Raw genomic sequence first — 71002 nt, 5'->3', positions numbered from 1 at the left:
ATGGACATGAGTTTGAGCAAACTCTTGGAGACAGCGAAGGACAGGGAAGCTTGGGCCATTGGGTCGCAAAGAGATGGACACTGCTTAGCGACTAAACTACAGCAAAGTCAAGTCTACCTTCATGAAAAAGAATAAAACAATCTTTTCAAAAAGAAAGAATGGCAAATCTTACCCCACTTATTGCAGACAATACTAGATCTATAACTTATGATGAGTTAAAAATGAAGTTATTATAAAGATGGCTGTGTTGCTGCCGTTACTGCTGAGAGCTAAGGAAAGTTCTCCCTTTCGTGTTTAGAGTTACATGCCTCCCTTTCATCTGTGGTGTCAGCATGTGTCCAGAAGCAGTTCTGTTTTCCAGAGAGGATGGTCCAGGCGAGGCAAAAGGAAAACAGAAATTTCTACTAAAGAAACACAAATATGCGCTTAAAACAGAGAAACCAGCACTTTCCAAGATAGATGGAAGAGCTTACCCTATTTTTCTCAGAAAGGGAGATTTGAAACGAATCCATATATAATTTCAAAGTCATAAATGGATTGACAAAACAGTGACACATTCGGTGTGTATCCTTTAGTAACACGGAATTTAAAAAGCAGAAACTGCTATGATATTATTTCACCCAAAGCATAATAAATACAGAGAGGAAGGTCACTGGAGTTGATGCCTTAAACAAATACTGTGGCTCAAGACCCTCTAACATGGTGAGGAAAAGGTTGAAAAAGGCCTTATTCTGGGTGGTATTTGAAACACACCCTCCACCATGATTAACCCAAAGACAAACTGAGGGAGGCCAGCTATGCATTCTTCTTTTGGGTCAAGGAAGTCACTGAGATACAATTTCATGTCCTACTTTGAAAATCCAGGATCAGTGTTATCCGGACTTAGGCCGTGTTTTGACAAATTATCCTGGGAAGAAGAGTTGCCACAGAGCACGGCCTGTTTCATTCCGTGGGAAAGCAACGCCCTGGTTCTCAGGCTCCCGTGAAGGCCACGCTGAAGAAGGGGCCCATCTTCAGACTGAGCATGAGGCTAGGCCCAGGGCCCACCCGACAGGTAGACATGGAGTCAGAGCGTCCGCCTGACAGATTCTGCGTGCACTTCTCTGGGCGGGGACTAAGAGGCATCGCAAGGAAGGTGTGGTTCTAGGCAGAATCAAAGCTCGCATTTTTCAACCATGTCCCAAAGTCCTACATGTTCCCTTCAGTCCCCTGTTCTGAGGACCAGCCTCCCTCGAGGAATAGAGTCCAGGCGTAGAACCTTCTAAAGGGTCCCCTGACGTCGCCCTGGGAGACCCGGCCAAGACCAGTTGTCGTGGCAGCCTCCTACTGCAGGGAGCTCAAGTGAGCTTACTTTGACTTAACAGTGACTAGATGGGTGATGACCTCCCAGGGGACGCTACTGGTTAAAAACTCCACTTGCCAATGCAGGAGACGCAAGAGACCCAGGTTCAGTCCCCGGGTCGAGGTGATCCCCTGGAGTATGCAATGGCAACCCACTCCAGTACTCTTGTCTGGAGAATCCCATGGACAGAGGAGCCTTGTGGGCTACAGTCCATGGGGTCGTAAAGAGTCGGACACGACTGAGCGACTAAACAGCAGCACCAGACGGGTGGTACTTCAGGGGACTCAGCAGTCATCGTTACGAGGTGGCTCTGGTCTCCACAGTTCACGCCCCCCTTGACTGCTGACCGCCGTGCCTGCAGGAGCTTCTCGTGGCTCCCTGGGTGAAGCTGCGCGAGGATTTAGCTTCTGAGCCAGGGCGACACCGGCAGCTCGGGAGTGCGGAGCCCCTCAGGGGTCGTCTGCTCCGTGTCTCCAGGCCTTGCCCCTGTGGCCACCGTGCCAGCGGGCTCTGTCCCTTTCCAGGGCAGGGACCCGTATTTTCTGAGTGTCCCGCATCACCTGCTCAGCTTTGATCCTGGGAAAAACCAGGAAGCAGCTAGAGCTGGGTTTCTGCTCAGATGATCAGGGCTAGGGAGCAGAGTTAACAAGTAACAGATGCACAGTCAGAGGACTCACCGGGCGGCCAGCCGTGAGGACCCCAGGTGTACACCTGGCTTCGGCAGAAGAGGCTCGTTCCGTGCGTCCTGAGCTAAATTCTGTGGTCAGCTGTCAGCCTGGCTTCACAAAACATTACTCCTTAAGCTGAGCTTTCCTTAAACAGAGCTTTGAATTACCCGAGTTCTTAATATTCCATCTGGCTCCTGGCAGGAGAAGAAGTCGGGAGAGGAAGGAAAGCCCACCTTCTGTCTTCTCCAGAAGCTGAGGGGCTGACAAGTTTGTCAGTGTTTGTAAATCCGCAGGCTTCTCGTTATACTTTCATGCAACGTAGACAAGTGGAATTTAAGGTCTCAAGTTTGATAAAGAGAGCCCAGCCCTCTCATTCTCAGGGTAGGTTCCCCTGCGTCTAGGGAGAAGGGCTGTCAGGGTTAGCAAACAGAATCACAGTAAGTACAGTTAAATTTGAATTTCAGATAAACAACAAATGATTCTTTATAAGTATATCACAGGCTTCCCACGTGGCTTAGCAGTAAAGAATCTGCCTGCCAATGCAAGATATAGGTTCGATCCCTGGGTCAGGAAAACTCCCTGGAGAAGGGAATGGCAGCACCCTGCAGTATTCTTGCCTGGAGAAGCCCCAGAACAGCCCTGGCGGGCTCTAGTCTGTACGGTTGCAAAGAGTCGGACATGACTGAAGCGACTGAGCAGGCATGCAGCCATAAGTATATCCTCAATAGTGCCTGGGACATACACTGAAACGTGAGTTGTTGTTTATCTGAAATCCAGGTTTAGATGTGTGTCCTGTGTTGCATCGGGCAACCCTCCGTGGGGCTTATGAAACGGGCCTGAGTTACTGCTACACCTGCATGCAGCTCTGGAGGCCCCTGGGCATGCTGCGGCGGGCCTGTGCTTCCCACGCTGACTTACTGGTTATGTCTGTGACACACGGAGGCCTGGCAGCGAGGAGCCACACAAAAGGCATTGCCACGCAGACGAAGAAATCTGCTGTGGGAAAGACAAGGGCAAGTTTAGAGCCAGGTCCTTGGAGTTCAGGCTTCAGGGAGGGGAAGTTCCTCAGGAGATCTGACGGGCAGTGGTGGAAAACAGCATTCAGTTGTCACCCCTGGGTTTGAAACTGTGGCTTTCTATCATTCTCGCCAGGCTCACGCCCTGTGACACTCGGGCGCGGAGGGTGTTCTATGGCCCAGGGCTGATTGCGGCCAGATGTTAATCTTGCTGTCTCTTCTGTTGCTGCTGTGTTGTCTCCATATCACAGAACGATGGCCCGGAACTAGGGCCGTAATACTCGGTAGTCCACGTCAAGTTGCAAGGTCTGGGAAGCCTATACTCATCTCAAAAATTGTTTTCAGTACCTTCCTCCCTTTTCTAAAATCCACTCACTTGTAACTAAGAGCCCTGCATTCGCACTCTGAAAAAAAATCCCCGACTTCTGGGGAAAGGATGTTGATGCAGTTACTGTTCTCATTACTGGACATCATGTTCATATTACCATGGGAAAGAGCCCTTTCCCTTCAAGAGGAAGGCGTCCCTGAGCTGCCTGGAGAAGCACATCAAGTCCCACAGCGCCCCCCGCTGTCCTTTAGAGGGAGTGCACGCCTCCTGGGTTGGGCGGTTACGAGAGGTCGGTCCGACCCTTGGTACAGTTCTGTGCATGCTTGCCACCTCTTCTTAATCTCTTCTGCTTCTGTTAGGTCCCTGCCGTTTCTGCCCTTTATTGTGCCCATCCTTGCATGAAATGTTCCCTTGGTATTTCTAATTTTCTTGAAGAGCTGTGGGAAGAGTCTTTCCTACGCTGTTGTTTTCCTCTATCTCTTTGTGTACTCACTTTAAGAAGGCTTCCTTCCTTCTCCTTGTTACTCTCTGGAACTCTGCATTCAGTTGGGTATGTTTTTCTGTTTCTTCTTTGCCTTTCGCTTCTCTTCTTTTCTCAGCTATTTGTAAAACCTCATAAAACCACTTTGGCTTCTTGCATTTCTTTTCCTTTGAGATGGTTTTGGTCACCACATCCCGGACAATATTACTAACCTCCATCCATAGTTCTTCAGGCACTCTGTATACCAGATCTAATCTCTTGAATCTATCTGTCACCTCCAGTATATAATCATAAGGGATTTTACTTAGGTCATACCTAAATGGTCTAGCTGATTTCCCTACTTCAATTTTAGGCCTGAATTTTGCCGTAAGGCGCCAATGATCTGAGCCACAGTCAGCTCCAGGTCTTGTTTCTGCTGACCATACAGAGCTTCGGATGCCTTTGCTGTTTGAGTCCAAGGTGCTAGGGCACCGAACGTAAAGCCAGGGAGGATGACCTAGAAAATCGCCCACTGACTCCAGACGGGGAACAGGAGCAAAGCGCCAAATCGTCCAAGGGAATATCTGCACGACACCCTGGCAGAGCAGGTGGGGCTCCGGATTCCCTTCTACGCAGACAAAAAAACTAAAATCAGGCACAGTTGTCAAAGAGTGAAAGGAGCTGGACCCAGCTGGACCCTGCAACCCCAGGCGGGTCTCAGCTTGCTCGGGAGCTGTGGGCTCCTTGGGGTCAGATCTGAGGCTGCAGCCCCCGAGTGGTAGGAGCATCCCTTTCTCCCTGCTGGGAGCACCGTGAACTCGGCAGGCTTCCCACCCACCCGACGGCACTGTGGCCAGTCCCTCCTCTCCCTGTGGACATCCGGTTTCAGAGGCGTGCGGCCAGTCAGGACTACCTGGTCCAGGCCCTTCTCTCACTCTATAAGCCTTGGGTGACTGGGCTAAAGTCCCAGTGACATCTCTGTACAGATACTTTATTTCCACCAGCTGCAGCGTGGCTCATGACCCAGTAGCGTATTCTGTTTACAAACTTCTCATTTTGGTGGCAAAATGAAATTTCAAAGAGATGACAGATGGTCACAGAGGGACTTGGGAGGTGGGTGCCCAGGTACCTGGCCAAGCCTCCTCAGACACTTGGTTTTATTGCTTTTAGAGTCTGTTTGGTTCATAGAAATGTATGAAGTCACACCCCAAACAGATGAAGGGTTAGTCTTGGTCTGCTGGCGAGCTATTCTTCCATGACCCTGGTATGCAGAGCCGAGGGTAAACCATTACACTCAAGGTGGTTCTGGAGCCAGATTGGAGTCCTTTCCGAGCTCAGGTAGATCAGCTTAAGTTCACAACTGAATTTTAATGCTTTTAAAAATGGAGCAATATTTTAGTAAAATTAAACAAAACAAAACAGATCAACTCGCAGCATCTCAGATATTTCAATTTTCTTTCATAGATCAAAGAACTCTGCGTATGTTTAACTCTTCTGAGTCTTAGGTTTATAACAATGAAGAACCTGAAAACAGGACCCCAAAAGACAAAACACTCAAACTTGACCTGACTGTCCTAAAAGGGAAAGTCCTTAAAACATCCTCATGTTTGGGTCAGGCTGCCAGACTTTTAAAATAAATTACGGTAAATAGAGCCAGAGAAGAGAATCACGTGCGGAGGGCGTTCTCTCGGAAATCTTGTCTGGAAACCTCGTCAGGAACTGGTTGCAGATCATCCTCCTTCGCCCCGGCTTTTGGGTTTATTTGGTCACTACTGTTCCTGTGAAAGGCAGCTGCGGGCCTCTTGTTTTCTGTGACCAATTTCCATAAAGTTCGTTTAGCAGTTCAAACTTTATTAAGACTCTTGACAAAAACAGCTGCTAGAATTGCAAAGGAATGTAATAAAAACACACGGCCAGAAACAACCAGAGTCTATAAAAGCAGCACCCACTGTGCACAGAGCCCCGGGCGCGCAGGCTGGTCACAGCCTCGCCTGGACCGGGGGCCCGCGTGGCCGATGGCACAGCCTCGCCCGGACCAGGGCCCTCGCGGGCAGGCTGGTCACAGCCTCGCCCGGACCGGGGCCCACGCGGCAGATGGCAGGGCCCTTGGGCTCGGCCAGCACTCTGAGGCTGGGGCTGCCTGCCGTCACCCGGCCGACAGCCCAGTTATGGTCCAGGCAGGACGCCAGCGAGCGCGGCACTGGAGAGGCCTCGAAGTCTTAATGCCTGAAGAAGCACCAGCACAAATGCATTTTACATTGTTTTTTTTTTTTTTTTTAAGCAGTAAAAAATCTCCAACACGCACTCATTTACAGAAAAGAGAACAATACACATTCAGTGGATTGCAGTCTCCATATTCTCACCAAGGGGCACAAATTGGAATCAGCCAAAGACTCTGAGGTGCCCTTGAAAACTGTGGGGGAAGTGGGGGTTTGAATGGAAATATGCAGTAGGAACCCATGCGACAACCCACGGTGGTCACGTGTCTTTGGTTTGGGGGATCCTGGATGTTCATCCCGTGTGCTGGTAAAACGACATCCAGATATTTCAGGGGCAATGGGAACACGACAGTGGAAGTTGTTTCCACAGAAAAATGTAGGACTCAGAAAATTAGAAAATGCAGTTTATTTTTGTGGGTTTTGACTGAAATCACAGAAGAGTTGATCTGAAGAGGCTGGTATGATAAAGGAGGAGAGAGAAGCTGAAACCGCCCTCCCAGGCTCCTTCCCCGACCCAGGCCCCCGACACACACCCAGGAGGAGGGATCCTCAGCATTCCAGTGAGGGCTTGCCCGAGCCGGGGGCCGCTCATTCATTCGCTCTCATTCATTCACTTGCCCCTTCAACAACCCCGGGGGAGCTTGTGTGCACAGCCAGGGCCCCCGCGTGGGGACGTGGAGTGGAGCGGCTGCCTGTCCTCCGCTGCGGGTCCTTCAACGGGAGGCTGAGGACAATGGGGTCCTCGCACAGGTGTGAGCAGGGGAAGGCTGACTGCCCGGGGGCTTGGAGGTCAGAGATGAGACAGCAGTGGAGTGAGACCCGACGGGAGCCGGAGCTGGAGGACGTCCCGGGGCGTCCTGAGAGCCGGTGCGGCGGGAGGCTGCTCTGGAGGGCTGGGCGCGGCCCCGCCCGGCCCAGGAAGCTGGCTGGGGGCTTCTAGCTCATCCCCCCTCAGCCCGGCCATCTGAGGAGGAGGGGGCCTCACCCTTCTCCAGAGCCTCTGTTTCCTGGAAGTGTCGGCCACCTGCCCCGCCAACACCGCCCCCCCGCCCGTCGCTGAGTCCTGTTCAAGGACTAGGTGTTCCGGTCCTCCAGGGGGCCGCAAGCCGAGCTCGTGCTGGCCCGCGTCCTCACAGCGGCCGCGTGCACGCTCCTGAGCCTGTCCCCTCACGCCCTGGGTGCTGGGAAGGCGCTGGGCGCACGGCCCTCAGCTCCAGTGGGAGGCCCAGGCCGGCCAGGCCGCGCAGTCAGTGGGCAGCTGTCCTGGGGCGCAGACCACCGCACAGGGCGAGGGCGCTTTGTCCCCGCCGTGGCCACACCTTAGGTGGACATCAGCCTGGCTGGAGAGTCATGAATCTTCTGAGGGGCGTGTGTGTGTGTGTGTTTGCATGTCTGTGTCTGTCTGGGGTGTCTGTGTGTTTGTGTGCGTGTGGGTCTCTGTGTGTCCATGTGTGTGTTTGTGTCTGGGGGGTCCTGTGTGCCTGTGTTTGTATATGTGTGTCTGTCTGGGGGGGTTCTGTGTATCTGTGTGTGTGTGGGTCTGTGTTTGTGTGTGTGTGTGTTTGTATGTGTGTGTCTGTGTGTCTGTGTTTGTATGTGTGTTTGTGTGTGTGTGTCTCTGTGTATGTGTGTTTGTGTGTGTGTGTCTGTGTTTGTATGTGTGTGTCTGTGTGTTTGTGTGTGTGTTTGTGTGTGTGTCTGTGTGTCTGTGTGTGTGTGTCTGTGTTTGTATGTGTGTTTGTGAGTGTGCGTGTGTCTGTGTCTGTGTTTGTATGTGTGTGTCTGTCTGGGTGGGGTTCCGTGTGCCTTTATGTCTGTGTGTGTCTGTGTGTGTGTCTGTGTGTGTGTGTCTGTGTGTGTGTCTGTGTGTGTCTGTGTGTGTGTGTCTCTGTGTATGTGTGTTTGTGTGTGTGTGTCTGTGTTTGTGAGTGTGTGTGTGTTTGTATGTGTGTTTGTGTGTGTGTTTGTGTGTGTGTGTCTGTGTTTGTGAGTGTGTGTGTGTTTGTGTGTGTGTCTGTGTGTGTGTGTGTCTGTGTGTGTGTCTGTGTGTGTGTCTGTGTGTGTGTCTGTGTGTCTGTGTTTGTGTGTGTCTGTCTGTCTGGGTGGGGTTCTGTGTGCCTTTATGTCTGTGTGTGTGTGTCTGTGTCTGTGTGTCTGTGTGTCTGTGTCTGTGTGTGTGTCTGCGTGTGTCTGTGTGTGTGTCTCTGTGTATGTGTGTTTGTGTGTGTGTGTCTGTGTTTGTGAGTGTGTGTGTGTTTGTATGTGTGTTTGTGTGTGTGTGTCTGTGTTTGTGAGTGTGTGTTTGTGTGTGTGTCTGTGTTTGTATGTGTGTTTGTGTGTGTGTGTCTGTGTTTGTGTGTGTCTGTCTGGGTGGGGTTCTGTGTGCCTTTATGTCTGTGTGTGTGTGTGTCTGTGTGTGTGTGTCTGTGTCTGTATGTGTGTGATCTCTATCCAGGCAGATTGTGTTTCACTGTGCTATGGGGACTTCGCAGACACTGAGTTTTTTGCCAGTTGAAGGCCTGTGGCCACCACGAGTGGGTTGACACCGTTTTCCCAGCAGCCTTGGCTCACTGCGTGTCTCTGTCAGTTTGGCGATTTTTGCGCTATTCCAGCCTTTTTCTGTATTGCTCTGTTTGTGATGGTATCTGTGATCAGTGATCACTGATGCGACTACTGCCCCTTGCTGAAGGTGCAGATGACGGTTAGCATTTTTTAACAATTAAGTATTTCTTAGCTAAGGTAAGTACACTGCGTTTAGACACAATAATCTGTGGTGTAAACATAACTAATATGAACCCAAACCAAAACTTTTGTGTGACTTATTCACTGCGGTTGTCTGGAACCAAACCCACAGTATTTCTGAGGTGTGCCTATATTTTTTGTGGTTTCATTGAGATAGAATTCACATACCAAACGATTCACCCATTCACAGTGTGCAATGGCTTTTGGTATCAGATCAGATCAGATCAGATCAGTCACTCAGTCGTATCCAACTCTCTGCAACCCCACGAATCGCAGCACACCAGGCATCCCTGTCCATCACCAACTCCCAGAGTTCACTCAGACTCAGGTCCATCGAGTCAGTGATGCCATCCAGCCATCTCATCCTCTGTCGTCCCCTTCTCCTCCTGCCCCCAATCCCTCCCAGCATCAGAGTCTTTTCCAATGAGTCAACTCTTCGCATGAGGTGGCCAAAGGACTGGAGTTTCAGCTTCAGCATCAGTCCTTCCAATGAACACCCAGGACTGATCTCCTTTAGAATGGACTGGTTGCATCTCCTTGCAGTCCAAGGGACTCTCAAGAGTCTTCTCCAACACCACAGTTCAAAAGCATCAATTCTTCGGCGCTCAGCCTTCTTCACAGTTCAACTCTCACATCCATACATGACCACAGGAAAAACCATAGCCTTGACTAGACGAACCTTTGTTGGCAAAGTAATGTCTCTGCTTTTGAATATGCTATGTAGGTTGGTCATAACTTTCCTTCCAAGGAGTAAGCGTCTTTTAATTTCATGGCTGCAGTCACCATCTGTAGTGATTTTGGAGCCCAGAAAAATAAAGTCTGACACTGTTTCCACTGTTTCCCCATCTATTTCCCATGAAGTGATGGGACCGGATGCCATGATCTTCATTTTCTGAATGTTGAGCTTTAAGCCAACTTTTTCACTCTCCACTTTCACTTACTTTTTGGTATATTACATTATTAACTTTAAAAAATTGTGGTAAAGCCTACATAACATAATTTTTTGTCATTTTAACAATTCTAATGTATGATTTAATAGCATTAATTATGTTCAGGATGAGATGGTCAGTTACCATCATTGACTGCTTGTAATCTGCTTTGCAGGCAGATTCTTTACTGTCTGTGCCACCAGGGAAGCCCATCATTGACTTAACGGACATGAATCTGAGCAAACTTCTGGAGATGGTGAAGGACAGGGAAGCCTGGTGTGCTACCGTCTGTGGGTTGCAGAGCGTCGGACCTGCCTGAGCGAGTGAACAACAACAATTACATGTGCAGCACTGGGCAGCCATCACCTCTCTGTTGCCAAAGCTTGTTCTTCACCCCAAGCAGAAACTGTGCCTAAAACCAGAAACTTCAGCTGAAGTTACTAAGCAGTTACTTCACACTCTGCTCCTCCAGGCTCTGTAACCCCTCACCTTTCTGTGTCCACGCATTTGGCTGTTTCAGATATGTCACGTACGCTGATCATGCAGCGTTCGTCCTTTCGTGACTGGCTTGTTTCACTGAGCACAACGCCTTTAAGGCTCATCCGTGTTACAGCCTGAGTGAGAACTCCCTCCCGATCTGGGCTCCGGGGTGTGGATGGACGCACTGCTTACCCTGCACCTGCCGAGGGACAGTCGTGTGGGTCGCCTGCTGTGAACCTGGGCGTCTAAGCATCTGCTCTGGTCCCTGCTGTCAGTTCTTTTGGAACTGCTGAGTCATATGGTGCTCACGGTCGTGGGGAAAACACCAAACTGATTTCCATCACAGCTTTCTACTCCCACCAGCAGTGTTGCTTCACATCCTTGATACTTTTTTTTTCTATTAAACAATATTGTGATAGCCATCCTAGTGGGTGTGAAAGGGTTTCACACCATGGTTTTGATTTGCATTACACTTGTGCCCAGAGAAGGCACTGGCAACCCACTCCAGTCCTCTTGCCTGGAAAATCCCGTGGATGGAGGAGCCTAGTAGACTGCAGTCCATGAGGTCACTAAGAGTCGGACACGACTGAGCGACTTCACTTTCACTTTTCACCTTCATGCATTGGAGAAGGAAGTGGTAACCCACTCCAGTGTTCTTGCCTGGAGAATCCCAGGGGTGGGGGAGCCTGGTGGGCTGCCGTCTGTGGGGTCGCACAGAGTCGGCCACGCCTGACGCGACTCAGCAGCAGCAGCAGCAGCACACTTGTGCCGAGTGATGTCAAGCATCTTCGCATGTGCTTCTGGGCCATTTGTAAAGATTCTTTGGAGAAATGTCTGTTTGAGTCTTTTGCTCATTTTTAAGTTCAAGTGTTTGTCTTTTGGTTAAGTTGTTATGTTACCTATACAGCTGAGCAACAGGCTCAGCTTCAGCAGTTACCAAAAGCGTATTTCAACTTTATCCCACCCACCTCTTTATATATTCTGGGTATTAAACCTTTGTCAGGTGTATGAATAAACCTTTACCAGATATATAAGGGTTTATTATATATAGAAACCCTTTTACTTATATATATATATATATATAATATATTATTATATATTTATATTGGAGAAGGCAATGGCAACCCACTCCAGTACTCTTGCCTGGAAAATCCCATGGATGGAGGAGCCTGGTAGGCTGCAGTCCGTGGGGTCACTGAGGGTCGGACATGACTGAGCGACTTCCCTTTCACTTTTCATTTTCACGCATTGGAGAAGGAAATGGCAACCCACTCCAGTGTTCTTGCCTGGAGAATCCCAGGAACGGGGGAGCCTGGTGGGCTGAGGTGTATGGGGTCGCACAGAGTTGGACACGACTGAAGCTACTTAGCAGCAGCATCATTTATTATATATTTAGTATATATATAAATATATAAACATTTCCAAATGTGTTCTCCCATTCTCTAGGTTGTCTTCACTTTCTGGATAAAATCCTCTGATGACGTATGGCTTTCTCAAAGCTGGTGAAAGGGGTTTTGTTCCTCTTCTTCCCCGCCCCTGGGTTTCACGCTGCCCCTCTGCCCCAGGACGGCAGGTGGTCCGGCAAGTGTTGAGCTGGAGGGACAGACCGCAACCTTCTCAAACCGGGGCTCCATTTCCTGAGGGCATCACCCCGCGGAAGAGAAATTCCTGGTGGTGGATTAATCATTTCCCACACTTGAGGCTGCTCTTCACAGTAAATACCCAGCTATCTCCTCACGGCTGAGCAAAGTCCTAGCACTGCTCGGCCGTGTCTGTGTCCAGCACCCGCATGTCCAGCTGTGGCAACCGCCCCGGCCATCGGGGCTCTCAAAACCTTCGTCTCCCCGTCCTCGGGATGAGTGGGGGGAGATGCGCGTGAGTGTTTCCGATTAAGCCAGGGTGTGGGAACCTCATCCTGCAGTAAGATGACAGGCACCTCCAAGCTGGGGTCATTGCAAAACAGGCCGTCATGTTTTCCATCTGAGTCCCAGGCTGGACTTGGCCTTCTGCAGAGAAGAGTCAGGTTTCATTAACAGGGTCGGGGCCACCCTTACTCCCAGGCCCCTTCTCAGCTTCATCTGTGCCCACACCTGCCGCCAGCCGCTCCCCCAGCCGCACCCAGCTCGGAGTTCCGGAGGGGAACAAAGAGAGATCCCTTCCTCTGGATGGTGCCAGGGAAGCTTAGCCAGAGTTGTGTGCTTTTCTAAACTTTCATTATGAAAAATTTTAAACACGTGCAAAAGGAAACCTCTAGGTACTCATCACCCAGCTCCAACAATTACCAAAGCCAGTCTTGTTTCAGTTTCACCCACCCACCCACTCTCTCTTGCCCAGTATTATTTTAAAGCAAATCTCAAGCCTCATATAATTTCATTCATAAAGGTTTCAGATTATATCTCTAAAAGATATAAACTTGTGCGTTGTCATTTAGTCACTAAGTCATGTCCAACTCTTTGTGACCCCGTGGACTGTATCCCAACAGGCTTCTCTGTCCATGGGATTCTCCAGGCAATAATACTGGAGTGGATTGTCATTTCCTCCTCCAGGGGATCTTCCCAACCCAGGGATCAAACCTGCATCTCCTGCATCGCAGGCAGATTCTTTACCACGAGCCACCAGGGAAGCCTGGATTTGTGAGTATAAAGGTATAAATCCATGATCATACATCAATGTTAACAGTGGTTCCTTATTGTCTGACAACTACTTCACTCACAATTCTAATTGTTTCATCAATGTCTTTTTAATTACTCCAAGATTGGTTTGTTTGAATCGTGGATCCAAAGAAGGTTCACACATTGCATTTGCTCAGTGTGTTTCTTTTAATCTGTAGATCCTCACCCCCATCTCTCTTTTCCCTACAAATGGATTTGTTAGAGAAACCGGGTCGTTTGTCCCGTGGAGTTTCCCATAACCTCAGTCTTGACTGCATCGAGGTGAATAAATTATTTCTCTGCTAAACTGGTGGTTGATTGTTCATTTTTGCTAAGTACACAGCCTGTATGAACCCTGAGGTGCAGCTCACTGGTTTTTCAGGAAACCAAGTCTGGCTCAGAGGAGGGCGGCAGGGGCAGGTTCCGGGGGGTGGTCCCCACTGCGTCTGAGGCCTTAGTGCTGGTCCCAGAAGGGTGTGGGCTGGTTCTCAGGGAAGAAGTTTGGGCTTGCAGGAGTAGGGGAAATTCAAGGGGAATTTCATGCAGTAGCATTTGAAATGTTTCTAAGGATATACTTAAACCTTATTTGTGAAGTGAGCTGCTACAAAGAAGGGGGAAATGAAGACAGGGAGCCTGTTTGGCTCGTGCTCAACACTCGGGCTGGAGGCTGAGATGTGAGCAGAAGACGCGTGAGAAGAACTGGGGGCCCGACAAGGGATGGGACCCCAGCAGCTCCCCAGGAGCCTCCAATGCTCCCTCCAGCCAGGGACCTTGCAGTCAGGGGCACCTCGGGCACAAAGCCCCACCTGCCAGACCCACAGGCAGAGCTTTAATCCTCGCCTCGCCCGCACTGTCCTGGGACGCGGTCCCCGGATCTCACCCGTGAGTGGAAGCACAGACGACCCAGGACAGGGGGGTCCAGAGGGAGTGAGATACATCAGCTCTGTTGGAACCTGAAGCTTGAGCTTTAACGACAGTACTTAAAAAAACAACCCCAGAAATGCCTAAGCTTTCCCCCCAGCTCCCGGCAGGAAGGGATGGGAGCAGGACACCACCAACCTGACCAAAGGTGGAGAGCCCAGGAGCTCACACAGGAGCCCAGGACAGGCAGGAGCCCAGGACAGGCAGGAGCCCAGGACAGGCAGGAGCCCAGGACAGGCAGGAGCAGGCGGCCATGTCTCCTTCGCCTGAAGGAGCCAATTCACACAAACGACCCCCTTCTGCGGGGAGAGGAGATTGGGGCAGAGAGAAGCTAGGGAAGTCTTCCCATCTTTCAACCTCTAGAGGAACAAAGTGGAAATTCCATCCCCTCCAGGAAAACCTGCGGAGCCAGGAATAAACGTGCCTCTAAGGAGCTTCTCTGCTGATACATCACTTGACTGAGCAGAAATCCCTCCCCTGCCCAAGGACTCATGGAGAAACGAAGTCTTCTGAGTACCTCCCTGGCCTCACCCTGCACTAGCGCCCACCTGGTTACATAAGGCTTCTCGGTGGCACTACTGGTAAAGAACGCGCCTGCCACGCAGGAGACACGGCTCAGCCCCGGGTCGGGAAGGTCCCCTGGAGGAGGGCATGGCAGCCCACTCCAGTCTTCTTGCCTGGAGAATCTCATGGACAGAGGAGCCTGGTGGGCTACAGTCCACGGGGTCGCAAAGAGTCGGACACGACTGAGCGACTAGACAAGGACAAGAGCGAGACCCGCAGAGCCTGTGCCTGGGGTCCAGCGGGACGAACAGGGAGGGCCTCAAAGGGAGCGAGGCACCCCGCGTGGCAGCACGAGGGCCGTGGGCAGAGCGACCAGGAGGCTCTTGGAAAGCCCGACGTGGGGTCCTGACCCAGTCAGGTGCCTCCTCCCCCAGGCGCATCCCCACAGACGGAAGGCTGGGGGCCTGTCCTCCTGGGGTCGGCTCCGTCCACCGCGCTGTGGACGCGGCCCCGCGCACTCCGTCAGCAGCCACTGAGGCGGAGCGTCTGGAGGGCGGGGGGCAGGGCTGTCCCCCCTGAGGACGTCAGGGTGCCCAGGGCCCTGCTGCCGTGTCAGTCGCCTCTCGGGACACCAGGCACTCCTGTTTTAAATGAAGGAAGGCTGATCTGGTCACGTGGTCATAGCTGAGGGGCGTCCCAAGTCTTTCTTTAAACCAAGTGTGAGCGGTGCTGAGAAATCAAAAATGGAAAAATCCCATACCGTGATGGCTAACATTGTTTCAAAGCCTTAAAACCACGCTTCATGATTTTGCAAATACAGTTGGAAACAAAACCAGAATATACCCATGTCTGTCTGTTGATCCCACCTTATCCCTGAACTCTGAATCCATCACAGGCTGGAAGAGGGGTTAGCGCAAAGCTCACCCTTTCTTCAGTCGGGGCTCCTCTGTCACCCCACGGCTTTTGTCAGATCTGTTTGTCCACCGAGCCTCAATTCTCATATTCCCAACTCAGAGGATGGTCTTATTTCCCAGCCAGCTGATTTCTCAGCCCCTGGGTGTTAACTCTCTGCCCAGCCCTGGCACCCCTCAAGCTCCATCTCCAGATGCTGGAGACCCTCTGGGTCCTGGGCCCACTATGACCCCCACTGAGCCTTCAGCTGCACTCTTTCCTTGTCTCATTGGCTGCCATTCAGTTAATTGATTCATGTAAATGAAGGAGTCAGGAAAGACAACACACCAACTAAATCAGGGCAGAGCCCAGAAATGAAGGAGGAGTTTACATGTTAATATTGTGATTGTTCAAAGAATGCTGGGAACAAAGCTTGTTGGTTTGGGTAGATGGGCAGGGCTCTAGTGGGATTTAGTTATTTATTTCAATTTTATGATGGTAACTTCTTAAGTTTAGTCATCTCAAGGCACAAGTACAGAGGAATAACAATTAGTTAATTGAAATATATGCCTGGTATAAAATTACCAGTTTAAAAATCAGTAAAACATTTGAAGATCTCTCTTATTCACACAGATCAGGACTGAAAGGTTATGTTGTCTTGGCCAAGGACCCAAGTAGAGGGTAATTCAACCTCACACAATTCCCCAGCTCAAGCTGTGATGCTGGATGTCCACTGCGCTCATTTTATTTTGACACAGAGTGGTTAACCCAAGTTCAAGTGTTTGATAACCACAGAGTGCATAGCAGGCCTGGAAACGTGAGGCTTGTTCATCGTCTCAGGATTAACTTTACAGCAATAAAAGCCAGAGGAGAGGGGAGAGAAGAAGAAAGAGAAGCAGAAGGAAAAGGAGGAGAAGAAAAGGAAATCCTTTGGCATCTGTTGTTCATGGGCAGGCGATTTTCATTAAAACAGGGCTGGGATCAACTCTGAAAAGCTCGATAAATCCCTGATAAGGTGCCCAGATGTTCTCATGAACTTTCTCGGGGGTTTTGTCATTTCAAGCTCATGTGATTTGCCCCAGGGGCCAAAGATTGGGACGTTCCCAGCATCTGCCACTGATTCTTCCAAGACGCCCCCTCCTCACCCCTGGAGAGTGAGTGCCCACTGGAGCAGCCACAAATTGGATCAGTGTGATCGAAAGCATAGTCGAGCCTGGAAGCAATATTCCTGCTCCCTCTTCCAAGAAGTGTTCTGAGAAGAAAGGATTCTTGGGATCCTGCCTACCAGGGACGCGTCTATGCACAGACTGCCTTCTAAATCGCCGTGGGTCTTCAAGTCTGCTCCTTGAAGCCCTGAGTCATGGGAAGATCCACCCACGACTGTCTATCCACAGCTGGCGGGTTGATGTCCCAGCCTCCTGGGATTTAGAGATGGATAAAGCAGCGTCCGCATCCTTGGGGAGCTTACAGGCTACAGAGGGAGGTGCATGAGAGCCGGGAGACGAGGGTGCTCCCGCCCTCAGGCTCCGAAAGCTCAGGTTCACGTTCTCACACTTAGATCTGATGGTTTCTGACACCTGGGATTGTGTTCTCCTGTCTTATGTGTGAGTTCACCAAAGAAAGACTTGTCACTAGTTATTTGTCCGTATCTGATTGCTCTAAATTTTGCAAAACGTACAACTGGGAAGAAGAAAATGACTTGACAGATCTAACTGGGTATCAGTGCTCCGAGCTATGCTATTGGCTTTCCAGGTGGCTCAGTGGTAAAGAACCTGTTGGCAACGCAGGAGATATAAGAGACAAGAGTTTGATCCCTGGGTTGGGAAGATCCCCTAGAGGAGGAAATGGCAATCCACTCCAGTCTTCTTGCCTGGAGAATGCTGTGGACAGAGGAGCCTTGTGGGCCACAGTCCATGGGGTCACACAGTCAGACACAACTGAAGTGAATCCGCACACGTCTGCTGTGGACACGGATGTTGCAGGGAGAGGCAATGCCTCTTACTAGGTGACTTCCTTTCTCTGAGGATGAGGACTCATCCACCCAGAATCCACAGACTTACAGGAAGGCCTGTGAGCTGCCTGCAGAGCTTGGAGCAGGACCGTATGTTCACCTGTGGAGGGGGCAGGCGGCAAGGCACACAGGTGGCCTGGCCATGCAACGTCCATCCTGTTCTCAGAGAGGGTGTTTGGCTCCCGCTGAGTTTCCTGTGCACCGGAGGCCCTTTCTTGGAGGTGGACGGGGGAGGGAGAGCAGGACGTGACCCGACCTGAGCTGTGAGAGAGTGGGCGGAGGTGTTCCTTGCACAAGTGGGGGTTGACAGGGTGGGGGAGGTGTTCCTTGCGCGAGTTGGGTGTGAGAGTTTGAGGGGAGGAATTCCTTGCACGAGTGAGGGGTGAGAGTTTGGGAGGAGGTGTTCCTTGCCCGAGTGAGGGGTGAGAGCGTGGGGGAGGTGTTCCCTGCACGAGTGGCCAGTGATCAGTCATTCTTGGTTCCAACCTGGTCCCAAACCTGGCTTATCTTTAACCCTCATCTACCTCAGGACAAACAATATAAAAAAAAACATTTTACGGTCACTTGGAAGGACTGACGTCACAGCTCAAATGGCCAAGGGGGCAGCAGAGCGTTGGGATGGGGAGGAGGCGGGTGGCTCAGGCCTCCAGCGTCCCCAATGTCCCCCTCCCCATGCAGAAAATGCTCTTGTTAGATGTTCCTTGCCAGGATTTAGAAAGCGAGGTTTTGTTCCAAAAGTTCTTTATCCTGAGATATCTCAAAGCAGGCCTGCCCCCAAAATAGCAAGACACGTTCCAAATTAAAACATCTGAATTGAGCTGAAGGGAAAAGAGCATTTGGAAAGAAGAAAGAATTCCATTGTGGGATTTCTATGCTAAGTAGCAACATTCGAGTAGAATAAGGAAAAGCCAAAAAATTATGTTGGCTTCCAATGGAACAAAAGACCAAGTTTGAGAAAGCAAGCACTCGCGGAGTCTGAATCCCAGGGCCTACAGCCACCTGCTCCGAGGGCGTTTCTCGATTCCGTCCTCAAGTTCTAAGGGGAAGTGGTTCCGGCACTTTGGTTACCTGAGATGCCAGTGTGGGGTGGGCGAGCGTGGACAGCCCCCAGGGCCTGGCGGATGTGCCGGGCTCTCTGCTCTGCTCCCCGTGACTCAGCCATCACGCCTCGGCCGCCTGTGTCCACCAGCAAGCCGCGCCCACCCCTGCAGGCCGTGGTCGGACTCGCGGCCTTCCACGGAGCGCGGCCTCGTAATCTCCCTTGCTGAGGGTCTCTCTCCACGGCCTGAACAGCCCTCACCTCCGTCCTGTGCCTACTGCAAGGCCCCTTGTCTCTTGTGTCGTTCGGCTCTTTTGGCTTCTCTATGCAGCGTCGAGCCGGTGTCTGAAGGGTCTTGTGGGGGCCAGCTCTGGCCTGACGGATGAGCGCTCTGGTACCAGGGACTCTGGTTTTTCTAGCAGGGGGGACCAGCCCAGGCTTGCTTCCCTTGGGGCCGGGGCTGAGTCCTCCCTTTCCATGGACACTGCATCTTTCACGGTCCCTCCTGGCCCAGGTCAGGCGGCTGACATTCGGGCACTGTGTTCAATTTTGTGAATGGCCGGCACCCCGAGCACAGGCTGTCTGGGGCCAAGCAGCCTGTCCTTCCCCCACCAACAGGGACTCTTTGCCCTTTGGCCCCGTGAGGAGGGAGGACCGTGAGGTGGCCAGGTCCCTGCGTGGGTCCCCCGGGGCCTGGGGCTGGGCCATCTCTATGCGGGATGCTGGGAAGCTTGCACTCAGGCAAAGACCCTCCAAGTCTCCATCCACATCCTTAGTGGAGATGCGGGCTCCTTCCAGCCTACCATGCTGAGCCTCAGGCTCCTCAGGCCCTCCCTATCTCTCCATTTGGCCCGTGGACCCCCGTTTCCCTTTGGCGTCCATCAGCAGACCCGATGTTAATTCTGCTGCACCCTGAAGACTCCTGGCCTTGCCTTGTCCGTCTGCTCCTTTTGACCTCTCTCCGCCCGGCCTTTCTCCCCTTCTGGATGGTTGTGGAGGCCTCTGTGCCCAGCCAGACCCACTCAGGACAGACCCTGCCTCCACCCATCTGGGCCAGCCCAGCGCTTGGCCCCACCACTGCTAGCTGCTGAATTTAGCTGAGAAGAAAACAAGGGCGGGTGTTGGAAAGGATGGAGTGCTGTGGCAAAGTGATACTAGGTCTCATGGGGCTCAGGGGCGCTCCGTGTGAGCCCTCGAGAGTGACGAGTCTCCGGGGTAGGCACTCACAGGCTCCAGCTCCATGGCTGGGATGGCCCTGCTCCAGCTGCTGGCTCGGGTAGCCCTGCTCTGTGGAAGCACCCAGGAGCAGCCCTGAGGAGATCTGGGAGGTCTGTGGGGACCTCTGTCTGCCTCTGCCAGGCACCCCGGGACTGTTTCTGACAATCAATTCTAAGGTACGCGGCGAGGATGTGGCGTGCTGAGGCGGGAGACGTGGCTAAGCCTTGATTGCTGTTCCCGGGAAGAAGCAGGTGAGGCAGGAGACGTGGGCTCGGGATTGGCCAGGCGGAGACACCGCAGTGGACACAGGGGCTCTCCTGGTCGGCCGGTACTCGGTGAGGAGGGCAGGTGGGCAGTGCCCAGAACCTCGTGAAGAAAGCAGGGGGTGTGGACTCTGGACTGTTCGTTTGTGCATAAAAGCCTCTCCTGCAGGTGCGTCCTTCACCACACCTGGGAACTGGCCAGTCCTGGGAGGGGCAGTAGCCACAGGGTCAGCCAGGCCCCAAGATGGTGACCAATCAGATCCAGACTTTGAAAGGTGAGGTTGACACCCTGTCACCAGCTCACGGAGGGTGTGTGCTGAGAAAGCGTGGTGTGAAGACTCCTTGGAGTCCGGTGGGATGGCTGTGACCCCTCTCCTTACCATCCAGGAGAGTGAGGCCCAGGCTGCAGAGTAAACGACAGCTCACCGTGGGGAAACCCTGAGCACAGCTGCACCCCGGGGTGGGACCGAGGGCATGACCCCTCCCACCACAAGGACCGCAGTGACAATAAGATGGCGCCTCAGAATGCACCTCTCAGAATGTGGATGGTGCTCAGACCCCATCACCACGCTGTGCTGTCACTCCAGTCGTCTGTCTCTGTGTGACCCCACAGACCCTGCCAGCCTCCCCTGTCCATGGGATTCTGCAGGCAAGAACACTGGCGAGGTTGTCACGCCCTCCTCCAGGGGATCTTCCCGACCCAGGGACGGAACCTGTGTCCCTGACGTCTCCTGTGTTGGCAGGTGGGTTCTTTACCACTAGCTCCACCCGGGAAGCCCACCTATTTACTGGAAGGATGCTCAAGATCTCAGAGCAGGAGACCCACGGCTCCTTCTCTACAGTTCCCTTCCTTCTCACGACGTGCTCTGCTTTGGAGACATTCTTGCACATCCGATTTAGCCAAGGCTCTGTGCCAAGGGGTGTCCATTCACCCTCTGCTACTTGAGGCCGTGCTCGCTGTGAGCTGGCCCACCCCCCACCCCGCCCCCACTCCCTCTCAAAAATGCAGTTAATTGACGGTGGATTGGGCCACAGAAGCCTATTATTGGAAGTGATGGGATACAGAAGGATTTATGGGCTGGATTTTTTTTTCTTCTCAAAGAATTACAAGCTAACCCCAAATTGTAGCAAGAATTCTTAAGGTTCAATAATTAAAAGCAAAAGGCAGTCCCCTTGGGAAGGAAGCAGTGTGGTCTGGAAGATATCTTTCAAATTGAAGCAGACTGTGTAACTCCCAAATATTATGGATACAAATTAGCTATATTTGATCACTGGATCTTATTTACCCTAATTGTCTTCATTTCTGTGGTTTCCTGATACGTTTTGTTTAGAGCACACAGTTCAGCAGCTCAGTATTGGAGTCTGCGGTGGTGGCGAGCGCAGGCTTCGGGTTTCTAGCGAGACAGAGAGACAGGACTGAGAGAGAGACCTTTGTCAGGAGATGTGTGTTTTTCCTCAAAGACGTAGAAGTCTTATAAATTCAGACCAAAGATATGTTAAAAAAAAAAAAAAACCAACAAATTTCGTTCTGTGAAATGTTTTGCTTGTCTTTTGGAATGATTGATGTGAACCTAAGATTTGAAATTTGAGCAGCCAAGTAACCAGGAATTAGGACCTTATCTAGAATTTAGGCAAAAACTCCAGACCACTGCTGTTGAGAAATCGGGTTAGAAACCTCCTGAGGAGTGGCTTTCCCACAAGATTTCTGGTGCTTCCCAGATCTGAATGGATGAGAAAAATGGCAGGAATGCAGCATTACTTCCAGTCTCTTTGTCCCTCTCTCTGGTTTGGGGTAAACGCAGGGAAGAAGGGACACAAACAAACGAGGAGACCAGTGTCCATCCAGGTCCCGCCGGAGCGTCAGGCCAGCCGGCTGGGCTGCGGGGGCTGTGGAGGCCAGCTCTCTTCTCCCGGCTTTTCCCTGTTCCCGGAACTCCTGGCTCCCGTGGGTGGGGCACTTGTTATGACAGGGGAGGCCAGGCCAGCTCTGCCCCCGGGGACCCGGATTCGAATCCTGGTTTAGCTCAGAGGGAGGCTGTGGCTGTGACCCTGCAACCTCTGTCCACGTGACTGACACACAGCACTCTGGGGGGCTGACAGCCGCTTCCAGGGGGGTCCTGGGGCAGTGGGAGGAAGCGCTGCGTGGGGGGTGCTGGAGGAGCCTTCAGCCTGAAGCAGGTCCCACGCATCTGGTGAGCACTGGTGTCAGTCCCCGAGTCACACCCAGGCAGGCCGTGCACGTGGGCATTAGTGCGGCCGGGCACACAGGAGCTGTGGTCCAGTGCGTCTCGCCCGTGCCCCATGGTTCAGGCGCCAGGGAGCCCGGGAACATGGGTGTGAGTGTGTGAGTGTGTGTGTGCGCGCACGCACATGAGATGGGCCAGATGGGGGTCCTGTGGGGGCCGCGGGCTCTGTGATGGGGTCACAGCTGCTCGTGTGTGTCTGACAGCTGTCTGTCTATGACACTGAGTTTGCTCCCGAACGCTCTATTCCTGGAGAAGTGCGTTTCCTTCCCTTGTCTCTAAACAAACGACCCAGTACACACAGCCCTGTGCATCCACAGCCCAGGTGCCCAGACTCGGCTCCTGCTCGGGCCATGTTGGCTCAGCCCTAGGACGAGGTGGCTGCTTCCCTGGGGGCTGCCCTGGGTGGGCGAGACGCGGCCCACGTACTTGCTATTGTCTACAACATGAAGCTCGCTTGTTTCTCTTCCTCCGGACCTGAACTCCGATTCTATAGATTCCAGGATGCCCTTTCAATCTTTCGGTTTTGTTCTCTCCACCTGGAGCCACCAGCTCTCACAGGTCTTCCTGACCAGCTCTTGGGACAACCTTGTGGATTCCTGTGAAGCTGATGTGCTTGCCGACTCTGGCGAGCAGGAAGTGAGGACTGTTAGATCCTATGAGATGTCCACACGGGCGTTTGGTTCTCCCATGGCCCTTTGGGGGCAGAGAATTCCATAAAGGTCATGAGGCTTGCCAACGCGCTCCACCTGTTTCCACGAGGAATTTATTCAAAATCATACATAATTCAGTAATATCTTGCTTCAAGATGTGTTAAAAATGTGTTAACAAATGTGTTAAAATAAGGGACCATGTAGTTATCAATATAATTTAAATTCATATTTGCTAGAGAACATCGCTGGATTTCTCCAGTGATCATAATTTATTATTCTTTACTTGGTGGGTGAAAATATTTTTTGCTAAAAATAAATTATATTCCAGTTTATTTTATAGCCCAGTATCCAGTAACAAAAATCAGTATCCGTCTATTATGCATGTGTGTATCCATCTACTGGTGTGTGTGTGTGTGTGTGTATGTGTGTGTGTGTATATTATCTACTGTTCTGTGTATATGTGTGTGTGTATCTATCATGTATCTATGTCTACCTAGCTACCTATTTATCTCTCTCTCTCTGTCCAACACTTGATTAGTTCTATTATTTCAGATCGATGACACATTTATTTAGCTCTTCCTTCCCTCCAACTTGCAGTAACATTTAGTAAAACATACCTTTAAAAGTTTATACTTTACAGCCCATAGATTTAAAGCCTCACAAAAACAATGATTTAAGTTTATTAGTTTTAATTCTAGACTTTTGTGGCACTAAAATAGGTTATTAAACCAGTAACCATCAGTGGATCTGTTCGTTCATTTTTGATGAAATCCACAGACCCGGCATGCCTGCGTGAAGGTAGCCCACTCAGAAGCGAATGTCGGTTTGAGACAGGCTAGAATTGTGTGAAAATTACATTTCACATCTACGAATTTGACTCTGTGAGCTCAGCAAAAATAAACAGATATTAAACCCTGGTCGGCAACACCCGGTCGTGACCATATGAGACCCTGGGGTGAACGGAGGTGACTGGACCTGGATGCCCAGTGCCCTGGGCCACGTCAGACCGCCGGAGGCGCTCCTGGTGTAAGGAGCCTGTGAGCTGAGCGTGATTCTAGGCCTGGAAGGGAGGTCCCCGCACACCCGCATGAATGTTTCACGGTGTTTGAAGAAGCAATGAACCCTTCAACTACGTGGGCCTTTCTGAGGGGCTTCCAGGGGACCCCTGCTTCTCTCTGTGCCGACCTCAGGAGCTCGCAGCCGGGGAGACGCCGCACCAGCACGAACCAGGACACGGGGTGTTTTCAGCGCAATCTGAGCTCCTGGTTGGGCTCCCCCTATGTCTGTTTCTGCTATGTTTCTGCCTCTCTTCTGAACTTTAACCCGCACCAAGCACATGCCCATCTCTCTCAAAGGAATCCTGAGGTGAGGATGTTGCCGTGTGAACACTCAGAGCAGAGTCCACGGGCTGACCAGCCTTTGTGCGGTCAGGGAAGCACCCAGGCGCTTGCCGTTCCTGACACAGAAAACGAGTCAGCTCTGTCACACACACGACTCGCACAGGAACCTCTGCGCAGCCCCTGGCTTTCAAGAATTTTCCAGGGGTGGCCATGGTAAACCATGAATTATGCCGGGGAGCGTGATGGTCACTCAGACGCTGCCCACAGAAGCGAGCAGCTCGGAGGATTTCCACACCAGGCACTGCCTGTGGGGCGGGGGTCGGGCTCGGGGACCCTCGGCTGCCCCGTGAGACCGCGTGACGGCGAGAGGCTGGACGCGGCCTCGAGTGCGACCCGCCTTCTTGCCCGGGTCCTCGGAAAAGGATGGATCTTCCCGAGGAGAAGCGCTGTCAGGGCAAGATGCTTGCCTCGAGTTCTGGAAAGAAAATTAAGACGGTTAAGTGGGGCCGGATGAGCTGAAGAAGATACCGGAAGTGTTGGGCAGTGTTTTACGGAGGCAGTGGTGTGTCCGTCGATGCACGTCAGGGTTCTTATCTGGACGACGCGAGGGCCGTCCAAAGAAGTCACATGCGAATGTCGTTAGTTCCAAGCTGTGACCTGCTTGAGAGCAGAAATGTTAACATTTGGGATGATTTTAGCATGAAAAGAAGATGTGTTTATGGAAGCAGGCTGACAGGGGCTTACTAGGAATGTCCAATTCTGTTCGCCCTGCTCTGTTTATCACCTGGAATTCAGCGGGGAGTCAGAGGGAACCGCACTAATGGATGTCACCGCTCCGTCAAGGCCACTGTCACCACAGTCGGGGAGGTGCAGGGGCCCGGCAGACGGTACAAGCGCTGGCTTCTCGGGTGCCTTAGTGACACCGAGGTGCGGGCGGCCCCGTGGAGCCGCAGGCGAGGCTGGTAACAGGAGTCCTTGTGTCCCAGGGCCTGCCCTGCCCTCGGCTTGTTTTCCATATAGGATTACATAATTGGCCAGCAACTGCATAATGGCTTGGATGCAATAATGGCATGGTCTGATTTCCTAGGGGGCCCTTGCTTTCTGAAAACCAGATTCATCCAAAAACTTAAAAACCAAATAAATATTCCTCCAAGTGACGACTGCATTCCAGCTGTCAGGCGGCTTGTAATGACCAATTCTCGGCGCTGGGTGATGGCCTGAGCTGACCATAAATCCTACCCCGATCCTCCGTGTCAGCACAGGCTTTGGAGGCTGTAAAGCAGGCCCGGCTGGCCTGTCAGCTGCTCCCCCGGCCAAGCACCAGCTCTGCAGGCCTGCCCGGCTGGCCCGAGCCATAGCCCAGCAGACGTTTTACGGACGCTTTTCCCCCAAAACCAGATGAAAATGATTATGCACTACAAGGGCTCTTTTGATATAACCGATTCACGGCCAAGCTGGCGTTGGACGCGGCCAGGAGGTGGCGGGGACGGGGCCCCAGCGTGGGAAACGCTGAGCGGTGGGTGCTGCTCAGCCCCCAACCCCCAGAGGTGGCGCAGCAGCAGTGAGCCCCCCACTCCCGAGCACCGGGGTCGCGTGTGCCTGCCCCCCGCGCCGGGTCCAGCCCTCCTCTGGGAAAGAATGCTCGCCATCCCAGCTATTCCAAGCAGCATCCTTGACGTCTCGCTCCCCGGGGCCTGTCACCCTGCAGCGATCGCGAGCTGCGAGCCCTCATACCTCAGCTGTTTGTCTTGGCAGCTCCCCCTGTTTTGCTAACTGGACAGATTCAGGCCAAGGCGCCCCGTCCCACCCGCCCCCTCAAGAAGGGGCGCCGTCCATCACCCCCCTGCCAGCCAGCGGGACGCCCCTGGAGGTCGGCAGGGCTGGGAGGCCAGTGCCCTCCACCCTCTGCTTCTCCCTCCTGAGCTGGAGAAAAATGCTGAGGCAGAGATTTGACTCTGGACGAAGAACCGGAGGACGTCTGTGAGCAGGGCAGGGCTGGCGGGGTTGAGTCGGCAGGACGGTGGGGAGCAGCCGGGCTGGGGGCTGAGCTGCACGGCCCCGCCCCTGGTGCTTCCCCCGACTCTTCACGAAGGACAGACACGCTGCAGGGGGCGGGGGGCGTCTCCACTCTGGCCGGGAGCACCATTTTCCATGGTTTCAGAGTGGACACACACTGACGCCAAAGGGGATCATCAGTGGGGAGGCAAAGCCCAAACACAGACTCCTCCTCGAGGTGGGACAGATGGAGCACCGGATTGTCCAGCTTGAAAGGCAGAAGAGAGGGTGGAGAGGATGGTTGCACAGCGGTGACCGTCCAGCTAAATCCAGACCCGCTGCTCACTTCCGGGGAGCAGAGGGCGTGAGCCTGCGTCACTTGGGTCACTGTCCAGTCAGGTCTCTGCGTCGGACACTGGGCTTCAGGGGACACTGGCCGAGGATCCCAGCGTGCCCTGCTCGTCAGCTCCAATATGGAGGCCCCCATGTTTGGCCACGTGTTCATTTAAAAGTCCCCCAGGGTGAGGGAGTCTTTTGGTGACGTGAGAGGAATCTAACCGAGATGACGGTCCAGGGACTTTGCTCCCAGGACCACCCTCGTCTCTGCTGTGTCCTGAGCTGAGCTTGGCCTCAGCCTCAGAGGGAGTCGCAATCAGCCAGAGTGACCACGGGGACAAGGCTGGCCTCCGGGGTGCGTGGGAACCCAGGCCAGCTGGGAGCCTACAGCTTGGGGCCAGCAGGAAGGACTGCTCAGGCTCGACACCCAAGGACACGTAGAGGTTTCACCCAGACAGTCGTCTCCAGGGAGAAAAAGCCTCCCAGCTCCTTCCCATGCCAGCAGGACCGTGAGGATGGGCTGTTCTGGAAAGCTTGTCCTAACGGGGAAACGTTACCCTGGTAAATGAAGGCCAGACAGAAGTGACAGTGTGCTGGGACCCGCCTCTGGGCCCCTCTGGCCCTGTCTGGGGTCTTCCTTCTACCTGGGCGCCTCATTTTCCCATCACGTGGGAGCCATTTCTCACAGGCACACAGTCACTTGCAGGGTTGATTAACTTGCTTGAAATCTTTCCCCCAAAGTGTTCAGACAGTTCTGGCATCCTCACTGATTAGATTTTCCTATAATTCAATCCTACTCATAATTTCTAGTCAGAATTTATCTCTTCCTGTTGATGAATTACTGGCTTTGAAGCAATCTGAACATTCTTTTGGTCAAAATTTAGTACTCTATATCAGAATATTTCTTATGGATTCCATTGCACAACTTTTCATTTTTGTTTGTACTCTATTGAATTTAATATTAATTATCTCTTCATTCTTTAACAAATTTAGGCTTGCCAAAAGAAGATACACACCCAAACACATTCACAGAGATACATTCATATGCATTCAAAAGATGTACATTTACATACGTCCAAATCAAGTCTCTATGATTCCTCATTTGCTTTATTAAAATGTTTCGTCTTCCTAAATCCAGTAAAAAAAAACCCAAACTTTCTTTTTTATCAGATATTCCAACCCCATCCAGAAAGAAAGAAGAAAGCAGAACGAGCTTTTGACCAATATTGATGATCCTCGTGTACAGTTTTACACAGCGACGGCTGGAGGAGCCTCCTGCAGACGAGCTTCTGAGCCTGTGCATGTGAGACTTACTTCTCCTGACCACCCACAGCGGGTACCCTTGGACTGACGCTTATCTCTGGACCTGCATCCTGCAGTCCTGGGGCTGGGCCAGTAGACGCAGCGTGTGGTGGAGACACTCACAGAAGCCACGCGCCATCAAGGGTGTTCAGCAGTAAGTCGGAGAGGAGAGGGCTGGAAACCACCCATTTATCCCATTGTTTCCCCAGCCCCACTCATCCCTTCCCTGGAGCCCGCATGCCCTGCAGCCACTCCAGCTCACCCTCCAAAGGAAGAAGACGCTAGTTCATCTTCGTTAAATGATCTTATGTTTGCAACTTTTATTGCACATGGTCACATGAGCACATTGTGAAGGGTCGCTCAAGAAACTTACGTGCGTGTGGACCATTTCCTGAGGGATTCACCTGGCCCCCGGAAGGAGCCCAAGTAATGAAGGGTCCTGAAGCTTGAGCTCTGTTGGTTTTATGGTGAATCTGCCTTAGACATCTATCTAGTCATTCGGGATTTTGTTGTTGTTAATTTTAAAAGGGTCTGCTCCGTGTCAAACATATCCAGAGCTCCATGAGGGGCAGGAGTGGTGCTGGCTTGTCATCTGCATCCCCCGAACCCTCCCCACTCCGCAAAGGGCGCGCTGGCACTCAGCTGTTCTGGGGCGCTGGTCTAGTCTGTAAGGGCCTCGGAGGCAAGCAGGGAGCAGGTCACGATATGCGCTGAGAGAGCGAAGGACTGCAGTGCTGGCAGCAAGTCAGGCTGTCTCAAATTCTTCACTTTCAATACAGTTACAGGAAAACCTAATTATCAGCTGGTGGATCATTAAAAATAATTTTGGTGATTGATCATTTCATGATTTTTGGCATATAACTCAGAACAAGTTAAAAGAATTGAGTGACATCACCTTGACAAATCTTTTACTTATTACTTATTTATATGAATAGGACTTCTTTATAAAAAAATTAGTAAAAATAATTATTGCCAACTCATTTCTTATTCTAACAATAAGTAGCCCACAATTTCAATGAAAAATTACACACATACACTCACACGAAAATTTGGGGAAAGTTTGAAATGGGCAGACTATTAGGTACCCCTTGTAACAGGAACATACTGTTCCATGTCATCTCTGACTGGAGCTATTTTACAACCTGGAAACTGAAGAAGTTTTGTGATAGTGCGAATGACTCTTGACCATAGAAATATAAATATGTTATGTCTGAATTATTGGAGATTCAGACAACTATTGCTTTGTGGATATTGACCAGTTTTGATTTATCTGTAAATTCATTTCAACATTTCTAATCACTTCTGTATGTGTGTGTATGTGTGTAATTGTTTTTTGAACTCATGGTAATTAACATCGTACTGGTCTCCTCATTGGTTGATGATGAAAGTAAAATCTCTGATGTGCTCATTTTGTATTTTCTCTCTAGTAATGATGATTTTTACCTTTTAAACATTAAAAAAATCATGAAAAAATTATTTTTATCTTTCATTAGAGAAAAACCTTACCTGTGTGATTTCTGTGTGGGGAATTTATGGGGATTTTATTTTTGCTTAGTACATGGCCGGTTCAGGGGCTATGATTTTTCCATCATGACATGGCAGTGATCTCTAAGATGCAGGGCAAATACCAGTATGTGCTTCTCCAAATATTTTCTTACAGTCAGGATGGAACGACTCCCACCTCGAGGGCTGTGTGAATGAACGCGTGTCCACAGGGTGACATTTTCAGCCGATCCACCCACGGCTCGCGAGTCACTGACCCCTCAAGCACGCTGTGTGAAGAGTGTGATGGCGCTTTCTAATTTCCAATTAGTCATGAAGTTTTCTGTTTTCTCTCTTTATGCCCCCAGAATCTTTCTCGTGAAACACCCCCCCCCAACAGCTATCCCCCCACCCACCCACAGCCAACCCTAACCATTCAGAAAAAAGACAACAAGCTCACGATTGACTGAAATCAGATGCAGATGGATGCTCGGTTTTGTCTGGAGCCAAATGACTGTATCCACAAAGTAACCAGAAAATTCCTCACAGTGAACCCCACTACCAGGCAGAGGAAGCAGAGCTCAGCCCGGCCGGTGTCCTGGAGGTCGGACCCTCCCAGGTGGTGACTTGGGATCCTCACAGCTCAGTGGAGACTGGAGGGGCATCTCCTCTGAATGGACACGACCCAGCGAGGCGGGAGGAGGAAGCAGCAGCTGAGATTCAGCCCTTTTTTAAGATCGAGGTGTCCTGGGTTTGGCAGGAAGCCTCTGCCTGAGGGGTGAGGGCAAAAGAGAGTGGGGGCCCTGGGCGCGAGGGCTGGTGCAGCCTGCAGGTCTGTAAGGCTCCCGCACCTCCCCCTGGACTGCAGGGCACGAAGGACGTGCACCGTCCGGGTGTGACAGGGGCCCCGGGGAAGGGCCCAGCCCCGAGACAGTGCGCTGGCTTTGCCTCCAGGGCTGCAGCTCGAGGCTGTGTGAATCCAGCCCAGCTCCTGCGTGGCCCCCAGCCCTGACTCGTCCACCTGCTTCCCACTGAGCCCCGGACACTTCAGGTGTCAACTGAAATGGCCCGGTGGGCATCTGGGTGGAGCATGCTGACTGCAGTCTGCTTGGCTAGGAGCTCCTTGGCCATTTCTCCCTTCACTCCCAGTGCCAATGGAAAGACAGCCTCGCCAGCCAGAGATGCAAATGGGTTTCAGAATCATACCCTTTCTATGAGGCCCGTGAGCAGGAGCCGAGGCTTATTAGCTTTGATTTCCAGCCAGGTCTCAGACGTTCAGGCACATGCGTATACATATGCACACACATGCATAGACATGCACACATGTGTAAGCACAAATGCATGCCCAGGCATACATGTACACACATGATATCAAGCTCATGCACACAAGTACACACTTGTACACAATGTACACACAAGTACACACTTGCGCACAGTGGTACACAACTGTACACATATGTACAGACTTGTGAACACTTCACACACATGTGCATTCTTGTACACATATGTACACACATGTTCACAATCGTGCACTTTTGAACACTTGTGAACTCATGTAAATACTTGTACACACCTGTACACACACACAGTAAGTGTGTACAGGTGTGTACAAGTGTGCACAATTGTACTCAGTTGTGCGTTCAGAGGTAGATCGCCCCTTCTCTTCCTTCTGCCCATCCTGACACTGTGTGGCTGATGCACAACAGCTACAAAGTCTAGGCTCTTGTCCAGACATGGGGGCTGCCGAGGAGAGAAGCAGAGATGGCCCTTCTGCTGGCTTCCCTCTCTGGGAGAATGGGCGTTGTGATCACCGAAGATAAATCAGGGTCTGCTGGGGCAGGAGTGCAAGTCACTGAGAGACAAGCTGATGCTAAATGAAGGTCGGAAGTTCAAGGGGGACTTGAAATGTGGGTTTGGCAAACAATGGTGTCCAGTCAGTTGAGAGGGGGAGGTCTGCAGCTGAGCCGTCCCCAGGGCAGGTAGGGAGGGCCCTGGCCTCCCACCTGAACCCCCTGCTGTGCTGCGGATGCCCCGGCCCAGGCCCCCAACTCCTGAGTGCAGGCCCCCAGTGCTTGAGGGTGGAGGCTGGGGAATCAGGGGAAAGGTTGCTGCCAGGTGTGGGACATAGGCCACCCCTCGAGGTGAGCTGGGAAGGGCATCTCGAGGTCAGGGGACAGGAAACTGGACCTGAAGTGACCGAGGGAAAGTCATTCCCCCAGCACTTACAGGAATGTTGGGGAGGTCCAGCCTTCCCACAGGATGTGGGCAGGAGGCTCAGCCAGTTCTGATTGAGTCCTAGAGGACCCGGTGTGCCCCGCTGACCCCTGAGTTACACAATATCCACCCTGCACCCCTCTGGCCAAAACTCAGCACAAAGGACGAAGAAACCGGGGTCTAATGTCCCAGGAGACACAGCGCTGCGATGCGTGATGGCGCCTGGCAGCACAGCCACGTCCGCCACACGCCTGTCACTCCTTGCGCTGGTGACGCTGGAGGCCTGTGGCACTGGGGGAAGGAGGACGATGGGCTTGGCCTCCCCCGGGACTGACTTCTCACATTAGACCAACTGCCTGCTCGTCTGGGACTCTCTCTTTGCTGTGAATTCTCTGCCGACCTGCCGGCCTGTGTGTGTGTTGGGATCGGGGGGCAGACCCGCCCTCAGGGGTCTGGAAGCTGATTTGGAGGAAGGGCTGGTGCTTGCCAGGCCAGGAGGGAACAGCAGTGGATGCTGGGCTTGTGAGTCACAGCCGCGAGGGTCCCCTCAGCTCTACCACAGCATAGACATCCCAGAAAGTAGAATAACCTGCAAAGTGACAGGGATACAGGTGTGTGCACTGTTGGTGCGTGGAGAGACCCACACACACGCGGGCACACACACATGCAAACACAAACCACGCTTTCTTATCCTCCCAGACGCCGGGTGTGTGCACACGTGTGTGTGCGCGTGTATTCCATCTCCTTGCTACACGGAGAGTGAGGCCAGGGTGGGCCATGAATAGGAGGTGCTCCACCAGGTACACAAGGGGGTCTTGATGGTGTCGGGAGCAGCCGTCTGGACGGCTACTTGGGCACAAAGCTGCAAAGACGCACCTGAAGACGGGCTGTCTGTGTCTGGAGTCCAGCTCAGCACCTTCAAGCAGCTGGAGCCCCTGGACTTCCCGCCCCACCTTTTCTGTTTCCAACAGCGTCCAGTGGATATCTTCCGTCGGAGAACCCGTGAGGATGGGAAGAGTGGACGCGTGCGGAGCCTCAGGACAGGGCTGGGCGGGGCCAGATGGGGCCGAGCGCTCGTGGGGGAGCAGCCGCTGTGACTGTTTTCACCGAGGACGTGCGGGTCTCCACTCGCCGTGAGGCGGGGCCTGGCACCCGCGTCCAGATCAAGGAGCAAAGCCTCTTCCTTCTCACTGGGTGCGGGGCGGCGGCGGGTGCGTCCCCACAAGCGGAGGAGTCAGCGGTTGCCCACGAGAGTCCGTGTCCCCGAGACACACCAGCCCACGGAGTCTCCAGGGCGCCCACCAGCGCCCAAATCTGGACAGACGTGGAGTTAAGAGCGGGCAACTCCGGTCGTCATCCCATCAGTCACAGCTCCTCACCTCTCCGACTGGTAAGATTTGCTCTGCGCAGGTCAGATGGCAACACCTAATCGCAATTCCCGGCACAAGCACCACCCGGGCCACAGGGAAAACGACTCCTCCTTCGTTCCCCACCTGGTCCTGTCCTGTGAGAAGCAGGGGTTTCTCCAAGGACGTCCCAAGCCGCATGCAGGAAACGTGGCTGACGGCGTTTCCCGGCGACCGTCCAGCATTCGGGGATGAACGTGGGTTATAAATATAAATACATGACCACTGTCCTCTCTGGTGATTGGCAGACTTAAGCGGCCACAACTCGTAAGCAGGACAGCCAGCCCCGGGCGGCTATTGAGAGCCCTGGAGCCGAGGGAAGACGCAAAGCCCCGCTTCCCGTCATGTTCTTTCCCAGTGGCTGAGACGACTCCTGTCGGGCCGGTCGAGGGGACCCTTCGGGAAGGCGCTGCCCAGGTCTGGTTTCTCTGTAACGCCTCTCTGGTGGGAAGTTACATCTTTCAAACTTGCCACGTGGAATGACTGTCATTAGGAAAGAATTTCATGGCCTCACATTTAATATAAGCTAATGGATTCTGGAGGATTTTGAGCAGCAGATGCTGTTTCAGCAGCCTCCTGAGAAGGCTGAATGACACATGAGTGCTCCTGAGAGCACCACATCCCCATCCACAGGACCGAGCACTCACGCTGAGCTGACCTGCCTAGATTTGTTGGGACGCGTGCTGGCCCCAGGCCTCCGCATGTGTGGTCAGCCCCTCACTTCTCTTGTCTGCATGGTCGAGTCTTGTTTTCATTTCCAACGTCCACTGAGTTGTGAAGGCACCTCCACGCGTAGGAACAAGATAAGGTAAACCCACAGACTGACTTCATGGATGGAGATTTGGTAGAGAAAACTCTTTCCATCAGATGAGGGCAGAGTGCAGGGAAATGTGTCAGAGATGTGTCAGTGTGGATATGAAAGGTTAACTAAAATTATGTTCTTATGCTAAAGTATTTTCAGTTTGACATTTCCAGTGGTCATGTATGGATGTAAGAGTTGGACTATTAAGAAAGCTGAGCGCCAAAGAATTGATGTTTTTGAACTGTGGTGTTGGAGAAGACTCTTCAGAGTCCCTTGGACTGCAAGAAGATCCAACCAGTCCATCCTAAAGGAGATCAGTCCTGAATGTTTATTGGTAGGACTAATGTTGAAGCTGAAACTCCAATACTTTGGCCACCTGATGTGAAGAGCTGACTCATTTGAAAATACCCTGATGCTGGGAAAGATTGAAGGTGGGAGGAGAAGGGGGCGACAGAGGATGAGATGGTTGGATGGCATAACCGACTCGATGGACATGAGTGTGAGCAAGATCTGGGACTTGGTGATGGACAGGGAGGCCTGGGGTGCTGCAGTCTGGGAGGCCTGCGGTGGCAGAGTCAGACTCGACTGAGCAACTGAACTGAACTGAACCAAAGGCATAAAGATGAACTATAATCTGACAACTCTGATAATATAGCTTCTTCCTCCTTCCTTCCTTCATTCTTTCATTCCTTATTACAACACATGTAACAAGATGTACCATTTCCACCATCTTTCAGTGCATGGGGCAGGAGCGTTCCCTGCATTTATGCTGCTGAGCCACCAACCGCGACAGCCTCCAGAACTTTCCTTTTCCCAAACTGTAACTCTGTCCTCATAAAGCATCTTCAGTGTTTTTGAAAATCTGGTAGAACACTGACACGACGTCACAGTGACACAGGGAAACATTTGGAGCCGTGCCTCATGGGAGGTCAGCCCTCAGGCAGGCAGGTGGGCTTCAGGCCGACAAGACGGGCTCGCAGACGGACCCCCTGCATTGGGAGCCGTACCGGCTCATCGCTGGGTCTCGGCACGTCCTGCAGGGACCACGTGGAGGAGGAGGACCCCTCGTGTCACGCGTGTCTTCCTTTCAGGTCCTCCAAGCAGACCCACTTCCCCACCCCTCTTGGGAGAGCAGGTCCACACCAACACACTGTCACTCATGGCCCAAGCCGGTACTTTAAAAACTCATCTACAAGCGTGGCTATTGCCAAATTGCCCAGAGAAATTACCTTTGAGCAAAGGGAAAAGTATTTGTCACTCCTGGTGTGGTGACTTTTCTCCAGAGTAAACAGCAGCATCCTTCCAAAAATAGCCCCTCTGTGTACTGGGTCAGAGGTATTCACACTCAGCCAGAGCCGTGAAGAGCCAGGAGCCACGCTGACTGTGCCCGTAGAGGCCCTGTCCTGTGTGCCCTCTGGAAAAGCCTCCAGGAAGCAGGATGGAGCCTCTGGAGTCTAGAGGGGACGCCTGTCCGGGCCAAGGCTGGCACGAGGGGAGGGGCCGGCCGGTGTCTGGGCCTGGACTGGGTGGGCTCGCTGGCTGCCCAGATGCTGCAGGCCCCGCTTCTCAGGGAAGGAGGCAGGCACGCAGCAAGGGCGGGTTATATCTGGGGAGTGAAAAACACTTAGAAATTATTTTCTGAAGCATAACTCCAGTGTTTCCTGTTTTTATGATCTAGAATTGCCCCGGGAGCCTTTAGGGTCAGTGAACCCCCGGGGAGGTGTGAGGACCACGTGCAGACTTTGCGGTTGGCAGCCAGAGCGCTGACGCGGCAGCGTGCCCACAGCCCTGGCGCTGGGAACAGCTGTCCCCGAGGGGCGGGCGTGGCTCGGGGGAGAGGGGCAGAGAGGGACAGGAAGGTCTGCTGGGGACCGGCCACCTCGCTCTCTGGCTGAGGCCTCAAGAGCTCAGGTTCCTGGAGCTGAGATAACTCGTGCAAGGACGCACGGCTGAGCCTGTCAAGGCCCTTCCTCCAGACTCCACAGACCACAGTCTCAAACCTCCCGCAGCTGCTGAGACAGCCCAGGCCCTCTGACTGCTTCCTTCTGGAAGAAGGACACTGTGCTAGTCAGGGTTCTCCAAAGGATCAGAACCGAAAGGACGGACATGTATCTATCATCTCTCCACCATCTGTCCATCTATCATGATCTATTAACTGTCTGTCATCTGTCCATCCATCATCTACCTATCTGTCTATCGTGTATCTATTACCTGTCTATCATCTATCTATTATCTGTCTATATCTGTATGTATTACTTATCTATCAGTCGTCTATTTACCATCTATCTATTCATCTATCGTGTATCTATCGTCCACCTATGTTCATGAGAGAGGGGTTTACTATAGGGAGCTGGCTCACACAATCTTGGAGGCTGGCAGCCAGGACCCCAGTTGATGAGGGCAGACCCAGGGGAGCGGATGGTGAAGCCGCAGGTCCAAGTCAGAAGGCCTGAGAGCCAGGGAAGCTGGGGGAGCAAATTCTCACCCAAGGCAAAGCTGAAGACAGGAAAAGACCGGGGCCACAGGCAGAGAGTGAATTCTCTCTAATCCAGACTTTCTGTATGGATTAATCCAGACTGATTGTATGAGGCCCACCCACATTGGGGAGGGCAGTCTCCTTTACTCAGTCTACTGAATCAAACATTGATCTCATCCTCAAACACTCTAGCAGACACACCCAGAATCACATATGACCAAATATCTGGACCCTTGGTGGCCCAGACAAGTTAATGCAAAAATCGGAGTACTGATTGTAAAAGAATTTTAGATAAATCATTTCAAGGAGAAATATGTTCAGTCACTAAGTCATGTCCTACTCTTTGTGACCCAATGGACTGCAGCACGCCAGGCTTCCCTGTCCTTCACCATCTCCCAGAGCTTGCTCAAACGCATGTCCATTGAGTAGATGGTGCCATCCAACCATCTCATCCTCTGTCACCCCAAGAAGACACAGACATGAAGAAACTTACAGGAAAATTTATTTGAAAGTTTTAGCAATGACATTTTACACCCAGATAATAATAAAATGATAAACTTATATGCAATCCTAAGAGACTTTACATGGATGTATAGTTTTGAGGTCAAGCACTAAATTCCCGTTTAGCAGATGGAGATGCTGAGGTCCAAAGAGAATGAGTGACCTCCGTAAGGTCATAAATGAAGAACGAGGAAGAAGTAGCCCCAGAACACCACATTGTCTAACAGTTCAGTTCTTTCTGTAATAATGACTGCTTCGGAGTAGACCTGGCTGATGCATTTTAAATTCAGATGGATCCAGAAGGTAACCATCAGTAGCTAAATTAACGTTTTGTTAGTCTAAAAACCTTGAAAAAATTTTAAATCAAATATTTTTTAAGTTGCTACTTGGTGTGAAAGTGAGTGTTAGTTGCTCAGTTGTGTGTGACTCTTTGCGACCCCTGCCGGGCTCCTCTGTCCATGGGACTCTCCAGGCAAGAATCCTGGAGTGGGTTGCCATTCTCTTCTCCAAGGTATCTTCCCGACCCAGGATTCAAACCCAGGTCTCCTGCATTGCAGGCAGATTCTTTACCATCTAAGCCACCAGGGAAATGCATTGTGTGGTGTACTTAGATTTTAAAATGTCAAACTTTCCAGAATAAAGTCTGTGTGAGCCTCAGATGCTCTGAATAATTTTTGCAATCTCAAGCATATAACGCCTAACACGGATTTTAGCTGTGGACCGCCAGGGAGGGGGAAAATTGTTGAGAAGGTTGAAAGAGTGAGGCGAGAGCCTAGAAAACTGTCATTTTATTGGACAAAGACCGTCGCTGGGCTTCATGCTGACGGACCCTGTGCTTCTTCGTGCGATGGGCCTGCAGTCCCCTGAGGGGCAGGAGGAGCTCTCTGGGGGGAGCGCCGCTTCAGTTCCTGGGGGAACTTGGTGGTTGGCGGTGGGAGGGGTGGGCATCCGGGAACTTTGCTGAACAGGACCCCCAGTCCTCCCAGCTGAGTGCCAGGACAATGACTCTAGTGTGTGATAGCCGGAGCCAGACAGGCTTCCCAGGAGGCCCCCGTGTCAGATGGAGGGCCTGAGGGACAGCAATGAAGTGTCAAGGCTGCAGGGGAAGGGAGGTGGGGGAGGGCCACGTTAGGTGTGATGGATAACAGTTAGAGGGGTCCAGATGTTTTTATTACTTTAAATTTTGCTTCCAGCATCGTGTTTGCAAATAGATTAGTAATGCCAGTTATGCTCGTGCTTCACCTTTAACCTGCCGTATAACTCATCGTGTCTACCTCTGGCCTGGACCTCCCTCTGAGACCCAGGCCTGGGTATCCCACTGCCCGCTTGACATTTCCTCTGAGATGTTCCAGAGCAGCTCAATCCTGACGTGTCCAAAACCAAAGTCGTTTTTTCCCTTGAAAGCCTGGTGCTTGCTCGGCTCTTTATCCCCATGACAGGTACCACCAGCCAGACACGGGCCCACGCGAGCAGCCTGGGGCCACCTCCAGCCCTCCCCTGTCTCCCCTACGCCCTCTGCACCCGTGTCCAAGCCCCCGAGACCCCTCCGGCCACTGCAGTCACCGTGCTGCCCTCATCCCTGCTGTCCGTTTGGGGTGAATTCCCACCTGCTGCTGGAACAGCCTTGCGCAAAATGAGGTGAAAACCACACCACTGGCTTCCCCCCGCCTTAGGGGAGCGTGCTGGCCACGTGGCCTCCCAGACCCCGGCATGGCTGGGCCAGACGCCCTCAGCACGCCAGGCTTCTTGCCCAAGGCCTGTGCTCCGGCCCCGCAACAGGTGCCCGGCCCTCCGTGACAGACCCACCCGCCCCACCCTGACCGGGCCCCTGTTCTGCCTCAGTCTCTCTGTGAAAGTGAAAGCCGCTCAGTCGTGTCCGACTCTTGACCCCATGGAGGGTAGCCTGCCAGACTCCTCGGTCCATGGAATTCTCCAGGCAAGAACACTGGAGTGGGTAGCCATTCCCTTCTCCAGGGGATCTCCCCGACCCAGGGACTGAACGCCGGTCTCCTGAATTGCGGGCGGCTTCTTTCCCAGCTGAGCTACCAGGGAAGCCCCTTTGTCTCTTCCTGTGTGCTGTTTCCTCCCTGCTTTGCCTGGTGACCGCCCCCCACATCCTTCACACCTTGCCAGGCCCAGGCTTCTTCCCGGAGTCCTTTCCTCTCGTCCCCACTGGGCCCCACCCCCGTAGGAGGACTGCAGAGCTCTATCCAAAGGTTTCTACAAATTGCAATTGAACAGGTAATCATGTGACCGCTGCATGGCTGTCTCCACTCCCGAACAGGCAGGGATTGTTTCTGGTTTTACTCTTTTGATTTGGGAATGGGAAGAATAAATAAGTGAATCCTAATTGAGCACGAAATGGCCACCACATCTATAAGAGGCCCGACAACTTAGGCCAGGGTGGAACCAGGTCACCGCTGCCCACTCTCTGCTGTTGGCTCTCCTTTAAACAAGAAAAGACGTAGGGAGAGGGCTGTGCGAAGAACTTCCTGAAGATCACAAACCCTAAAGATTATGCTCAAAAGTTTCTGGCAAATGAATCTGTAATATCATTAATCAAATTTGATTCTGCAGAAATTAACTTAGAAACTGTTTCATCAGACCTCTTACTTTCCCCCTTTCCATCAGTTTCAGGAGAGGACAGACGGAGTGTGTGGCGTGAACGTTAATTTCCTGGTCTTCTAGTGATCCGTCTCCTTTCTTACTTTTCCTACCATCATCCCATTGGTGGTGGCTATCTCTGCACAATTGAGTTTTCCTTGGCTCCCCTCCAAGGTGAAACACCCTCACAAGTTTGGAGGATCCAGGCTGGAGAAAAACTTTGAAATATCTTGGGATCCAAGGCAACTGAACGGGGCCACGTCCATCTCACAGTTCTTCACGATTTGTGCTGGTTTTCACCAAAGTATTTCAAGTTACACACCTGAAGGCTAGTGAAGAAACTTAGTAAGTTGAACAACGGGCTGACGAGCCTTTCGTTTTCCCAGTTTGCTAGAGATGAAAGTTAATCTCCATTGAGAGGCGTTCAGCAAGCGGAAGTTTGAGCTTGGGGTAAATCTGCTTGATTTGCGAGTATTTGCTGGCGCTTTCAACCCTATCTGCATTAACATTCTTAAATTACACAAAATTTACAAAGGCAGCAGAGACAAGACGTGCTCGCCCTCCGTGGGGACTTCGGTGATATTGTAAATCAGCCATTCTAGCTCTCAGGGCCAACCAGACCTCTTGGCCTTTGGATTTTCGGAACATAATTCAGTCTCAGCTCGGGTTCATCTATGTGTCTTCTTCCCAGAAGAGCAGGAAAGGCATCCTGAGAGTTTTAGGATCCCAGTTTATTAAAGTTCTTAAATCATCTCAAAAGGGGAAATATGACCCGAGTAAAACAAGTAGTTTTTTAAAAAATGGCCATCAGAACAAAGGCTGGTGTTTTAAACTGTACGATTAACAGTGACTTTGGCCGCAAGAAGCCCAGAGAACTGTTTCAGGCTTCCGTGGGACTGAGTCACGTTCTCATGGCCATGTATTTATATGTATACTATGAGTATGAATAATAAGAAACACATCTGTACGTTGTCCACATAATCCAATATTAGAAACTTGAGGCCAGCTTTCAACAGCTGAAGCATAAGCTTTAACAGTTTTCTTGTATATTGGAATCACTCTGAATCAGCAACTTGGTGAGACGGTCAGTTTGGACAATCTGGACCCCAGAGGCTGCCTGGGTATTTCCAAGGCAGCGGGCAATCGCCGGTGGAGAACGGCGGAAAGGCCCGCCACGCACGTACGCCTCCTCTTTGGGCAGGTGTTTAAGTCTGCGCCGCTAAGAACTTGCCTTTCCTGTGTTGAGGGAGTGACTTTAGAAGGTCTGACATTTTTCCTCTTCATTCCTGAAATCCAGACAGCACGGGGACCCCGTGAGCCCCTGATGGCAATTGAGGGATGAAAGGTCTTAATTGACAAAAGAGCCCCTTGGCTAAATGCTTGTCTTTGTAGAACTTGTCAAAAGTGTTCAGTTTCAAGCCAAAAAGCTGCCAGAAGGCAGGCCGATCGCTGATGACAGAAAGATTAGGAGAGCACAGATCTGCCGGGCGCACAATGCACAGAATGAGGCAGAAGGCGGGGTCAGCGGAGGGCAGGTAACCCACAGGGATCCTCGCAGGGAGGACCTGGGACCCGGCGTCCACCTCCCACACGACGAGTGGTGACTTGTCTCTGCCCTAAGAAGCTGAAGTCACGAGCTCCAGGCGTGTTTCTAACCCTGTCTCTTTGTTCATCGTGCGTCTACGCTGTGTCAGACTTTGGAGGCACAAAACAAGCACGCGACTGCCCAGGTCATTTGCTGGAGGAACCCTCTTGGCGGGGGCGGGGGCCTGGTATATTCCAGTGGCAAACACACACACACACACACACACACACACACACAGATTCAGCCCGTTGTGGGTTTTCTGCAGGCTGTGGATTACCTCCAAGAAAAGTCCCGTCTTTTCTGAGTCCTATACAGGGCTATAAATAAGCTGTTTTAGTCCAGCTGAGAAAGTTTAACAAATGGGCAGTTAAGACGTGTGAATGGTCCGGACGACAGCTGTGCCCAGGCCTTGGTGGTGGTGGTTCTAGTTTGTTCCTGGCCATCGAGGGCAGCTGTGCAAAGCTCTGGGTCAGATCTAGAAGGGTGGGGACCTTTCCCCTAAACCTTCCTGCAGACACACCCCCTGTGGTGCTGGATGAAGGAATGGACTTCAGTCCATCCATCCTGGGACTTCTTATAAGTTCTGGTCACCTAGAAAAGAAGTTGGCATTTGGCCAAGGAGGCATTTTGAGCATTTCTATTTTCCCCAAAACTGTGGAATTTCTATCTGCATCAATACCTGCCCCCCACTGCCCTACGCAGTGAGGGAAATGTTGTCTTAACATCCTCCACTTCCAAAGCTCTGCTGGGCAGGTGGCAGCAGTGAATGCATGGCAAAGGCAGAGAACCCAGAGGGGGGCTGACTTCCAGAGTTTCCGGGGGGAATGGGGTGGGTGGGCAGGGGGAAACGCGAGCCTCAAGCTGAGACTGACCGATGCTGACGTGTGATGGAGCCGTGAAAAGACGTGAAAAAGAGCGATTGGAAAGGAGACTTTCTGGAGTCCTTTGTCTGCTTTTATGTCTGTCTGTTTGTTTTTAATTAACAGAGTCCCCTTTTGCATTTTACAGAGACCCCAGGAAAATCTATTTTAATTGCTTTTCTCATGAAAAAACCTGGGATGTCAGACAGTGTTTCTTTGCATTTAGCATCTTGCCAAGAATGGCTGGCAGAACGGCGGGCTTATGCGGGTGATGCAGGACATAACAAAAGCCCTGCCCACATGGTGCTGGGCGTCAGCGCTCAGGGGGACCTGCGTCCGGCTGTGCTGAGCGTCTCCACGTGAGTCTGATGTGTCAGCCGTGGAGACACCCAGGGTCCCGCTGCGACGCCCATCAGGCCAAGAACGTAGGTCAGGGCTCCAGCAACACTGCCTTAAACCAGGGGCTTGGAACCTCGCCACGGTCACTCGTGCCTGACGGGTGCACTGTTGAGGTAGGAAGGCTCGTTTCAAACCTTTCACGTAATCAGGACAGGACAAGGACTTTAACAGTAGAAAATACAATTTCCTTTTTCTTTCTTTCTTTCTTTTTTTAATGCCACTATTTTCAAAAACAAAAGGGAGCAAAGCTGTCAGCTAGAAGTGAAACGGTCAGCGTCTGCCTGGTAATCTTCCAGCTGTGCCACAGCGATTTTCACCAGCAATTTAAAAAATCCTGTCATAAGCAGAAAACAGATCTGGCCACGAAAGTAAACTCCGCTTCCTGCCAGTGACTGAATGTGACTTCCAGGTTTATAAACTCCAAGGCCACTCACATCACGTTAGCTGTTGAGCCGGGGTGAGGTTTGGCTCTCAGAGATGTTGACAATATTTTTCAAGTTTTGTAATAAGCGAGTGTCCTGTGAAACTCACCATGTGGACAGCAGGAAGGGGGCAGCCTGGCAGTCTTACTCTGTGTTCCCGGCGTTGGGGGCTGCCCTGCCAGCCCAAGAGAGAGGTTTAAACAGTGTCAGAGTGACATGGTGGTGCCGAGTTAGAAGCTGTGGACAGCCGTTACCTGCAGGGTCTACATCCCAGTGCTGAGAGAACTCATCCTTTCTCAAACTCTAGCAGATTAAAGGTTTGCATGTGCCGTGGGCAGGAAGCCGCCGTTTCTGGGAATATGAGGAAAAGGTATAGATTTGTGTCTCCCGTCTCTTTTCATGGAGTGTGAATTCACCCTGCTCAAGTTATTCTATCTGAAGCTGGTCTGGGAACCTGGGTTGGCAAGGAGCAGCCACGTCTGTAGAATGACTCAGTCATTCCAGTTTCCTGCAGCCTGGTGACCCCCATCCCCGAAGTGGCTGCCACTCACACCCAACCGCCATCACCAAGACGTCCCGGGCTACCCTTCCTGGAAGCTGCCCCTGGGCCTCTGGCATCTGGAGGCCCCCAGACCTTGGCTGTGAGGAGGAGGCTCTGCTGGGAGTGGAGGGATAGCTGCAGACACGGGATGTGGAAACGCCTGGGGTCCTTAGACATAATCAGACACAATCTGCAGAGCTTCAGGCCTTTCTGTTTGGCAACAGAGTCCCCTGTGCATTCTGTGATGTCTCCAGGGCCATGGCATCAAGCTCTCTGGCAGCCTCTTTTCACTCAAGCTTGCCCTTGTGCTTTTTTACCCAGATTCAGTACAACAGTGTCAAGGAGGTAGAGGAGGAAGAGGGAGATGTGGTGACTGGCCTGTGTGTCCCCCGCCCCCAACCCCCAGCCTTCCTGACCCTCTCAGTCTGTGTTTCTGTGTGTGCTGGTTGGGGGGTGCTTCGCCCTGCCTCCACCCTGCTGCTGCTGCTGCTGCTAAGTCAGTTCAGTCGTGTCCGACTCTGTGCAACCCCATAGACGGCAGCCCACCAGGCTCCCCCGTCCCTGGGATTCTCCAGGCAAGAACACTGGAGTGGGTTGCCATTTCCTTCTCCAATGCATGAAAGTGAAAAATGAAAGTGAAGTTGCTCAGTCGTGTCCAACCCTCAGCAACCCCATGGATTGCAGCCCACCAGGCTCCTCCGTCCATGGGATTTTCCAGGCAGGAATACTGGATTGGGGTGCCATTGCCTTCTCCGCCCTGCCTCCACCCTAGTCATGCTCAACTTGCTGTACCCCTTGCTGAAGTCAGTGAAAGTTAAGATCTAAGATGCCATGAATATTAGGCATGTGTTTGACTGAATGCAATACAAAACCTGAAGATGTTTAAAAACGAAGGACTTTATCTGTGTCAGATAATAAGAAATCTTAGTGTGGTCGAAACCAGGCTGCTCCCCAGGCTCCCCCTATCTTCCTGCTCTGGTATCTTCTGCAGGCTTGTCTTCATCCTCATGGTGGCGAGAGGGCTGCTGCACTTCCAGGCCCTGTATTCCAGGCAGGAAGAAAGGTGAGTGAAGGGGAAAGGGTGAAACCCTGAAACAGGCAGACCTCCCAGATCTTCCCTCTCTAAAAAGCTTTGCGGCACACTCTGTCCTCAGAGGCCCACCGGCGTCTCAGAGCCCAGGACTGGCTCTTTTATCTACCCTCGCTGCATAGATTCTATGGCTTCTGTATTAGAGGAAGGGGACCGTGAGACTTTTGAGTAGCTTTGTGAGGACTTTCACACTGTTCAAGATAATCCATAGGAAACAAATACCTTTGTTCCAACACGTAAGCGGTAAGTTGAGAGTTGGGATCTCGTGTGAGCGCGGTGACCGCCTGTGTGAGCTGCTCTGAGCCGGGACAGCGGCAGCCTAAACTGTGTCCCCGGCCTGATGCTGTGGTGGCTCTTGTCGCCTCTCCCCCAAGTCGTTACTATGAATGAGTCAGAAGGGTTTAACCAGAACGCCTGCCTAGCCAGGACCTTGAGCCTACTATTAACAGTCTCCTGCAGGCGTCTTCTCGTATATCTCTCCACCCGTCAAAACCCCATCAAGACATAAAACAGCAAAGTCCCTGATTTCCCCCTTCACAGTCAGACAGCTTCTCGTCCAGCTTTTGACTTGGCCTGTTCAGGGGCTTCAGATAAATGGAGTCACACAGTAGATCTTCTTTTGGGTAAGTGAAAACTCAGGATGATAGTTTTGAGAATCACCCAGGTGTATCATTGCAAAAGCTAATTTATTCCACTCATTGTATGAGACCAAAAGAAGCCCTGGATCCCAGTTGGGTTCAAATCACCTATCATATTTTTGAGGCTTATTTATTCTTTTTTTTATTTTCTGAGGAACCAGATGAAACTCTGGGCTTTTATCAGAAGCAGAAGCTTATCCCTATCCAAAATGAAATTACACTAATTCATACATACGGTAAAGATCCTAACTGCCTCTTAAATGAGACAAATTTTCAGCAGAAAGGCCAAAAACAAACTGGTTCTAGTCCTCTAAATTAAAAAAAAAATTATTTATGGGGAAAAAAATCATTTTTGTTTTAAAGAATAGTTTAAAAATAGTTCCTCTTCCGGGCCATAGTTCTTCCTTTGTCCAGTCAGGTTGGAGTATGCCAGGGGAGAAGTCAGCTTGCTTAGAAGTCACTATCTGAAGAAGGAGAAACAAGAATCCTTTCTCTGAGATCTCTATAGACAGCACAGAACTTTAAAGCTATCAGAGCAATGCTGCCCTTCTCTGTGGCAAAGAATGCAATCTCCTGGAAATAAAGATATGTATTTCATAAGAAGGAATGTGGGTTTGGGAACTTTGAAATGACTCATTTTAGATTTCTTGTCTCTGAGAGATATAAATTAGCAGCAGCAAAATCGTATGGCCCTTTGAATGCTTCAGCCCTTGAATTGTAAATTGAAGTTTGTTTAGCCATTCGGTGGGGCTTAACTGTACCAGAAAGAGCTGTTAAATATTTTATGGTGTCTGAATGCGTTTGCAACCCTGGGCACCATTCCTGTCCCCTGACACATTTTTGTTCAAGTAAGAAAGGGAACGACAGAATGCACATAAAAATATTCCCGGTTAACAGAAGTTTAAATGAATTAAAGCTAGAAAGGATGCACATGTTTGCATTTAAGCATGGTATAGGGCCAACTTTTTCATGAAGAGTGCCTTATTACTTCTGCTGTAAGCGATGCTCTCAGTGTTCAACGTTTGACAAGGGGAATTTCCCTCCCTGCTCTCCTTCCCCGATAGTATATATTAAACTAATTGCTTTATTTTAACAAGGGGGACCCTGTTTCCCCCAGCCATCCTCCTGACCCCCAGCTTGAACTTCAACTCCGAGGATCTTTGCCGAGAGATAATTGCACCATCGATATGATTTAAGGCACTTTCGCTCTAGTGCGTGAAGTCTTCTCTGTCTCCAGAAACATTTTTAACTCTCAAAGGGTCAGATTCCCATCCTGCATAATTCTTGGAGCGTCATATAAAAAATTTGGCCCAGAGTTTCCTTATCATTTATAATTTTCAAAATGCTCTCAGAGTCACAGACCTATCTAGTGTTCCAGAGATGAACAATTTGCTGTTTTTCAAGAATAAAAATTCTCTGAAGAGTAATGTTAGGAAGCCAATAGGATTCAGACTGTCACAGGGCAACTGTGACTAACGCGCCTGCCGGAGGCTGCAGCCGCCTCTCAGGTCTCCTCGCGTAAACCACTCCTCAGCTTCCCCTTAAAAAGCACTCGAGGTCAACGTGAACACACACGAAGGTCAACGTGAACACACGGAGAACTGGCATGTGGTGAGGGGCTGGCCATCCTGCCGTGGGTGGAGAGATGGAGGGGGCACCCCTCCGAAGGTGCCCACCCTCAAGACGCAAGATTCTCCTTCTCCGGAAAGCTGCCCCGCCCCACCTGCCCTGAAGTCCCGGGGCAGCGGTGCCGAGTCCTGCGGCTGGTGGACCCTGTTCCTTCCCACCTCCTCCTTTTCCTGGCAAGATGCACTTGTGTATCACACACGCACACACACAACACCGAAAGCAAACGTGCAAGCCCCTCACGCACCCAGCTTTCAGAACGCGCAGCTTTAATTGCCTTACATTCTCTCTGGTGCTTTCTCCTGGAGGAGACGCTTGCTCTCTTGGGCTGGGCAAAGCCAAGCACTAAGGCTGGCTCCTCTGGAAGGCGTTGGGTCCGTCAGCAATGCAAATGTCCTGCATCTCCAGGTAACTCTCCGGACCAGGGCTCAGCAGCATTGCTCTGTAAAGGCCAGAGAATGAGTTTTATAACGATAATACTTTAGACCTTGTGGGCTACCCGGTCTTTGCCTCAACTATTCAACTGCAGAGAGGCCACAGCCACAGGCAAACAAGAGGTGTGGCCATGTTCCAATAAAACTTTATTCGAGGACATTAAAATTCGCATTTCATCTAATTTTGACATGAAATATTATTCTTCTCATTCTTCAAAACCATTTACAACTGTAAAAGCAACTCTTAGCTCACAGGCTATAAATAGACAGCCAGCGCGCTAGACTAGACCCACTGCCAACCGCTTACTGAACCCTGTCCTTTCCAGCATAAATTCTAAGGGCTGGGCTTTTCAGGTTTGTAATTCTGGAGCCTTAAGTACCATGACAGGTACTTAATAAGTACTTGTTTAATAAAAAAAGTAAACTAAGTAATTTCTTGTGAATCTGTAATATAAATTTAATGCATGCTTACTAATATGTATTATAACAATAATAATAGATTGCTTTGTTTGAATATAATACTATAAACTTATATTTGCCTGGTTCTTTACAGCTGTACAAATACTTTCACAAACCCCGTTTGTTAAGCTTGTGTGCCTGTGATGTCTTCAGGGAACACAAGTCTGTGTGGCAGATGATGGAGTTTATCACCGAGTACATTTTTGCTCTTGTGAGCACGTCATGCTGTCTGTGGGGTCACCCAGAGTCAGACACGACTGAAGCGACTTAGCAGCAACAGCATGAAACCACTGATTTTTAATTTTTTTCTCCAAATAATTGCCCTATAGAAAATGCCTTCCTGCTTTTGTTTTTTAACTTTCATTACTGTCTGAGAAGTTTTAGGTGACTTTTTGACACATTATCACATTTCAGCTTCTCGGGGACTTTGGTTCACATGTGGGAAGAGAGCAAACTCCATCAGTGTTCACAAAAAGAGGTCGCTGTGGACTCTGGACGAGCTTCCCGCAGGGGATCCTCTCTGAAGGAAGAGGAGGCTGTCCACGGTGACAGGTGAGCCTGAGGGGCAGATGGCGGCTGAGCCGGCTGTGCAGTATTGGCCGCCGAGCCCAGATCTGTTCTCCATCCTGCTCAGCCCACGCTGTGCCCAGGCGGGTTGGCATCCAGTGGATATGATCACTGGACAACACCTGTGGGACCAGAGGGTGGGGCAGAGAGAGGGCAGAAGCTTATGCACCTGCTCTGGGTCTGCAGGCCTGGGCCCACAGGAGCACTGCCGTCTTTCCCTTCGGGTGAGAGTGGTGATGGTTTTCCGTGTTGCCGCTGGGCCACCTGACCACCCCTAGCCTGGACTTCCCTGGTGGCTCAGTGGTAAAGAATCCGCCTGCAGTGCAGGAGACCCACGTTCGATCCCTGGGTCAGGAAGATCCCTGGAGAAGGAAACGGCAACCCCTCCAGAGGAGCCTGGCGGGCTATAGTCCGTGTGTTCGCAGAGTCGGACACAACTGGGTGACTAACACTAATGCCAACTTGCCCGAACTTCTGTAAATAACCTCGTTAAAAGCTTTCCAGGAGAGCCATCTGCTTCCTGTGTGGAGCCTGGCTGACCGAGGTATCTAGGGGTCTGCCTGGGGGATACGGGAAACTCGGTAGTTGGGGGCCCCAACTCAGAGCCATCACTTCAGAAATGTCTCCTGCTAACCCTCCCCTTGGGGTCACAACTCTGGGTATTTTCTTTGACTCCAAGAACACCCTCGCCCACGTCACACATGAACGACCAGATCCCGCTTTCTGTAGGGTGGGCATGAGGGGCAGGCCTGCTGCATCCTCTTTCCTGACTCGATTGCCTTCGGCACTGAGGTCGCCCCCGGAGAGAGGGGAGCAGCAGGGGCGGGGGTGGAGAGCCGGGACCTACTTCCTGGACGGGGCTTCCTGGCGGGTCAGTGGTAAAGAACCTGCCTGCAGTGCAGGAGACCTGGGGTCGATTCCTGGGTCGGGAAGATCCCCTGGAGAAAGGAATGGCCACCCACTCCAGTCGTCTTGCCTGGAGCATCCCATGGACAGAGGAGCCTGGTGGGCTACAGTCCATGGGGTCGCAGAGTCGGACACGACTTAGTGACTAAACCAACCTCCGCTTCCTGGACGGAGCCTGTAAGGACCAGGGTGAGGCAGGGGGCAGTCAGTGAAGGGAGGGGCTACAGCCTCCAGGAGCTCAGAGCCGGAATCACTGATCACAGCCTGTGTCTCTTTGCTCGTGTTTTCAGCGCCGCGTATGAGTCCATTGCTGTTTTTCGTATTTGCATTTCTCCCCTCATCGTTTCAATTTCTTTTTTAAAACTGAAGTAGAGTTGATTTACGATGTTGTGTTGATTTCTGCTGTATATCAAAGTGACTCCGTTATACACACACATACATTCCTTTTATATTCTTTTCCATTTTGATTTATTACTGGACTCTGAATATAGTTCCCTGGGCTATACAGAGGGACATTCCAATGGATTTTGATGTGAGTTTTACTAAAACCAACGCTTTTATTTCCTTATTGTTATTACTGTTTTCCTATTGAAAAAATTGTTTTCATTTGTTTTTAACGGATATTCTGCTATCTTGATTTTGATTTTTCAGTAACAGAAGAATTTAAAGGTTTAAAAATATTTCTAGATGGTAGGTTTGTTTCCTAGTTTCTACTTTTATTATTACTTTTTCATGTTATTTCTTTATGATCAGAAAAGGTTATTTTTGCTTTTTAAAAGATATGAATGGAGGTCTTCTTTCTGGCTGACTAGAGTCCATTTTTGTGACTGTTAATAAATCATTTTTAAAAACAGTTGTTCTCTGATTTCAGGATACAGAGTGTGACACTCAGTGTTTACCTCACTGTGTGATTGTGTGTCATTCAGGGTTTTCCTTCTGGTGTGTGTGCCCACGTGCCCCACTTCTCACCCCTCAGCCTTTCCCTGTAGTGTGTGTGTCTACCCAGCGCGTGTGCCTGCACATGTGTGTGCACGCATGTGTGTGTGTCTGCACATGTGTGTGTCTGCAATGCTCCACTTCTCACCCCTCAGCCTTTCCCTTTAGTGTGCATGTCTACACAGTGTGTATGCCTGCACATGTGTGTGCACATGTGTGCACATGTGCGTGTTTCTGCACGTGTGTGCACATGTGTGTGTGCACGTGCACATGTGTGTGTCTGCACATGTGTGTGTCTGCAATGCTCCACTTCTCACCCTTCAGCTTTTCCCCTTAGTGTGTGTGTGCACATGTGTGTGTCTGCACATGTGTGTGTGTGTGTGTGTGTCTGCACATGCTCCACTTCTCACCCTTCAGAGTTTTCTGCTCATTTACTGTTTCCTTTTCCTTCACTCTGTGCCACTCTTTCCCGTCTCGTATTTTGCAAAGGCAACAAAATCCACCTCTGACAGGTCTCCTATCTGCAGATCAGATGAGCTCAGAGCAGCGTCTTGGCCCTGACATGTTCTGCAGAGGCGCAGGCCAGGCTTGGAAAGCCCAGCGGGGGAATCTGGAAGGAGAGAGGGACGTGTCCTAACAGTCGGCACGACTGAGACTAGCACGTCTTTGGCCTGGGACCCATCGGCTGAACTTTCCTACATGGTGGGTGTGTATCAACACGAGACCTCGGAACTCGTACCTGCACAGCGGCCAGGGAGGGCCAGGTGGTTCTATGAATGCGTGAATGAATGTCCTCTTGAAGCTTATATCATGAAGCTTATATCCCAGGCAATTAAAAATACCTGAAATTTATGACTGTCAGACAGTAAGTGGCACTAGACCAAAAATTAAGCTGGGAAAGAGGACAGTTATGAGGAACAAGGTCTTTATAGCATCAGAAAATGGGAGAAAACATTTGCAAACCACACATTTGATAAGGAGATAATATCCAACATATATAAGGAACTCACACAACTCAATAGTGAAAAACCAAGTAACTCAATTTAAAAATGGACAAAGGACTTGAATAGGCATTTTTTTCAAAGAAGACATACAAATGGTCAAAAGATACATGAAAAGATGCCCAACATCACTCATTGTCAGGGAGAAGCAAATCAAAACCATGAAGAGGTGTCACCTCACACCCGTTACAGTGACTGCTGAAAAAAGACAAAAGACAAGAAGTGTCGGTGAGGCTGTGGGACAGAGGGAGTCCCACGCATGGGTCCTGGGCACAGCTCGGTGCAGCCAACCACCTCACTCCCATTAAACTTCTGCTTGTTTCTTTGCATTTTCCCAGACTTTTAAAGTACAAATACTAACAAACGCAACTATATACGTTTAATCTCTCCTTTCATTGTTACACAAAATGATTGCACAATACCCTCAGCTTTTTCACCTTGCCTTTTACACAGAACTATAGACCTGGAGATTTTTGCATTCCAATATATAGAAAGACTCCTCATTGTTCTCTAATGACTGCATGTTCCATACTGTAAATCGCTTCTGCTAAAGGAAATCCCGAGTGTGTCTGGGTTTTGCTGTTGTAAACAATGCTGCAACGGAAAGCCTTGTTTACGGGTCATTTTGCAGGTGTGCAAGTCTGTACGATAAAGTTAGAGAAGGGGAGCAACGGGTTAAGGGGTAATAGGCGTGATAGGTCTGACGGTCATTGACAGACAGACCACAGCAGGGCCCGCAGGAGCACTCACTCCCACGCGCAAGGCATGAGGGTCTTCTTTCCCTGCAGCCTCCCAACGGAAGGCGCTAACAACTGTCGGAGCTTTGCCAACGTGATGGATGAAAAACGACATCTCAGCATAGCTTTAATTTGCATTTTTCTTACTCTAAATACAGTGAGCATCTCTTTTTGTCTTTCGTATTTCGTAACTTTAAGACGTAATTATCGTCTTTTCCTTTGCCCCTTTTTCTCTTGGATTGTTGGTCTGCACTCTGTGTTTTTAAGCCAACTGAAAAATGTTAAATGCTGTGCATTATTTTGGATCTAAAAATCCCATTGCATTTTTAATGTTGTAAAACTTATAATAACCCTTCCATTTTAATAAGAGTAAATATGTGTTATTATACTACAAAATAGTTTCTTTGTTCAGAGTCTGAAATTAGAAATTTCAAACATGGCTCATATGTATGTGTGTGTGCATATAATGATGGCCTTCTTATAAAGTCATGTGAGGCCATAAAACTTTACTCCAAAAAGGGAACCAACCTCAAATGAGGTCTCTGGAATAGAGCTATGCTGAAGCTTAGAAATAAGGTCTCAGATTAGTCCAAGCATTTCTCCCACTAAGGGGATAACATTTCTAATTACATTTCTAATTATTTTAAGCCCATTTGTTGAACAGATTCCAGTCTAAATCATTAATATCAAACCAGATTCCTGCAGTGGCTGCTTGAATGTGTATTGCATTTATATTGAACTCCATTTTATTAATAATTTTTAAAAGAATAATAGACATCATGAAGTAAAGTGTCAGAGCTTTCATCTTGTCTAATCCCCTCATTTTATGTAGGCCTTTAATAGGGACTTTGATTTTCACCCTCCCTCTTACTTTTTCTTTGCCGTTTAAAATGCATTCAGTACTGACCTTCACACCTGGTTACAGGTAACTTCACACAACGTCCATGCTGCCTGATGCCCCTCACGCCTCGGTGCACATGAGGTCTTTCTTGCTTAGTTCTTGGCTATTCCAAACCTTAGGGGTCACTAGAGAAAATCCTCTGGGACAGTAAAAGTTCTATTTTTTTCAGTTAGTAGGCTTCAGTTTCTCCATGGGTCCCTTAAGGATTTTTGACTAGAAGCCTTCTAAGTTCCCCAAAGAGCCAACCATCGCTGAGTTTGGGAGGGGAGAAGAGGGTGGGTGGTGGATTCTCCACTTTCTCCAGGGAAAGCCCTGCCCTGTTTGGGGGCAAAGTTAATATTTCTGCATAGCTTTGTTACATTCTATTTCCTGAGGTCATAACAGTCTGGGTTCCAATTACATTCCTAGAATAATGAGCCTATTACAGTAAATGAACATTTTCAAGGGCGACCGAACAACCGTCTATTGAGTATGCCCGCACCTAATAATTCTCCACTTGGCAGAAGGAGAGAAGGAGGCGTTTGGGTGACAGGAAGTCGTCTGTGAAACGTGATCGAAGAAGGAGGATGAGAAGGTAAGGTAGGGTGAGCATCTCTTCTCTCGTGGCGTCGGCTTAGTCAAGGCCACGGGGAGATGGAGGCTGCAGGCCTTTTCCGTGAACGCCGAGGCCCCTGACTCCAAACCGCTTCAGGGTCCCCACGAGTCACCTGCTCTAAGCGTCCCCTTTCTCCTTTGAAAGCTGTGGTGGATATCAGATGACAGCCCAGCACCCTGACTTTGTTGGCTTAGCGCTATCACAGAGAATGGAGGTGGATCAAGTAACCCATGTGGACAGTGAGCTTTAGGAATAGATGCTGTCTTAAGTGTTAAAAACATAGTTTTAAACAAAGCACGTTTTATGCAACTACATTGCAAGAAGAAGAAAAAGTTACATATAATTTATACATACAAATTAATTTAGAAATATGTAACTTTATATAATATGTAGAACACACATATATAAAGCGTATACATATATAACATATAGAACAGATGCACATATCAAATCATGTGTGAGAAATATGTGTAACTGCTACCGGTTCTGTCTGTGTAACTGATCATGAGACCATAGTTGATATATTTTTAAGTGTATTTGTTGACATATAATTTACATGTCATAAAATCCGTCTATTTAAAGTGCCCAGTTCAATGGTTTTGGGTATGTTTGCAGAGTTGTGCAACTCTCACCACAAACATTTTAATCAGCCTCCAAAGCAAACCCTGTTCCATCACTCCCCTTTCCACTTGCCCACCCCCTAGTCCCTGGAAACCACTAATCTACTTCCTGTCTTTAAAGATTTGCCTATTCTAAAATTTTGTATTTCATATAAGTGAAATCATACAATACATGGTCTTTTGTAATGAGCTTCTTTCATTTATAATGTTTTCAAGACTCCTGATATATTCATGTGTGTGTGTGTTCAGTTGAGTCCGACTCTCTGCAACCCCATGGACTGTAGCCCACCAGGCTCCTCTGCTCACGGAATTTTCCAGGCAGGGATGCTGAAGTGGGTTGCCATTTTCTGCTCCAGACAACCTTCCCAACCCAGGGGTTGAACCCGGGTCTCCTACGTCTCCTGCGTTGGCAGACAGGTTCTTCCCCACTGCACCACCTGGGGAGCCCAGTTTTTCATAGCTGATGTTTATAGCAGCTTAATAACCAACACAGTGTACAGCAGCAATATTGATACAGTGATTATGGGAAGTAAATGAGTTAGTACGTACAAAATCCTTAGGATAATGTCTGACAGAGTTAGTGCTTAATAAATTATTTTTTGTCTTTATAAAAAGAACTCACTTTAAAATTGTGTTTTTTCTAACTATAACAATAATAGCACATAGATGACATCCAAGGTCATTCACAAAAACCAACATCAACACCATAATTTGCATCTCTGCTAATATTTTGGAATATATGTAAGGTATACATACACACACACACACATATATACAACTTACTATAAATACATATGCATATATGTAATATGCCACTATCTCATTGAAGTATAGTTGATTTACAATATTCTGTTAGTTTAAGGTTTACAACAAACTAATTCAGTCATACATTACATATATGTCTATTATTTTTCAGATTTTTTTTCCCTAATAGGTTATTACAGAACGTGGGGTAGAGTCCCTGTGCCGTGCCTCAGGTCCTTATTATGTGTCTATTCCATACATAATAGTGTGTATCTGCTCATCCCAATCTCCTAATTTATCCCTCCCCACCCAACTTTCCTCTTTGGTAACTGTAAGTTTTTTCTATGCCTGTGGGTCTACTTCTTTATTTACTTTGTAAATAAGTTCATTTGTATCACTTTTTTAGATTCCACATAGAAGCGATACCACGTGATACTTGTCTTCTTTCTGTTGCGTGACTTGGTTCACTGAGTGTGTTTATCTCCAGGTCCGTCCCTGTTGTTACAAATGGCAGTATTTCATTTTTTACGGCCAAGGCGTATTCCACTGCATGTCTACCATGCCTCTTCTACCCATTCATCTGTCGATGGACATCTAGACTGCTCTCATGTCTTGGCTATTGTGAATACTGGTGCAGTGAACATCAGGATACATGCATGTTTTTGAATTATGGTTTCCTCTGGATATATGTCAAGGAGTGGGGTTGCAAGATCATTAATTTAAACTATTACTGATTACTTGATTTGGTACAGAAGTACTCATGGAGATAAACAACAGTTCAGTTCAGTTCAGTTCAGTTGCTCAGTCGTGTCCGACTCCTTGCGACCCCATGAATCATAGCACACCAGGCCTCCCTGTCCATCACCAACTCCCAGAGTTTACCCAGACTCACGTCCATCGAGTCAGTGATGCCATCCAGCCATCTCATCCTCTGTCGTCCCCTTCTCCTCCTGCCCCCAATCCCTCCCAGCATCAGAGTCTTTTCTAGTGAGTCAACTCTTCGCATGAGGTGGCCAAAGTACTGGAGTTTCAGCTTTAGATGTCTTATATTCTGGCCTTACTGAAAAATTATCAATTTTTTTTTCCAATACAGGGTTTTCAATAGCAAAAGTAGTGATGACCATGATACTTGGCATGAGTTGAGTTTTTCCTGTCTCTCCCTCAGGTTCAGCAACAGCACAAGATCTGTGGGCAGATGTCAGACTTGCCAGGCTCTTCTGAAATGTAGGAAAACACTTCGAGTCAGTGTATTCTTATTTGTTGTGTTGTTTAGTTGCTTAGTTATGTCTGACTCTTTGAGACCTCAGTAGAGGAACCAAGACATCGGGCTCAAGTTTAAGCATCTTTCAGTTTTATTCCTCTACTGAATGAAGACTTTGGACTATAAGAATTTGGTTTTTTATAAAATCAGCAAATAAAAATAGACCAAACAGCCTATGAGTTACTAAGGATAAGAATTTTGTGTTTAACCAACTTAATAGCCTCAGAGTCTAGTACAGCGCCTGGCTCACAGTGGGTAATCAATTGATGTTTGCTGTCTTCTTAGATTTATTGAAGATGTAATTGTCACCAGTGTGACCGTACGTGGCTCACTCTTCACTCTCATCCGTTTTCACAGTACCTCAAGTATAAGTGGATCTCAGTAAATGCTCAAGAATTGAGCTCAGCTGATTGATTCCTTTCTGTTAGGGTAGATGTTTCTTGAGAAACATTTTTATTATTTAGCATATCATGGAAATTTGGATGTGCTACGCACCTCATAACTGTGTCTATTTTTTTATTCCTCTGGGTTTCTTGTTCGCAGTACACAATGCTCTCTGGTGTGACAGATCTTGGCACAAGTAATTCCAAACCTCAGAGGTCTCTCATCATCCAGCCCCAAGCAATTACACGAGCACTTGCGATCCTGGCGGAGTTAGGAGTGTGGATGTGAGTGAAGCAGACAAGGTGGAAACACACGGGAACATCTGGAGAGGAGCTCAGCCAGGCCTCGAGTCGCCTGCCTCCAGCGCCTACCCCTTCCTCTGTCCCCACGCTCCTCCCGTCAGCTCACGATGTCACAGGACTGTCTCCCTGGACTGTGCAAGGCTTGTCCTCAGTCAGCCTCCAGCCCCTCCAGGCAGGCGACACCCAGGATGGCGCATGGGTCATTTTCCCGAGCTCCGTGCCTAAGCGTGGATCTGACCTTGTATCCTTGGAAAATGATCCTATGTGTAAATTCTTAAATAGTCTTTTAAAATCTCTGACTTCTTTTCTACAGAGAGTTCACATATAAAGACTTGTATCTCGGCCATGACCCTTTTAATGAAATTACAGATAGAAGGAAAACGGAGACTACTGGTTGTTCAGGTGGTAGAATGTTTGGCTTTAATGTATGCACACTCTTTCCTGGATCTCTGAGATGGATTTTATGGTTTTAATCAAAAGTGTAAGCTTTCGGGATAATGCTAAGAGATGGTCTATTGAACTGCATTCTTAAAATATGAAAGCTGTCCAATCATTCTACAATCCCTACATTGTAAAATTTTATGTCTCAACTACAGTTAATTTTCCATCACCCAACCTCTTGGCTGGACTTCCACGTCTTCTCAATAATGACTTCTCTTACTTGGCTAGTCATGTTAAATTTAGCAAAAGCTGGGGTGCCGATCACCTCTGCCGGCTCCCCTTGTATTAAGTCATCTCTGATGCTATCTCAGGCTCCTTTCCTCGCCTTGTGGGTCCCCTCCATCACTGGGTTCCACGTTTGTAAGAAATTGCTTATTTGGATATCCATCCAGGCAGGCCCATCAGACCTTTTGCATTAGCTTGCCTGAGTCTGGAATTGAAGCTGCTGGCGCAGAAAGCAGGCCTTCGTGCCTTTGCATTAACGTGCGAGGAGTGGGGCATTTATCAGATGCTTGTCACTGCGCCTCCCTGCGCGCCATCGCTCTCCACGTGGGAAGCAGGGACCGTCCTCGCTCACCAAGCGCTGTGGCTCCAGGGGAGAGAGAGGTCACCTCCCTCTTCCTCTCCTGCGTGACCACAGTCGGCTGTGTGTGTGTCCTGCACGATGGCCGTGGCGTGTGAAGTGAGAGGGTGGAGACCACGTGGAATGGTTTTCCAGGGGACAAACCCAGAGGGATATTCCAGGGGCTCCGCTTCTAGCAGAAGGTGAGTGCGGCTGGGGGCGGCAGTGGAGTGTTGCTGCTGCCTCACGCTGGGACCTGGGGGCGGGACCTGGCCTCTGCTGGCTCCCCACCTGGACTCCCCGCCCCTGCCTGCACCCCAGGCTACCGTCTCAGCCCCAGCGTGCCCTGCTCACCTCTGCTGCTCTCTGACGTACTGATCTTGAAGAAGGCTGTTTATCTGTCCTCCCCCGGCTACTCTCCTTGTTCACACAGGGACGACTGCGCCCAGGCGTGTGCATACGCTGGGACAGACTGTCCATTTGGACGCACACACACAGTTGTGAGCACGTCAGAGGCAATTCCGTGTCTAACTCTCCCCGTAGCCAAAGTCCTTGCCCAGGGCAGGCGTCAGTCAAGGCCGTTGAACGAATGTTAAACAAGGAGCAGGGTCCCAGAAGTGCGCACCTCTCCGGGTCAACTGCCATCAAGTATGGGATCTGGAATTTCCCATCTGCTTTGATTCTAGTTGAAAGTCTTCTGATCACAGCTGGACTTGGAAGGCCAGTTATGGCTCACCGGTTCCCCAGATATATCGTCAGATCAAGCTGGAATGCACATGACCCAGGAGCCATCAAGGGCAGAGTCATTCTGTCCTCTGATTAGTTCCCATGAGACACTCAAACAAATAAAAACCAAGCAGTTCTCACTCCTAAGCAAACATTGCTTGAATTGATAGTAGATCAACAAGAGCCTGGCTGGGTCAGCAAACACCAGTAAGTGAAGAGGCACTGCCGCAAGTTGTCCAAGGTTGGCCCACAGCGCACATATACGCGAATGTACACACAGAATGTAATAACATCACGAATCACATACAGCAACAGGCTGAGAAAGTGCGGCTTCAGGAAAGATGCAGAGATGGAGATACACACACACACGCGTGTCCACAGACGGATGATGGACGGAAGGATAGTGGGATAGAGAGGTAGGCAGTGGAAAATGTAACATTGCGGGGAGGCAGCCTGTTGTATATTTTTGAGGCTGAAGGTTGAGACGCGCTAATTTGCAAATACATGTGTTTCAAGATGGTAGCAAATGAGAGCTTCTGGGTGAGGTTGGCTGGAGGTCGGCAGAGAGCATGAGTGTGTGGGAGTCAAACAGCTCACTCCAGCCGCTTTGGCAAACCCCCTCTTGAAGGGACAAGGCAGGGGTGTGGGCTGGGGGATGCTTCAGGCGGAGGCCAAGAGCAGGGAAAAATGAGGTGATGCAAAGAGAGAGCGTCAGCAGAACCTCTGCCCCCACTCAGGTCCAAGACTTCCACTCAACGAACGCGTGGGAAAGATCTCCAGCACCCTCCAGAGCTTTCTGGAACAGGAGCTGAGCTCCTTTCCGTTTCCACACCCCCAAGGCTGTGCCTAGGTACCCAGTTGTTGTTCTTCAGTCGCTAAGTTGTGCCCGACTCTTTGCGACCCCACGGACTGCAGCACGCCAGGCTCCTCAGTATCTCCCACAGTTTGCTCAAACTCACGTCGGGAGAGTCAGAGACGCTATCCAACCGTCTCATCCTCTGCTGCCCTCTTCTCCTTTTCCGGTACCCAGGACATTGTGCAAAATCTTGATAATAAAAAAAATACCTCCTGATGTTTATACTTACCTGCAAAGCATTTCCACACTTGTCGTCTCCCTTGGCCTGTGTCTAAAAACAGGCTGCTTCTACACCCACCTACAGGTAGGGGCCGGGGCAGGGTGGGGGCTGAGGGGCTGGATGGCCAAGCCCGCTGCTCCACCCGAGGCCCTGGGTATACAGAGAGTCTGGTGCACACTGCCTCCAGGGACAATGTCCCAAGGCCCCAACCTCAGGGCACTTCCTGAAGCCTGTTATCTTGCAGTAAGTGTTTGCCTTATTTTGAATAGCTCAGACTTTTCCTTCAGTGCTCCTTGTTCCTCTGAGATAAATGTGGAGACCCTCGCTACTAAGAGTGTGGTCCACGGACCGGCAGCATCGCCATCGCCTGTGGTCTTATTAAAACACAGGCTGCCAGACCCCAGCCCACTTTGAGGGAATGAGCCCACCAGGCCAGGCCGCGTGGGGACATGGGGACCTCCACTCATGCCCGCCAGGTTGCTGAGTTTCTCTCGAAGAGTGTCTTAAAGGAGAAGTTCTCCAATATTTACTCCATTAGCTAAGGGAAAAGGCGGGCGTGGGGGTTGGGGGGAGGGGAGAGGAACATACATTATTCCTTGAAAGGGAAACTGATATATTTTCCAGCAGTGTGATCTCATACCACGTCTGTGAAGGACTAGTGTTAATCCGAAGTCAATTCGAGTTAATAAAGTGCGCCTCTCCTTACAACGACCTTTTGTTGGAGGTATTTGAGGTCTGTTTTCATAAACAGTCCTTACTTAAATGAGAATCTTGTTATTAGTTTATTGTGAAAGTCAGTTATCCCATGCCAAGGGATACAGAGCAGAAGCTTGCTTTTGCCCAGTCTAGAAAATGTATCCACCCTTTTGAAATAAAATTACTTCAATAGATTTTAGTAATAATGCATTACGTATGTGTGGATGTGTGTATATGATATAAAACATAAGCAGGTGTTCATATAGAATAAGGTATAATCATACACAACTGTGTACTTATTTGCCATTTACAAAACATTTTCCATCCGTGATCCCGTTCCAGAGTCATGAATACAGAACCTTGGGCACACTGGATGTCACTTCAGTTTTGCTGGTGAAAATATTGAAGCTTTAGGTTCACCGAGTCGACCAAAAGGTACTGCCCGGTTCAGTGGTAACTAGATGCCATCCTTGCATCTTGCCCGCCACGGCCACTCAGATTCCCTAAGACCCTTCGTGGACGTGTTAACTGATTACTCAGTCTTGGTTTCCATTTCATGCTGCAGAACACAAAGGTGACTAGCCCCCCACGGCTCACAGAGAAATTAGGAAGAAAAGTGAGTTTTAGTCTGAGCACTGAACACACACACACGCCTACCTCCTATTTTCAGAAAGGATTTGTGGTGGTTGGTATCCACATATCAATAATATGTCACGGACATATCAATATTATTGTCAGGGACAATAATAATGTCACGGAAAGAGACAACAGCTAAAAAGGTTTAAAAACGAAAGCTGACAGAATCTCTACTATTCATTACCTGCTGTTTGTTCAGACTCTGGGATGATAGCAAGATGAGAATTTCCCTTCTGCTCGGTGACATTTCAAAGGTCAAAGCCGTTCAGAAAGTGCAGTGGCGCTCTGTATTGGCAACAGCGTGAAATAAGCCCGTTACAGAAGGAAAAAGACCCCGGGCTGCCGGGCCTGGGAAGTCTAGGAGGAGGGGTCCTGTGGTGAAAACAAAGCCAAGGTACAACCAGGGACCAGAGTTTCCAAAGTCCACCTCAGAAAACAATCTACGGGACGCTCCTGAAAGCTTGATTCCCCTGGACCCCAGTTTCATCATCTGCAGCAAAGAAGCAAACATATGTTATGGGTTGTTCTTCAGAATGGGGACAGTGTGCTAGCCCACTCTGCAATTCTCCCCAGCAAAATCTTTAAAAATAGTAAACCCTGGAGAAAATGAATACAATCTGAAATACACAGAGAAAGTAGAGTACGATGTAAATGCTTTGTGACGAGGTGATGAAAACCCAAACGAGGTCTGCAAATGGCCGGTCGACCTGACTCCACCGCCGCAGAACACGTCTGGCTGCTGCCGGCTCAGGAAGTGCAGATTTCAGCAAATGAACACGGAACCTCCCTGACAGATGTCGCCTCTCCCAGCACCACCTGATGTGCAAGCCCCTGATAGTGTTAACCGCTCAGGCGTGTCCAACTCTCTGCAACCCAATGTACTGTGGGCCACCAAGCTCCTGGATCCGTGGGATTCTCCAGGCAAGAATACTGGAGTGGGTAGCCGCTCCCTTCTCCAGGGGATCTTCCCAACCCAGGGATCAAACCTGGGTCTGGTGCATTACAGGCAGATTCTTTACCAGCTGAGCCACCAGGGAAGCCCCGAATAATGTCAGGACAAATTCGGCTCCTTGGCTATCAAGTCCAGGCCCACCTCTCCTGCCCCCATCACTTTGGCCTCGAGGGACAGACCGCTTCCCTGCTGGGTCCTGGTGAGTCTGACTCCCTCGTAGCCTGCAGGCTGAGAGTAGGGACTGCAGAGGCTTTCTGTTTGGCGACTGCCCCCAGCGCTGCAGCTGCATCTCACTAAGCTTGTAGCTTCCCAGGTACGTCTTGGTATACATTTTCAGAAGCGGGTTCTTCCTCTCTCCTTCCATCCCTGGCTTTTCTTTCTTTCAAAAGTAAAATACAGCCGCTCCGAGTGATCTCTTTGTCCTTGTTGTCTGCTGTTAGGATCTCTGGTGCCCTCTGTGGCTCAGGCCGGGTGGTTCCCAGTTCTGCTACTGCCTCCTTCTCACAAACAGGGGAACGTGCACACTGTGGTCAATCAGGAGAGCTTCCTCAAACAAAACACGCACACGCACACATATGCACACTGTAATACGCACGCACTGTGATGGATGTGTGCTCAGTTGCTCAGTCGTGTCCAGCTCTTTGCAATCCTTTGGACCATAGCCAACCAGGCTCCTCTGTCCATGGACTTTCCCGGCAAAAATATTGGAGTGGGTTGCCACTTCCTTCTCCTGAGGATCTTCCTGACCCAGGGATCGAATCTGCATCTCCTGTGTCTCCTGCATTGCAGGCAGATTCTGGACCTGCTGAGCCTTCGGAAAAGGTCATTTTGTATATACACACAAGAAAAAGAACTAAATAGCCCCCAAACCACGTATATTCACATACGTGTGGGTATGCATGTATATGTATGTATGTACATATGGTCTGCAGGATATTTACACACACACTCAGTAGGTCTGCCCTGGTTCCCCAGTCAGATGGTCTGAATCAGCTGAGACTCATGGAATCCAGCCTCCTCTTCACCTGGTCCCTTCCCACCACAAGCAGCCCATGAGGACCCACCCACGCTGAGCCGTCCATCCGGAGGACCTCCAGGTGGAGACACAGCGGGGTCACTGTGGGGTGGAAGTCCAGGCCCCAGGAGGAAAGCTTCCGACCTGTGTGCTCTGCTCCTGCGCTCCGTGTTCTTCAGTTTTCCCCGAGTATTGACAAGAGCGTTACAGGTTCCCTTCGGGACCAGCCCATCCCTTCCTGCCGATCACGCCACATGCCCTCTGCCTTGATCTTAAGTCCAGCCGCTCTTGGGCGAAAGTGACCTCGAAGTGCTCTGGCTCCACCCTCGACACCATCCGCACAGGCCCCGCCCACCGCTGGTCTGAGGCGCGACGGAGGACGGAGGGGGAGGCCGTGAGAAGGGGCAGGGCGTCCGGAAGGGCCCGCGGAGGGGCCCGCACCTGCACCCACAGAGCGAGGCCTGGACGCGCCCACAGCCCGCGGGGTTCGTGCTGACATCAGGGCTGGGACGGGGGTCGGGAAGAGAATAGACGTGTCCACCGCACGGGGAGAGGGGAGACACCCTTCCGTAATCTGAATGGAGAGAGCCGGACACCAAGCCCGGCCCAGCTCAGGGGCCCTGGTGACAGTGGAGACACTGCCCGACAGCTGCCGGGGCGGGTCAGGGGTCCGCTGGGCCCCGGCACAACGCCCCGGAGCTCAGAAGGAGGGCACGGGAAAGAGGGCCTCTCTGCTGATGGCTCTGTGATCTCCGAAACATAACCCGCTGAGTCCTCTCCTTTTTCCAAAGTCGATTTAGAAGAAGCTCTGGGACGGTGAGCCAGCGTTTGTTTACGGCCGATTGCAGTTATCAGTCGGAGGCTCGTGTTTCACAGGCCACATGTGTAAACGCCCGCTCCTCCCCGCACTGTTTATGGAGAGGCAGAGCCCGAGGTTTCCAGGGTGCCCCGGCTCCTCCGGAGAGCTGGTGGGGGCCGGGGGCGCAGGAGGTCAGCCTCCCTCCTGCAGGAATCTCGGAGCTTGCCGGAACCTTCCAGCACGTGGGTGGCAGATGTATCAGCTGACGGGAAAGCGAGAGCGTGAAGGCGGCCACCCAAGACTTCGGGTCACCCCAGACATCCCTGCCGGGGCGGATCGCAGCGCTCGGAGGGCACCTGCTGGCCGAGCGGAAACCAACCAGCCCTGCGAGGGGCGCACGGCAGAGGAGGGGCCGAGGGCGGGGGCTCCAGTAACCGGCCCAGGACAACGCGATGCCTTGGGCGTGGCCGGCGGACAAAGGGCCCCAGTCAGATCTGGGAGCGTCCCCGCTGAGCGCTGGAAACCAGCCGGCTGTGCTCGCAGCCGCACCCTGGTGGTCCTCCGCCGCCGGGCTCTCCCACCGCCTTTTGTTGTCTTTAGGCCTGAGAGTCCATCTGGTTTTGATTCAGGTGGCCTCAGGCTCGCCTCAGAGGTGAAAAGGGTGCACTCTCAAATTGAATTTCTCACAAATCTCAAACCAGAAGGATCCCGGTCTTCTCACACAAAGCCCGTTCTGCCTGGGCAGCCCCCGGCACTGAGAGCCTGGCATAAATCAGTTTCACCTGTTTGGCCCAAGAAGCCGGCCTTAGTCTAACAAGAGGGGCCAACACATCCAGAGGACATCTGCATGCGCCTGAACCAGGGAGAACAGGGCGGTGACCTCTTGTTGACCTCCTGGTGGGGATGCTGGGGCAGGACTGGTAGTCCTGGACATGAAACAGGGTTCTCTGGGGCTTCCCAGGTGGCTCAGTGGTAAAGAATCCCCCTGCAGTGTGGGAGACTTGGGTTCGATCCCTGGGTGAGGAGGATCCCCTAGAGTAGGAAACCCACTCCAGTATTCTTGTCTGGGAGAGCCCATAGACAGATGAGCCTGGTGGGCTGCAGTCCGTGGGGTCACAAATAACTGGACACGACTGAGCGCACACACCGATGGGGTTCTGTAGCCAACTGAACCGTGCTGGGGGAAGGCAACTTTGCATCTGCAGAGGGTGCATGTCATATCTGAGCCATTAGAATTAAAAGCCCCCCTGAGGCTGCTGATTGGGTGGCAAGGCTTCTGAAGAGAGATGTTTAGGCCGTGGCCCCTTGTTTCGGAGGTCAAGGTTCACAAACAGCCCTCATGTCGTCGAGCTGGGTGAGGAGGGCCCGGTCGGTGTGGGACACGTGGTCCAGCGGGCACACCTGCCGAGGATGCGCCTGGAAGGAGGGTGCTCCTCTGCCCAGGGATGCCTGGGCACCCCTTGGGACCTGTGGTCTGTCATCACGGTGACTTCTTAAACACCACAAGTAAGATGAACAAGAGAAGGTGGATCCTCCAAACAGATCCAACTTCTTCTTTGGATCAACAAACTGGCTGGTGTGATGAATTCAGCCCACAGCCTGTTTACCTATAAAATTTTATTGGTACACATACCTGTGCACACGGACATACAGCCTTTCACGTGTTATCCAGGGCTGCTTTCTGAAGGGCAGAGTAGCTGTGACAGTGACTGCCAAGCTGAAAATATTTGCCGTCTCATGCTTTACAGGAAAAGCGTGCCTGCCCTATTCCAGAGGTTCAGGCAGCTTCTTCATGGGTCCTTCCTGGTCTTCTTCAGTCGTCTCCACGTTATCATCTTCAGTGGTGAAACTGGTGGCCTTCTTCTCTAAGAAGTCATCAAAATCCATAGTCCCTTTGCAGACATACCACAAAGGGGTGGAGGGAATCTCTGGAGGGGATGGAACTTCACTCGTCCCTGGACTCTGCTCCATGAGTTATTCTGAGACTCGGGAAAATGAAGCCTGATTTCCTGTTCAGAAAAACACCATCCATCCACGGAAGCCAGCCGCACTGGACAACAGGGGGAAGGGCTCGAAACGAGGTAAAAGCCTTGGAATGTCTTGGTTTTAAACACACGCTGGATTGCTTTCTCCAGCTTCATCCGTCAGCATCTCGGGTGGGTGGCAGTGGTGTCACCAAGGGCCTCTCAAGGTTTTCATGTGGAAAAGCAGCTTGAAATGATCCTATCTCCACAGGAAAGACAGATCCGTGCCAGGGTCAGCAGGCTGAAGCTCTGATTTCAAGAGGAAAGCAGAGCGGAGCGGAGCAGAGGGTCGGCCTCGGCCTCTGGGTGGAGGCGGCCTGCTCTGCGCCTCGCCGCACGTTCTCCCCTTGCGACAGAGCGCGGCGTGGTTCTGGGTCACGCTGTGACACGCAGACCACACAGAACAGCGGAGGGCAGGGCTGTGAGCTGACCGCTGCCCCCGAGCTCTCCAGGGTGCGATTTCAAGGAGTAAGTTAATGGCCTCCTTACAAAAGAGCCCCAGGGGTCCCTGGAGCTTGACCCCCAAACGTGAACTCTACCTGAACTGATTTTCTCATTTTCCCCCCTTTTTTGAGGTTTGAAAGCATTTAATCAACTCTCCTCCCAGGACATTTGAGTTCCGCACACTCCTGCCCTTGTGGCTCCATCTGGGGGAAGAGGTGCCAAAACCACCGCTGGAAAGGCGGCCCGGGGTATTTTCAGTCGGCGGAAAGCAGCAGGTAACGGAAATCTTGTGAGACGGCTTGTTCTCAGGAGACGGTTTTGGGTCCAGTTTTGCTGACCAGAGCATTCCCCGGGTTTGGCTCAACCTTGAATTAGCAATTGCACTTTGAGACGCCAGCTCTCAGTTGTGACTGCAGAGGAAGTGCTTGCAAGCCCGGCCCCGCCCTGCAGTCAGCCTCCCGGGAGATCTCGGTCTCCTTGGACACAAGCTCCCAGCTCCCCAGGGGCGTTTAGGCCCTTCCCATCCAGAAACACCGGGCTGTGGTTGGATAAATCACCTAAAGGCTCTCAGTTCAAGTCAACGAGTGTCTATTCAGCATCAATAACATTCCATTGCCCTAGGAGTGAGCAAGGGAGCCTGGTGCCCCGGATTCAAGGGACTTGCCTGGCAGAAAAGGGAGACACTTTCACAAGACGGTATCAGTGACAGTAACAACGCCAATTCAGTATGGTGGGAACACACAGACGTGGTGGGGATGCACCAGAGTGAGTGACTGTGTTTGTTTTAAATAATGGCTCACACAAAGTTCTTCCCCTCAAATGCCAGTTAACTTAGGGAGGAGTTTACTTTGTTTAAGAGTCTAAATGTAGGGACTTGTCTGGCGGTTCAGCAGCTAAGACTCTGCACTCCCAATGCACAGGGCGTGTGGTCAGTCCCTGGCTGGGGAACTAAGGGTCCGTGTGCCCCTCATACGACCAAAAATAATTTGGGGGAAGAGTCTAAATGTACAGACCATGGGTGGCGGGTCGTTTTCAACGCCAGGCTCATTTTCTGGGCTGGGGGTTGTTGTTGAGAAAGACTCCAAGGCTGTGTCTGGTCTCCGAGATTGTGATGGGCTGGTGGTCCTGGATGCCGCGGGTAGAGGAGGCACAAGTGGCGCAGGAATGCCAGCCCTGAGCCAGTGCGGGCCCCGCGTGAACCAACATGGAGTACAGACATAGCCTGGCGCCCGCCTCCTGGGCCCCACGGCGAGCCGCAGACGGCCTGTCTGTGACCCCGATTTGTGTGCCCTGCGAGCCCCAGGCTGGCTCCTGAAACGGAAGAAGGCCAAGAGGAAAAGGCAGAGACAGCCGCGCGTCGGAACACTGATGTCCGCACGGACCCCCAGTCTGAGTTTGTGGGAACTGGCAGAATGAAGCCCCCACACAGCTCTTTAAGACTGAACGTGTGCTGTGGCCTGTCGGGAGGTAGAGACGGGATTGTTCATAAACTTCAGATTCACCAAGCGAGGAGTTGGGGGGGGTTCGGCCTAGAAACCTAAGGATCCGCCGAGAGGTGTGGCACGTGTGTGCTTGTGGAGACGCAGATTCCCAGCTAAGTCTGGAAGATTGAGGGCCCAGCCAGGGCCGGCCCGGCAGCAGTCACCAGGAGGCTCCTGGTGGGATGATCATGGGCGTGTTTATCATCCAAGCTCCTAGGAGAAAGTGGGGCTCCAGGACCAGCGCGCTATACAACTGTCTGGGTATTTCGGGCATTATTCTTATGAAAGTTCTCTTACCATGAAACATGTTCCTGGGTGGATTTCTGTCTGCCTGGCAGCACCGGCCGCATAAATCCTGCAGGAGAGAACTGGCTGGCCGGAGCTGGAAACTGCGTGTAGCATTTCTTCAATGGCAAGAAAACGGCCACACATTTTTTTAATTGTTTCCCTAGCAAATAACTTTCAAAGAGCCTTACAAAAATGTTTTCCTTGCTTCGCTCCCCCGTGAGTTAAACACGCAGCCCCGGGCCTGCCAGTTGGCATCCCCCTCCTGACTCCGGCAGAGCGATGAGATCGCTGGGGTCAGGGAGGGGCGGGGGGCACGCATTTCCTTGCAGTGAGCAAAATGAGCCTTTTGATTTTTAACCAACTCCTTAAAGCCAAAGCACTTCCTGCCCATGAGCATTGCCTAATCGGGGGGCTTGGGAGATGAGTGAAGACAGGAGCCCCAAACAGAGAGGGCGCCCTGCTCCCATCTCCACGCCACTTAGTCACTTGTCAGTGCGCAGATCACGTGCAAGGGGCCACCCTGTCCAAAGGCCTGCCTGGGTCTCTGGGGGTGTGGACACGCGGCCGGGGCCCCGAGCGGTTTGATGGGACCCTTGCTCTCTCACCCCTCTGCGTAAAGGAGGATGCGCTTCCGTATGGGCTTGCGGTTCTATAATGAGATGCTTTTCTACTTCAATTATACTGTGGTGGATCAAACTTTACACAATAAGCCTCAAATAGGAGTGCAGCCTGCCCCAAAGGAAAGCATATGAGTGGGTGTCAAGATGCAGCGGCCAATTGATGACATCCTGAACTGTGCGGGCCGCTCCTGTCATGATCGGGGCTTGCCATAGGCACAAACTTGTAAAGAGGCCAGGAATCTGTTTTTGACACATGCCTGACCCTCTTGCAGACCTTTAAAAAAATCTGAAGCTCTGTTTCTCTGCTCTTTTACCCGACGAGAGCCATCTTCTCTGTTCTCCCCACTCCCACCGTTAAGTAGGGCTGTATTCCAATCTGTGGGGTGTTGTCACAATGTGGAAAGATCCCTGGGGGGGAGTTCTTTCATTCATTGATTTAATCAATAATTATCTGGGCACCTGTTGGCTGCTGGGCTCTGGACTGGGAATGAGGGGTGTGGCACACAGCTGCCTGCTGTGTGGAAGGGACAGACACGAATCAGACAGTGACAAGGGGGAGTCTGCAGTTAAATCCACAGCCTGCCCTGTCCTCGGAGCTAATGGAGGAGTTGACTCCATGATGGAGGTCTGGGCAGGGAAATGGGCAAAGGCGAGGGGCTCAGGGGAGACGTCTTTGCGTTGACCAAGAGCAGCTGGAGAAACAGGGGGAGGAAGGGCATTTCCACGCGAGTGGGGTTAACCTGGGGAGCCCCGAGGATGGGCACTTTCCGGGCAAAACAGGGACCGTCCCTGAAAGGGGGTGTGGTGCGTAGACCCCACTGCAGCGGGAAGCCGGAGCTTTGAGGATTGGGGAGGAGGCCAGCCTCGCTGGGAGATGCGGGCAGCTTCCCACCCCAGACAAGATCCGGTGAGACTGATGGACGGGGCCAAACCATTCAGGGCCTCAAAGGTCGTGTTAAGGTCTCTCTCCCAAGAGCAAAGAAAAGCGTTTTATGCAAGTAAACGACAGGTCCTGTATCCTTCCCCCCAAAGTTCATCCAGCTAGAATATGGGGAGCATGGCTGGGCAACGCCTGGCAGCCTTCTCCTGGGTGCAGCAGGCTGTGGCTCCTTGGCCCTGGCGCGAAGCTGTCCTCAGGGGTGCCCGCGGCTGGTAGAGACCCGGTTGGTAGGATTTGCTGGTTTCCATGGTGTATGTCTCCCACCTGGTCCATTTCAAGCCACCATGTAGCATCCCTGAGCCCAGAGGTGGCAGAGACGCCACACAGACTCCAAGAACTTTCGTTCCCTTCCCATCGTGAAACACTAGAGGGCTTTCAAACAAACTCTGACTCCAGTGACCGATAAACCGAAGCCTTCCCCTGAGGAGCTCTGACCCAGGAGGGGATTTTAAACCTTCTACTACATAATGGGAAAACGTGATAGGCATGGACCAGGCTTGCTACCCTGAATCTGGAGCTTCCTAATGACGTAGGAAATAACAGAACCCTGAGAGAAATGTAAACATGACACCAGGTCAGCAAAAAGCACTTGGCAGCGGCTGCCCAGTGCTCGGTCGTGCCCGACTCTTTGCAACCCCATGGACTGTAGCTCACTAGGCGCTTCTGCCCATGGGATTGTCCAGACGAGAATACTGGAGTAGTTTTCCATTTCCTTCTTCAGGGGATCTTCCCGACCCAGGATCGAACCCCCATCTCCTGCATCGGCAGGCAGATTCTTTACCGCTGATCCTTCTGTGCCTCAGGAAGTTCCTCAAGAGTTGAAGGCCAACACCAGTGTGATTTGACACCACTAAGGTTTCTGCTCTCTCATCACATAGGTTCAAAGATTTTGGAATTCCAACCAATATTTTAAAAACAAAAATTCCAAAGAATGGCAGGCTCAGAATGCTGTGTGCCCCTGGCCTTGCAAAGAAGAAGGGCAAGCACCATTTTAACCCCACCTGGACAACCAGAGTTGTAGACATTCAGGCCCAAGGTCAAGGAGATCTGCAGTTCTTGTGGGCAGGGATCATTTCTTTCTTACTTTTGTGTCCATAGTCCCTGAACTTGGGGTCAAGTTCAAATTAGAAGTTAAAAGATAGATACATAGATAGATAATTTAATTGCATAAAAAGATGTCTTCAGGATTAGCTTTATAATTTTCTATCATTTAAAGCTATCTTTTATTGGTTCAGCTTTAGTATAATTTTTTGCCTTTTCAGAAAATGATAGCTTATTCATTTTTTTTAAATTTTGAATACGTTTTTATTATGGAATAGACGTGGTATACAGAAACTTCTGAGGATGGTGCAGAGAGCACCCATAAATCCGCTTCCAGTTTCCTGATGTTGAGTTCACATTACTGTGGTACATTTGTCACAGTTAAGAAGCTGACACTGATGCAGCATTATTCATTGGAGTCTGTAGTTACTTGGATTTCCTGAGTTTTTACTTAATGTCTCCTTTCTGTTCCAGGATCCCATCCAGATAGCACCTCACACTGAGGCGTAAAGTCTCCGCAGCTCTTCCTGACGGTGACAGCGTTTCACTTCTCGTCTCGGGTGACTCTCTGTTCCGAGGCGTACTGGCCAGGTGCTCCCTTTGTATTTTCAAGACGGTCCTTTGGACTGGAATCTGTCTGGCATTTTTCTCTTGATTAGACCGGGTACCTGGGAGGAAGACGGGAGGAATGTGCCTTTCTTGCACACCGTGTGCAGGGCACACGCCATCAGCATGGCCCATCACTATGATGCTGGCTCCAGGTTTCTCTCCTGCAAAGTTGCTCTACTTTCCTCTGCTTTCAGTGTTGTAAGAAACTACCAAACTGTCTTGCGGACAGGTTAGACCACGCCCGCCGGCAACGCCCGAGAGTTTGTTTTCCTCTGCGTCCTCACCAGCAATCACTACGGTTAATTTTGGATTTTAGTTCATCCTTGTAGTACAAAATGGTATGTCATTGCTGTTTTAATTTGCGTTTCCCTTACGACAAGAGGTTCTGAGCATGTTGTTGTATGCTTACTTTCCATCTGTGTATCATCTTTGGCGGGGTTCCCTGGTGGCTCAGACGGTAAAGAATCTGCCTACAATGCAGGAGACCCTGGGAAAAGTGGAAGCTGTGACAAATTTTACTTTTCCTGGGCTCCAAAATCACTGTGGATGGTAACTACAGCCATGAAATTAAAAGACGCTTTCTCCTTAGAAAGGAAGCTGTGACAAAC

General features: G+C 50.8%; 2 long non-coding RNA genes across 4 annotated transcripts; one reads left to right on the top strand and one right to left on the bottom strand.

Moving 5' to 3' along the window:
• Positions 1-27015: 27015 nt before the first annotated feature.
• LOC133236802 (uncharacterized) lies at positions 27016-52561 on the bottom strand. Of its 3 annotated transcripts, none has more exons than XR_009733045.1 (4): positions 52145-52561; positions 46480-46639; positions 29494-29804; positions 27016-28353 (listed from the first exon to the last, which is right to left on the bottom strand). It is a non-coding gene; the product is annotated as an uncharacterized LOC133236802 (long non-coding RNA). The 3 variants fall into 3 exon arrangements; XR_009733046.1 differs by lacking the exon at positions 27016-28353 and adding an exon at positions 28462-29323; XR_009733044.1 differs by lacking the exons at positions 27016-28353; positions 29494-29804 and adding exons at positions 43721-43883; positions 44156-44313.
• Positions 52559-56340, top strand: LOC133236803 (uncharacterized). The gene is made up of 2 exons (XR_009733047.1): positions 52559-52712; positions 55902-56340. It is a non-coding gene; the product is annotated as an uncharacterized LOC133236803 (long non-coding RNA).
• Positions 56341-71002: the final 14662 nt, after the last annotated feature.

This window comes from Bos javanicus, chromosome 23, assembly GCF_032452875.1.
Source record: "Bos javanicus breed banteng chromosome 23, ARS-OSU_banteng_1.0, whole genome shotgun sequence".
NCBI classification, from domain to species: domain Eukaryota; kingdom Metazoa; phylum Chordata; class Mammalia; order Artiodactyla; family Bovidae; genus Bos; species Bos javanicus.
Note: the sequence above shows the minus strand (reverse complement) of the source record. Positions and strands in the feature narration are given on the sequence as shown.